The sequence below is a fragment of the Dysidea avara genome, chromosome 2, assembly GCF_963678975.1.
Source record: "Dysidea avara chromosome 2, odDysAvar1.4, whole genome shotgun sequence".
NCBI lineage: Eukaryota > Metazoa > Porifera > Demospongiae > Dictyoceratida > Dysideidae > Dysidea > Dysidea avara.
The window spans coordinates 41,205,036-41,277,124 of NC_089273.1; the positions used below are offsets into that span (position 1 = coordinate 41,205,036).

The following is a 72,089-nucleotide window of genomic DNA, read 5'->3' on the forward strand; positions in this document are numbered from 1 at the left end:
TGTCTCGCTCTTTACCTGTCAAATCTGGTGTACCCCAGGATAGCATCCTGGGTCCACTACTGCTTATAATCTATGTTAACGACCTATCTAATAGAGTTAAAAATTTAACAATTTTCAAGTTTGCAGATGAAATTCATTCTACCACAGACTCCAACCTACTTCAAAGCGACTTGAATTTACTATATGAATGGAGTCTTGATAACCATCCTTCATTCAGCATTAAGAAATGTGTCATCTTACATTTTAAAGCCACTTCACATGTTACCAATTACTTCATCAATGGCATTGAGTTATCTAATGTCACTGAACATCGTGACCTTGGAATATTTTCTCTGATAATTTGACATGGTCTAGTCATATTGGTTCTACAGTAGCCAAGGCATACAAGACCTTTGGTTTACTTTGCAGGACTTTTAAGAACACCACTTCCATTCCAGCTAAAAAACATTATATCTAACATTTATTTAGTGAGGTCCAAACTTCTATATTGTTCTGCCTTATGGCGACCTTATCTCATGAAGGATATTTTGTTGCTTGAGAGAGTCCAGCATCACGCAACCAAATTCATTTTGAATAATTATACTATGTATTAAGCTACAAGATGTTATTTTTCTAATAAAATCCCTGAATACCCCCACAAACACTTTCAGTATACTGTATCTACCCATGTTAGTTTTAATAATGGCCGTACCAGATCTTCCAGCAGCAAGTTATGCCACAAAAATTCTGACAATGTTACTGTAGCTAATTCGCATTTTTTAGAATACGTTTACCTAGATTGTGGAATGCACTGCCTATCATTGCCTTATCCCTCTCCCTCCCTACCATCAAGCAAAAGCTGATCAATTTTCTATGGAAACACTTTATAAATACTTTTGACACTATATAATAATAATTGTACTTTGCATTTTTTATGTCCTTGTAGAAACTGTAGTAAGCTTCCCCACTCATGTAACTTTATAACACTTTGTAATGTAGTTAATTTTAATTATAGTTGTAAGTAAGTAAGCAATATACTATTAGTAGTTATTACAGCAGCTGGCACTAGTTGCCAGCTGACCCTCAGATCTTGTAATTTTTTTCACCTTTGATTTCTCCAATGCTTCTGTACTTGCGTTAATTTGATCTGTAAAATATTAAAATAAATAAATAAGGTAGCTATTAACTATATAAATGGTGCTAATTGGCCTCCCTTAGCCACCAGCGGTGTAAAAAATCCTCGATGGAGCAAGAAAAACAGTGAGTGAGAAACTAATAATTAAGTTTATGTAGCCTCATAGTTAATATTTAGCACTTGAAGGGAACATACTTCAATGTGCCTGACGCCACCGGCCGCCCCTTTTGTGAAGGGCGGGCGGCGCCAGACTATTAAACTTTAATCTGCACCCCAGACCCCTACACATCTAGAAAACCACCTAGGAAAAAATGAGCTACGACGCTAATTATATTAACACAACGTCATTTCGCCGGGGGCAGTTTCAGGCTGTCACAGAGTCTATTATACTTCTCACACCATGAGCTCATGCAGTCACGTGTTGTCGCAGTGTACATGTTGCTTCGTAGCTACTGAAGGAAATCAGGCTCATACTCATCACACCCCCTTCTTGCTCTACTCACTCATAACAACTGCACAACGTCAAGTAAATTGGATCTGTGAAACGCGTAAGTTTATAAAGCTAGCTAGCTATCTATGTCTCTACTAGCTATCTATGATGTAACAATAAATGCATCCCTAATGGCTACTATGTACGGTACTGAGCTACGTACCAGCGAGGCTGAAATATATATATTTTTTTTTCAAACTTGATGAAAAAATGAATAACAATACGTAACACAGGATTTATAATATTTATTTGATAATGGCAACAATTGATAGAAACAACATGTACTTATCTATAGTGCTGGGCGGTATTGAAAAATAGCAAACTGTATACCTTCCATAAAAAGTATCACGGTATTACTAAATATCACGGTATTAATGGTACAGCCATTGGTATTCAAGTAATTGCCATCTACCGCAACAAAAGCACCAAATATCCATGGTAGCTCAGCAAACCTCAGGTACAAATTACCACAAACAAACTTGTTTACATAGTTTGGTTAGCTGACTACATCAGTACCTGCCTACAAACGGGACTCCAGAAAACACGGAATAACGGAATAAGCGAAAATTACATTCTTAATATTTTACTACTATATATACAGTCTATAGCATTTATACAATACTCACCTCGTAGCAATTCCACAGAGAATCACTAAGGCGATCCTCAGGGCGATCTTTAAATAGAACGAACACAAAACTACCCATTCTAGAATAATCTAACTAAGCTAAAATACTTTATAATACACTTTACTACAAAATCGCTAAAACACTATAAGTTCTTTCTGCTACAGCTACTTATACCAGCCATCACACACGAGTAACTGCCCGAATTTATTAGTGACAACACTCCATCCTAAGGAATCTTCTCTGAAATAATCTGCTTTGGCTAACCTGTTAGTTATCCATCGCCAAACAAGCTTAATGTAAATTCAAAAGGTTAAGTGCTGTATTTAGCTGACATCACTTTGTGCAGCGTGATTCTAATAAATTCGGGCAGTTACTCGTGTGTGACAGTTGGTATAAGCAGCTGTAGCAGAAAGAACTTATAGTGTTGTAGCGATTTTGTAGTAAAGTGTATTAGAAAGTATTTTAGCTTAGTTAGATTATTCTAGAGTGGTTAGTTTTGTGCTCATTCTATTTAAAGATCACCCTAAGGATCGCCTTAGTGGATTCTCTGTGGAATTGCTACGAGGTGAGTATTGTATAAATGCTATAGATTGTATAAAATGTAAGAATGTAATTTTCGCCAATTCCGTTATTCCGTATTCCGTGTTTTCTGGAGTCCCCCTACAAACATTGTCACATGTCTGGTTACCTTCTAAATATGGGATGAAACAAGCCTACAGGGAGGCCATAGTGCACAGACGGTATGGCGGTACAAAAAAATAGGCGGTATCAAAACCGGTCTGACTTAAATATCACAGATTACTAACAATACCGGTATATCGCCCAGTTCTACTTATCTAATCCGTCTATAACCCAGAACAGTTTCATGTCCAGTTTGTTCATTTAAGTGCCTCTAAAAGTAATTACCCTTATTTCAGCTTTGGCTCATATTATCTATGTTTGGCTTTGTAGCTACTTTAGAAACATTCTTTGCAAAAAAAATTTATGAACTCAAATGGTAAGATTTAAGAGTCAGGGGCGTAGCCAGGATTTTTTGAAGGGGGTTCAGATTTAAAGTGGAACGTCTTAAGGGGAAGGCCTGGGTGCTTCCCCTAGACCATGTTTGAACGATAATGATGCATACACAAAACGTTCCCTTAGGCAGTAACATTAAAAGGTGCTGTTTGTGCATCTAACTAGCTAAAACCTACACATTGCTGTTTATGCAGCTTATAGCTAGAAAACTAAACCTATTGTAAAACTCAACTAACTAATCTTCACTTCCAGACAGCATACTGACAACCATCTTAAATTTCTAGCACACAGAAACCCTCCACACTCAAGTCCCTTAGTTGGCAATACTTCTTTCCAGCTATACATTATTTGTCCTCCTGTTGACGGTCAACAACTTCAGACTTGGCTTGTACTCCAATTGTTCGAGACATCACGTGCCCACAACATGTAACAAATGAACAAACCATTCATCAGGTATTATACATCAACAATTAACAGTTTGTGCTAATCTGACACATGTATAACACAACCACTCAAGTTTAGCAGCTGCTGCCTTGTAATATTTCTCAACCAACTATTGAACAGTCCTTCGCCATTTCACTTGTGCCATTTCAATCATGCTTCACGTGCGCAATTGATCACATGATGTAATACATATGGTTTAGCAAGATAACCTTCTAATTACATTAAAATCATCAAATTTTTAGCATATTTTATCACACTTCTATCACCCTTTCCAAAAGAAAGTTCATTTGATATTCATCAAAGTTCTAAAAATACAATCCATGCTGTGGTATGTATTTGTACTGTGATTTTTCTATAATACTGTACCGGCTTTGACAAATCTCATAGCTTGAGTTTACTGCATAACTCAAGCTCTAGTTTGAGTTATGCAGTAAACATTACAATGTCACACTGACTCACATATGTGCAAAGTAAACGCACATAACTACCATCACAGCAATTTTCTTGGCTACCACCTTGATTTCACATTTTTGCCACGATAATTTTAAGTTATTTTGGAACTAGTCCTACGCACTTTTGAGTTTTGGCAAACGATATTATTGATGAATACTCTCATTGAGCCCTAACCACAATTTGTGGATGATACATTTTGAAAATTTGGTTGTAAAGTGAAATTATTATCTACTTTCCCTATTTTCACAATAATTTGTAAAAATGTAACTTGTTTTAAATATTCAACAATTTTATATATTATTTCCTAGAAGAAGAACAAGAACGGTTAGACTAAAACTTGTGTTGACAGTGTTTTAATATTCAATGTAGTTTTGTTTTATGATGCATATGGCTTTGGCAATGAAACTATCAAATGTCATTGTTACTAACCATGTATTTTGCAACACTATACACAGTACTAATTAGTACATATATGCAATATTATTATTTATAAACATATTATCATTGTTAATAAACATGCATTTTGCAACACCGTACACAGGACACATAGTACTAAGTAGTACCAAGTAAATAATAATTATTTACTCTTAGTAGTACATTATGTTATAGTTAAACCCCACCATGAGTAGGAAGGTCTTGATAACAAATATTTTACAAATGTAAGTGTGGTTTAACCGATATCCCACACTTTGAATGACTTGACTTACAATAAACAGTGTGATAGTAGGTGAAATTTAGGGATTGATACCAATGTGTTACGACATATCTTCTATCCCACACTGTGAAGCATTTCACTTCATCAACAACATGACAATGAGGATGTGAAGTTTGTATGGTTTCAATTTTTGTTGTGCTTATTATAATCTTAAAATAATAATGATATGGCTTTGTACTTTAAATTCAATAGATGTGTGTAAAATCATGTTGTCTTTCATATTTAAGGATTCTCACCTACTGGGTTTAACCTCCATTCCCAGGGTTAAGCTACCATGTACTACTGTTTTACTTAGATGTAGGGTTTCAGTGGGATAGAGGGTATATGTGACCAGTCTGCAAAAAGGGGTCTTATAGCCTTTCCAAATTGTCAAGTTCAACTAATCATGACTCCTCATGTTTTCAACCTATCACCTTCATATTACATCAAGCTATAGTGCTATGTTAGGGGTATAAGGGGACTAAATTTCAGCACATTCACAAGTCAAGTTACAGGTTGCCAAGTGCATGCAATTGAAAAAGCTAGAAGACTCCTTTTTGCAGACCGGGTCACATATGCTAATTATCATGATATAATATAAAAGCTTGTAGAATAAGCTAGTTGTATTTAGAAAATATGTGTGGACAGGTGAGTTGACTTTTTTTGGAAGTTTATGCCTTGGAGCACTATAGCTGAACTTCCTACAGAAAGACTGTAATGTAGCTGGACTCTCTATAAGATGACTTGTGACTTAGTTGAACTCTCTGCAAGGTGAGTGGTTTAAGAGCTGAACTCTATATGACTTGTAACTTAGGTATTTGAACTCTCTACTCAATGACATTGGAAGGCTCTAATAGAGTATGTAACTGACTGCTCTAATAGGATGAGTGCACTATTAGAGTATCTCAATAGCACACTTGCTACACGTAGTTGAATAGATCTATAACTTGGTAGTTTTAAATTCTTCTAAGCAAAATAAATCAAAATTCAAATCACTAAAAAGTATTTCTATGATGATTAAACTACTTATATACCAAGTTTTGGCTAAATAATATGCCTGGTAGGAGTGGCAAGTAGCAAACCTTGACTTGCAATTGTTACACACAGTAGATTTTTGCACTGTATCTTCATAGTCATTATCTAGATTTCTTTCAAACCACAATTAGTTTCAGGTTTGATAGTTAACCTATAGAATCTAATCAAGTAGAATCTGATCCAAACAGCCAAGCTGTAAAAAAAAAGAGTACGGCCCTCAAAATGGCTGTGGTGAAAAAAGATGTGAAATCCAAGGTGGCAGCCAAGAAATGGCTGTTAATGGTGAAAATTTTAATTCAGGTGAATTTGGTGCCGAGACCAAGCAGCACCAAATTCACCTGAATTGTCGTTATTAAAATTTTTACTGTTAACCTACCATTACAGCCATTTCTTGGCCGCCATCTTGGATTTCACATTTTTTTCACCATAGCCATTTTGAGGACCGCACTCTTTTTTTTACAGCTTGGCTGTTGTGGATTAGATTTCACTTCTTTTTGCATTAGTATACCCCAAAGCCGGCCATAGGCCAGCTTTGGGGCTTTTTTAACCTGTCTATTTTTCTTTACCACAGGAAGAAGAAAAAGATGAAGCAGATTTAAATACTTTAACTATTTCTGATTTTATCAGTAAATGTACAAATATATATATAATACATATATTTATTACATGTCAATTATTCCCTACAGATAACTTCTTTGCAGCTGATCTCTCACTTGAAATGTAACTGAAGTCTCTACAGGGTGATTTGTTTGCAGCTGAACTCTCTACATGGTGGTTTCTTTGTAGCTGAACTCTCTACAGAGCGATCTTTTTGTAGCTGAACTCTCTACAAGGTAACTTCTTCTAGCTGATGTCTCTACAGGGTGACTTGTTTCTAGCTGATCTCTCTTCAGGGTGAGTGCTCTATTAAGATGACCGCTCTATTAGAGTATCTCGATCTCGCACTTGCTCCACCAAGTTGGATTTCGTGTTATAACTCTGTGGCTTTAGATCTGATTCTTCTACACCATTGAAGAGCCTTTCTAAGATGATTACTCCATCTGTACAGTGATTTTAAAAGCATTACTCCAAGTGGTTTCTCTGGCAAGTAGTCGTTTGTTGTTAGCTAATCTCGATTGCATAATTGTTACACACAGTTGGTTTTGTCGTTGTATCTTCGTGGTTTTTATCTCGATGTCTTTAAATCCACAAAAGGTTTGAGGTTCAATAGTTAACCTATTCACCCACCAATTTACAGCTTCTTCCCATAAGCGGTTTACCCTGTAGGCGTGACAACATATTGGTGTTATTTTTCGTGAATAATCGCTAATAACTCTTTGCCTGTTTAAATAATCGCTAATAACTCTTTGCCTATTTAAAGAATCGCTAATAACTCTTTGCCTGTTTAAATAATCGCTAATAACTCTTTGCCTGTTTGCTTTGCCATATCTCGGGAACGCTTGAAACGATTTCGCTCAACTTTGGTACCGTATGTGGAGTAAGGTAAATGCGGGTATTTCCGGACACTCTTTGATAAAATCACTCTAACATTGCACTGACAACGAGTTAAGACAAACTCTAGGAATCATTGTAAAGCCTATCTTATGGTGCATCTGCAGTACAAAGTTCGTTTCGATACAATCAACTGCTGAGGAGTTATAAACCAAAACTTAACAGTGTGTAAAAATGCAACATGCGGCTAATTCCGGACACTTCGAATAACAAGCAAGTAGAGCTTTCCACAGGTTACCAATCCTCTTTCACAAGTATGGAGACTAAAATATCACTCATCTGCAGCTTATAAATCAAGTAGAAAGTTCATACCATATGGGAGAAAGCAGCAGTGTGTATGTTTAAAAGTATATGTAATTCGCAAATATTTTCTTTGTATTTCAACCGATCAGCTGCTGAAAAATCAACTGCCACTCCGCCTGTGCTGCATGGATTCTTATGATTTTTGGTATGCAATTAGCCAAGGGTATGATCTTTCTATAACTCTTTGAAACTCGAAAATATGAACTAGTGCTGACCGGTTAGATTAACATTTTCAAGTTTTTGAACAAAATTACCCGTGATTGCGCTGCAAATTCGGATCAAACTTCGCGGTGCAATAACGGATTCGCTTCAATTTTGGTTTGTAGATAGGCCATAGGACACTGCATTATAATTAGCATACCAAATTATAGGCCCAGGGATTATACCATTGTTGAGAACGAGCTAAGTGTCCGGAATTAGCAACTGTCCGGAATTACAGTGGCGGATCTAGGATTTTTAAAAGGGGTTTCTGAAAGTTGGTGTAGCTGAATAAGGCATTTCTCTGGAAAATTTTGAGACTTTAGAAGTTCTGAGATTGGATTTTAGGCTATTTTTAGTTACCAATTGCAATAAATCCAATGCTTTAAATAAATGCTATATAGCTACCTGTAACTATAGGGAAAAGATGGTGACTATACAGGCTGTAGCTTTGATTGCTCTATTAGTTACATGACTGCTCTATTAGAGTATCTTGATCGTTTTTAATGCATTGAGAGATGAAAAGTGAAGTGTTGCTGAGGGTTTAATAGCTATAAATGGTGTCAGTTAAGCGCAACAGCATGCATGCTACTGAAATACAGTGGTATATAGTTGTTTGCTATGACAAATTGTCAGTGCAACAATGTTTATATATTTAGACTGCCACTGAGCTAAATTTAAAAGGGGGTTTCTGTCGAAACCACAGAAACCCCTCTAGATCCGCCACTGTAATAATTACCCTCACTTACCTTACTGAAGTTGGCGGGCGTGTCAACAGCAAAATTCGTCTTGTTTCGTAAAGGCAGCACAGAGCTACGGAGGTGCGAAAATTGCGATTTCTTTCTTCCTGTTAATATTATAATACCGTAGTCATGGGTGTTGCATGCTGGCTTCTTGGCCTCACGATACACTACGTAGTGTGTCTTGATTCTAAGAAAAAGGGAATGGAACAGAAACGGAAAGCGGGAAGGACCAACGGAAAATGGATGATGGAGGTTATCATGTAAATATACAGGTTAGATTTTACAGCATGATGCTTTGTAACATTGTTGGAACCTTCCGCACTGTTCCACTAAAGCAATCGAAACTCTTTAATAGAGCAGTCACCGTGCATTAAATAGAGCAGTCAAGAATGTTTTGTAAACTATGCGAACCGTTAAACCTGTGAATGATGGAGCAACTATAGCTGGCAAAGATTAGGTATGCAGACTAGCTAAGTCATCAACACTGACTGTATAACTGTTCCTTTAAAACTATAAATATTTTAAAAGATTCAACACTGAAACATGCATGAAGAAGTTTGTGAAGTATTCTAATTATATAGGCAGTGTCTATATAGGCTATGCACTTACATGTAGCTTCCAGATAAAGAGTTATGTATGATAAGGTATGTTGTTAGCTTGCTTGTCAGGTTGAAGCTGCTCCAAGACGAGTCTTCGTGCATGGCTGGTCTCATATGGCACACACTAGCTATATCATCAACACTATTTTTAAAAAAGCAACTAAAATAACTATACTCCTTGAAACCATATAAAAGATTCAACAATTAAGAATGAAGAAATTTACAAAGTATTCTAATTCATTGACATGCAGTATTTACATAAAAATGTGAGAAGGTGTCATGACTGCAACCTTGTCAAGATAAAAGTTAGGCATGTGGTAGCTACAGTACTTATCATGGCTCCAATGAAGAGGCTGAGGGTTGCCAGCTGTAGTACAGTGATTCACAAGCTTTCAATACTAAAAGGCCCCTGGTGATGCACATAGTTTGCAAAACGTTCTGTGACTGCTCTATTAGAGTATTTTAATGGACGGTGACTGCCCTATTAGGGAGTTTCGTTCATTTTAGCGGAACAGTATGAAGGGTCTAACAATGTTACAAGCATCATGCTTTAAAATCTAATCTATATATATTGACATGATAACCTTCATCCGGCATTTTCCATTGGTCGTTCCCGTTCCCGCTTTCCGTTTCTGTCCCATTCCTGTTTCCTAGAATTCTACTTACCCCTGATTTTCTGCTTTTGCCCATGAATGGTTTACCTTGTAAGTGTGACAACACATTGGCATTATTTTATGTGAATAATCATGAATAATACTCTGTGACTGTTTATTGTATTCAAGGCAAACTTGGTACTGAGTCTACCTTTAACCCCGCTGTCCCAACATTCAAGACAATCAAAAATGCACTTGCATTGTTTGGCAGCTTTTGTATGTGTGTATACAAAAAAAAAGAAATTTAATTTTAAAATTTTAGGCTTGTATTATGGAAATTCCTGGAGTTATAATGCTCAAATTTGGTATATGCACTATTGAAGGTGTAGGGTATTTCTATAGCAAAAAATCTTCATCTTTGTTTTGTCTGGGCAGCACAGAGTTATGATGTAGCTATGCATGACAATTATTGTTCTTTGTATTAATGACAAACTGTACATGTTGTGGTACATTAGCTCCTTGGGAAGCATAAATATATCAATTCCTAACATAAGATTAATGTCAGCTTTAAAGATTTTTGGTGAATATTGTTACCAAATTCAATAACTACATAATTTTCCCTAGGGAGCATGCCCCCAGACCCCCTAGGTTTAAGTGCGCACATGACAGAATATTTGGAAACTTATTGTGCACATGACAGAATATTTGGAAACCTGTCACCAAATTCCTAGAGCTGCTGTTGTGAGATGTACTGTATGTCCAGTAGATACTATCAAATTAGTATTACAGAATTTTGTCTAGAGACTATGACAAAAAGCGGGATTCTGTTGACTGACGCATTTCAAGTAATATGTCAAGGTGCTTTTGAGGGTATTACAGTAAAACCTCACTAAGCGGCCACCTCTGTAATAAGACTACCCCATTATAGTTAGGCTTGCGCCAATTATGCCAGCATAATTTCGAGCATAATAGGCTAGCAAAAGCACTATGCCAGCATAATAGGATGATTTTTCAAGAATTTTAACTAAAACGCACAATGCGCACATCAAAAATACTGCACAACATGAGCACAACATTATCACTGCATTTTATATCAAAAGCCTTGCTGGCTATTCACACTTTATGGAAATAAGATCGAGATACTCTAATAGAGCAGTCACTTACTCCAATACAGCAGTCAGAAAATGCAGATATACTCTAATAAAACAGTCAGCTCTGGAGCGTAATCTTGATTTTGAAAGCATAATTTTGAGCATAATAGGCTGGATTTTGAGCACTGCTCAAAAGCATAATAGGCAATTTTCAAAGCGTAATTGGCTCAAGCCTAACTATAGTGGCCAGCCCCAAACACAGCAACATAATGACCTTGCTAATTAATATGGCCACCTGAGTATTGAGTGAGGCCAAATTTTGTGGTCTCATTGGTGGCGTGGCCTTATTAAGGTTACACTGTATAATTGTAACACATATCATATTGGTTAAATCATCTTTTGTCTGAGGTGCTGTCTACCACAAATTCAATAAACACTTACCACTGTAGATCAAGTATCATGACCATTACACTGATATATCTGATCATCCTCACCAGTCAACAAGTCCACAGTAAAGTGATCACCATCAACACTACTGGTGGTAGTGATAGTAATAAATGTTGTGTGATGGGAGAATGTCCATGTTCTTCACTGTCCATTGCTTTACACAATATGACCAGTAACACTGTGATCAACATCGCATCAGAATCAGTTACACTACATGACAATGCTATGATGGGATCAGGTCATCTTATAAATATCTTGTTAACTGGATATGGTGCCACTCTCATGTGTAACAATAGTGGCAGTGTGCAGTGTGAGCAATGCGATAATGTGATTATTGAGGGGATCACATTTGACAGGTGTGGTCATGGCAATATGTTTCAAGGAGTGAAATTTAATAATGGTGCCAATATCTCATTCATAAATTGTACTTTTCAACATTCTGAAGTAGTAGTTCTTTGGTTGGCAAATGTCCATGAAAATGTCATTATTGATCATTGTAACTTCTTATCAGATGATGGTGGACTATATGTTGACTGTCAACCTAGACATCACATAAATCTTACAATACATGGAAGCAATTTCTACCAAAATGGCTTTTTACAGCATGAACTAAGTGAATTTGATGGATATGGTCTCAAAATAGGTGACCAATATCTTCAAAGCACAGAATCATGGAGCATTATTATTTCACAGACAAACTTTTCATGCAATAAAATTGCTGCAAGTCTGTTTCTTAATGCAAATCGAAATATCTCATTCCTATTAAATGAAGTGTTTGTGTCCAATAACACATATAGCCGTAAACCATTTTCTCTTTACTTCAGTTCAGGCATTGGTGATCTTTTCTTATTGATTCTAAATTCTGCTTTTACCAACAATGCAGGGATTGTACTAACTATGTCACTATTCAGTCACAAAAATGTGACAGTTCTAATAGCTAATTCAAGTATTGGTGAAAACTTTGTCAGTGACGATGTATTTCCTTCAATTGTCAACATAAAATCATCTAAGGCTTCTAACACTATTATTACTTTACAGAATGTACGTATTGCCAACAATAATGTCTATAGAATTGATAATAATCCTCCAATACTTTCTGGAGTTTTGTCAATTAATTTAACATCTATAACTCATATCAACATAACTATGAGCAACTTGAATGTGACATCAAATGCATTTTTCTATGAAAGAGGAGGTGCAATCCAGATAACAACTGATTCTCCAAGTAGCATAACATTCAGTGAAAGTATGTTCTTCAACAACACATCTGTTTATGGTGCTGCCTTTTACATCAAAGAACTGAATGTTGATTGTCCTTATACAGTAACAATCACGCATTGTGAATTCAATCACAATATTGCTGATGAAAGTGTTGGTCATATTTCTGTCCCTTCAGATTACAAAGACTTACCAAGTAGCATAGTACATCTAGTACACTCACGATTCATGAACAATATTGGTCATTGCATGTCCTTGTGACAATCATTTCTTAAAATCAAAGGAGACGTGTTATTTGAAAATAACAATGCTAACAAAGGAGCAGCTCTGTACTTTAGTACAGGAAGTAGTGTGGAATTTGAAGATGAAGCAGATGTACGTTTCATAGACAACTTTGCTGTCACACGTGGTGGTGCAATATTTGTGGATTTAAGATATGGTTGTGATGAGAATCAGACAATATTTAAACCTTTTCCTGATACCGTGAAAGTGTCATTCATAGTCACCGTTAGTGATTATAGTAGTAATTCACTTTATGTAAGTGTTTCCAAGTACTGCAATATAAATGTAAATTATAAGGAAAACAACTCAATAATGCATGTACCATACAAATTTAACTACTCTAAAGTCATCAATGGTACAGTTATTCCCATACCAAGTAACTACAATTATTCTCAATTTAGTATTTCTCATTTTCCAGTAGTTACATCACCACGACAATTGGTGCTATATGATTGTTGCATTGGACTAACTCGTGACATCTATTTTATTGGTAGCAAAGCTATTGGTAAAGAAGTGAAATTCTATGGTATTGTTCTGGATTATTTTGATAAACCTGCAGAAACAGCTGAATTTCATTTATTGTGCATTGAATGTAACAATGATTTCATGTTAATAAACAGTTATGTGGTAGTCGACAATGCATCACCACTTAATGTGATTTTAGTTGGAAAAGAGGTGACTAGCAGTATCAACGTTACATTACGTTTACTATCAAACATATACTACTATTACCATCAAATGGAGGTGGCACTTGTAATAGAGTTTGTCCCTTGTCCTGATAATCCTGGATATGTTTACAATACAACATCTAAAGGTTGTGTTTGTTACCATCATGATGTGGTAGAGTGTTATGATGACTATAATGAGATCAAAAGAGGTTACTGGTTTGGTAGTGTCAATGGAAAAGCAACTACATCATTGTGCCCTAGTGAGTATTGTAGGTCTGTTAATCGTAAGAAGACCAGAGAAGGTTACTTTGAACTACCTGAAAGGATAAATTATCAGTGTGAACATCACAGGTCTGGTCTTGCTTGTGGAGAATGCAGTCCAGGTTACACTCTAGCTTATGATTCTCCTGACTGTATTAGTGTAGGCCATTGTAGTGCAGGAATGACAGTGTTAGTGGTAGTGTTAACCTTTTTATACTGGATTGTAGTAGTGTGTGGAGTGTTCAGCTTGATGTACTTCAACTTTCTACTTTCTTCTGGGTACTTATTTGGGATAATCTACTACTACAGTATGGTGAATATCTTATTGAGTAACAACCCTTACGTTTCCAGTGGTATGTTTCAGTTTATAAGCATTTTATCAGGTTTTGCTCAACTTACTCCTAAATTTCTTGGGAAACTTTGTTTAGTACAAGGATTAAGTGGAATTGATCAACTCTTTATTCATTATTCTCATGCTACTGCTGTTTCAGTCGTCCTCGTAGCATTTGTAGTAGCAGCACGAAAGTCAAGGAGAGTATCTGAATTTATTAGTTGCTGTATAATTCGTGTTTTTTGCCTTCTTCTTTTGTTAGCATACACATCATTGGTTTCCACATCACTTCTGTTACTGAGGCCGCTAACATTTACAGACATTGATGAATTTTATACGTACTCCTCGCCTAGCATCAAGTATTTCCATGGCAAACATGTAGTGTATGGTAGTGTAGCACTTATTTGTGAACTAGTGATAGGAATTGTTCTACCAGTGTTTCTAATGGCATCACCATTTCTGATCCGTCAATGTCCAGTTAAGTTCATTGCAGTTAAACCATTATTAGATCAGTTTCAAGGATGCTACAAGGACAAGTATCGCTGGTTTGCTGGTTATTATCTGATGTGTCGTCAAGTATTAATGCTAATTGTGTTTGTTGGGAATGCTAACTACTACCACATGGTGTTTTATTTAGAGATCACTTGTGTTGTAATTGCTGCGATCCACATGTGCCTCCAACCTTACAACAATAACTTCTTAAATGTATTTGATGGATTTATATTGCTATTATTGGTTTTTATAGTTATGTTAAGTAGTTATGATTTCTTCCAATTTTCCACTACTGAAATTGCACTAGTATTAGTAAACATTCCAGTACCTGTCTTATGCATTGCTGGTGCTATCAAAAGAGCACTTAACTGGAGAAGGTACCATTATGTAGCCATTAATGATGAGTATGATGATGATTTTGATGCTAATGATCGTGATGATCTCATAAGGTAAAAACAATGTTCTTGTTATTAAGCGAGTAATTATTATGAATCTATTGCTACAGAAGCAACCAATGCCACACTGATCACAGTTCGGAGCATTTAGAAAGGTCTCTTCCTGGAATTACAGCTAAAAGCAACAACTGATAATTGTGTTTATGCAACTTCACATTTCATTGTACCATTGTATGTTTAGCTTCGTATAGGTGATAGCCTTTCACAATATCATTGTTTCTTATGCATTTAATTTATTACATAATGCAAAATATTTTTTTTTACATGTAAATTGTTTCACCACATTGATTATCAAAGCATTGTACACATATTTTAATAGTATGATAGTATGTGAACTGTGCAGAGAATATTGTATCAATCATGCAGAGAGTATGATAATATTTGCATCATACACGGCATAATTCATTTACAAATGTGACCGCATTTGCAAAAAGGGGTCTCCAATTTGCCAACTCAACTTCAGATTGGAAATGGCTATTGATTTGAAGTTTGGTCAGTACTGAGAACCAACAAGTGGATGGAGAAAGTTTCAGGATAATGTGTTTCTTGAATACTGAGTTATGGTCTTCTGAGTTCATAGAATTGGATGTGTGTGGAAGACCCCTTTTTACAAATCTGGTCACAAATACTGCTTGCATTTATTCCATATATGTTTTGGTGTTGTTTTACTTATGCTCAGACAAAATCAGTCCACAGGCCCCAGTACTGGATAGTATTGGAGTCATTTTATAGATTTGTACTTCATTTTTGCTCGTTGTAGAGACTCTTTTAATTAGTTGTTTCTTAATACGGAGTTTGCATAGGTAGCATTGGAACACTATTTTTGCTGTGATTATTAGCTAATATTCCTTTTTAAAATGGAAACCTGGGAATTCAATCTTCCAATACCATCAATTATACAATGGTAATTAGTATGCAAAGTAGTTACATAATTTCAAATCACTCTGACACTCTGAATGCTTCTGTGCACATATACATCTGCACGAGTTTTGAAAGCAGGGCTGTGCAACTCTCCAGATCTGGCATGGATTTACTTAGTCCCTGACATATATACTGTAGTTTCCCAGCCATAATTTCCACTGAAAGTATTGTTTCCTCTTGTGACATCTATTAAAGGAGTAACACAAAAGAAACCTCGCTGTCACACAGTGTGTAACATTTTGCCCGTTGTCCATGTAGTTGGCACAGACCTTTTTGATGCAGTACCAGGGGCGGATCTAGGATTTATAAAAGGGGGGCTAACTCAAGGTACTAATCTCTTGGGCAGAGGTGTGCAAAGCATGCTGGAACTAGGGGGTCTGGGGGCATGCCCCCCAGGAAAATTTTGAAAAATAGATACTAAAATACCGCAATTTGGAGACATTTCCACATAAAATTCCTGCCTGTCGATATTTTATATACTGCCTTTAGATTATAGGTATGGCTCTCTGAAGCATTTTGCTAATGGAAAAGTTTGGGTAGGTACAGACAACCAAGTATATGATGCACCCCTCTCACAATTGCACAATACTGAATAGGTGCATGTTAGAATAAGAATGTTGAAAGTGGAAAATTTTGAAATTTGAACAATACAAGATTGAATCTGAGAGCATTTTCAGTGGAAATTGTGCACCTGAATTAAGTATTTCCATACATATTAATTATACAAGTAGATGAATGAAGCCCTTTAAACAGACCAATACACTTCATTGTATGTATAGGTGCAGGCAGATTTGGAAAAATTCCATATAACAGAACCAACTACATGTTTCCAGTGAATGTTCTATTAGAGTAGTTAGCTGACTGCTCTGTTAGAGTATCTCGATCTTGTACACCTCCAATGCTGATCCGGGGCCTTGTTGCGTAAACTTTAGCATAAATCCACTGATAATACCTTGGAAAGATGTTTATAAGGTGGTTTTATGAGTATTTGTATTATTAGTGATCATATAATTATGCTAAGACAAAATTTCATTATAATACTCAGCATATTGATCAAGTAAAGCCTAAATATGAAGGGGGAGGCTTCAGCCCCCAAAGCCCCCCCCCCTTGATCCGCCCCTGAGTACTTCATCTTAGTTGACTACTATTCAGGATTTGTTGAATTCTATGTTCTTAATAGTACAACTAGAACAAATTTCACATGTCTATATCCTTGTTGAGTGATGCATTTTATTCAAATGGCAACTTTTAGTATGGCTTGTCCTTTGATTGTGCAGCTCTTTAACAAGTGCTTCTAATAAGGTTTCTTGTAACCTTTTGCAGTTTAGTTCCTTTGATATTTGTCCTATTGCTATAAGAATACCAATTATTATTGCCACTACCACATCACTAGTAGCTGGAAGTTTATAAAGTTAAGATAGATGTACTGTATGTGTAACACGTAATCTGTAGCCATATCATCATGTCACACGCACTCTAATAAAATATAAAAACATTTACATACTTACATCAGCAAGTGCTCATGGAGCCTCCTTCTGGCTATAGCCTTACCAGTTTCTTTTGAACATGTTGATAGGCTTGAGTACATTATGCTTTTTAAATTACCTATTATTCTTTCTGGCAATTCTTTTTTATTCACCTATTATTCCCAAAATTATTCCCAAATATTCCAGGAGGATAAGGGGATCTTTCCATCATCCAATTATTACTACATAAAAAACATTAACTTTAGCGCTTTGCTCACACAGCGCGCAACGAGCTAAAGTTTTATTCTTTTTAGTTTCGAAAATTGGATTTCGCCAAATCCAATTTCCAAAGTTGAGCTTTTAAGCTTAACCATGTCTAGTTTGCTTGGATTTTGTGGCCACCCAGCGTTAATTGCTCCATTAATTGAAGCCATTATACGCATACACCATTACACTGCTCTAAGTGGCTATAAGGTTTCTATACAGCATTGCGATACTACTCGCTTTAACTAATCCCAAGGAACACATCATGAATGCCTCTCCCCCTCTACTCACTTTCATACATGGGGCTGGACAGCCTTTGAATAGGTTTAGGTTATGTTATGTCAGTGCACGAGGCTTCCCTTGTAGCCATGCATGTCTCCGGCAGCTGCCTCATAAAATTTTAGTAAACTGATAAGACATTCAAAGCTTGCAATAAATTTTAATGAACTGTATGTTATCTAGTTTACTTGATACAATGCTGAATGAAGACTTTAATGGTAATTCTAGGTAGGTTTCAGAAATTTGACATGCAAGATCGATATACCCTAATAGAGCAGTCAGCGTATTAAAAAATCCTGGCAAAGCCCTTGATATCACTGACTTGGCAGAGCAAGTGCCATGCATGTGGGAAGGGGTTGCCCCACGATCTGAAAAGATGCATGGAAGATGATCTTGAAAGATGTTAAAGTTTCATATACCCTTAAGCTTACTAAATTTCACTGGCTCCCATCCGAGCTACCAACAATGTTATCTTAACAAAATCTTAGCTATTTTTTCTAGTACATAATATTGATCATAGGCACAATCAAAGTATTTGTATAATAATTTACAGCAAAATTTATTCTGTACACTTAAAATAGGCGCTTGTCGAATTCCGTCCAATCCATGATGAAACCTTCAACTAAGCCACACTTTGAGCACATCCACCACCATAGGGTTCTGAGGACGTTGAGCCAATACCACCAGTGGTAGAAGCTTCGGCTGTACAGTAGCTTCCACTTCAAGGCAACCATGTAGCTCCAAGTGCCCCAACTGCTAGACACATCAATATGGAAAAGAAATTTGCAATAGCTAGCACTTTGTATAAAACTTCATACACTTACTGGAGCTGCTTCTCCACTCTGGGAAATTGGCGTAAATTATCACACAAGTATTACTGCACAACTACAGTTATCCTTTGCTTCACTAGCTTCAGCAGAACTGACTCCACTGTAACCGCTCTGTACCATCTCATCTGAAGGCATCAGGCAGACAAGTAGGCAGGTTTCTAAAATATGTGGGGTACTTGCAATAATAACAAGGATTATCAAAATAATATTCAACAAAAAAGTTTCCACCAACAGGTTGCAACCACAACTATTTCACAGGATACACACTTCATGGAGTTATTCTATGCACAGCTCATACGAAACACAATCAGTGTACATCATAGCAACAAGTGGACAGTGCAATCTGATAGTCGAGTCTTTAGTAGAGTGAATCCATAACTACTGTATTTTACTGGTCGAAACCTGCCCCTCCTACTGCATAACCTTGAAGTATTGTCACAAGTGCTGCCTAACAATGTGTTGCATCTGAATATGCTGATGCAATATGTTTGAGAACAAAAAGCCGTTAAAAGCCAAGATATAGTATTTTTGAGAGGAGCTGAGTAGATAGGATGGTTATACAAGGTCAGTTGTTTGAAAATCTCATGAGCTGCTGCCATAAAAGCTCATATTGTAGCCACTTTTGCATAGTAACCACATGATATAATAGTGGCTGCTGTTAACCAGTAAAATGCAGTACTCCAACATTATGTAAAAAACAATGATTGTTCAATTAGAATGTTTTGATTACTTTAGGGAAGTGTATCTACTATTAGAGCAAGTTAACAAATTCCCGAAGAGCATGCAAGGTGTAGTAATCTATCGAGGGAGAAATGACATCGTCTGCAATACACAGAAGGAGTTTTGCATGCCAGTGTACTAAAACAATGACACAAATTGCAGTATGTCACATTGTTGCCATGCTGTATACCAGAACTTTTGATCAGGTTGTAATTGAAGAAGAATTATTTCACTAACGCCTTTGAGAAGTGGGATTTTTGCTATATTATAGTACATTACTAAAGTAATTGAGAATAGTATCGCCACAGTAACTGCTGTGATGAACTTTGCAAGCGGAAAACTAGTTTTCTCTCTAACAGTGGTTAGTAAAATATCATCATATTTATAAAGAGGCTCTGTGTACTGTGTATAGACAACTGAACAACATTTGTACCTGTAATGTTTTTTTTATCCTGGATCAGTTAGATGATAAAATGATCCTTCTTTTCAAATTTATTCTTTAAAAATTCTCTTTGGGTTTGATACAGTAGTATATACTCTCCTAAAACATGCACACCATTAAAACATGACTGCTACAAATTACTTACCTATTGTCTCTGTCTCATTGGCCAGTTGGACATTAACGTGTTCGTACTGTTGTAACTGATCTAACAGATCAGCTTTCTCTGTCATGAGCTGACTGAAACGTTCCTGTGTGAATTATAGTACAACATATACTTCAAATTTACATATGTAACACTGTACTAGGGATTACAAATCGATAGTACCAGAAATGGCTGAAAGAGAAACAACCTTTGTAAAGGTAGCTAGGGTTATTTTTCAAGGGAGAGAGTTACAATTTTAACAAACGTGTGTTTGTGTTCCAGAATTTCCTAGCAGATATTTAGGTCACATTATTTAGTTAAGAGCTACTACTACCCTTGAGTGTCATCATGCTCAAAAAGTTCAGTTCTATCTTCTTGTTGAGATATAACCTACTGTGTCCTACTGGTAGTACATCAAGCCTGGCTGCTAACCCATCTCTCTCTGCTTGTACCTACCTCAGTAGCTCCTCCTGAGAAAGAAAGCAAATGTGCTTACATATAAAATGGAATCTTCTACAAAGGCTAAATACAGTAGAACCTGTCTAAGCTGGTCACCCTCGGGCTAACATTTCTATGCTTTAGATGGGTGAATTAGTTTATACCTTCTTCGGTACGTAAATCTAAAGTTGACCTTTTTAGAGAGGTGGTCTTAGAGGTGGTTGTTAAGACAGGTTCCACTGTAGTCCAAAACACTCCAACATAAAAGTTAAGTATCTCAGCATCTAAGTATCTTTATAAGTATATGGGACCAAATTTTACAAAAACGTCAATCTACGCACACAACCTTGAAGTTGACTTTCCACCATAAATGGATAGCCACATCAATACACTACACTTTTGCACCACAGCCAAGCCAATACTTTGCCACGGCTGCTTTTCACGAGTGGATTTGTACGGACGTGTGTGAGCTACTGGGAGCACACCGGCACTTTGGAATGGCACTGGGCAGCTGGAGCACGAAGCTACAGACGTGGACTGTCTTGAGAAGTTGTCCAGACATTTTCTAAGTGTTTATCCTTAACTTTGAGCGGTGCTGGTGGCAATGAGCGGTGCTGGTGGCAATGGTGGCCCTATAATAAGGCTGGACACTCCATATAAGCCGCTCGGCCATTTTCTCTTCATATATCAATTGCCCTCCCACCGCCATCACCACCACCCTAGGTAACGTACGTATGATATAGATACCGTGGTGAAAAAGTTGCTCAAAATCATGGTTATGTCAATAACTAGCCTACTACTGACTAAAGTGTGTTAAATAGCATACACTACTGGACAATAAATCCATGCTGTTACCATGGAAATCTCATGATCCTCATGAAATACCCATGGAAGTTGTACTTGGTAGTAATGAAGTACCTATGAAATGCACAGAGCAAAATAATGTACCCACGAACAACCCATGAACAAGTGAGTTTTCATGGGTTTGTATGTATGCACAACCCATGAAAAGCCTGTGAAATCTCACCTATGAAAAACCTGTGGAAAGCCAATGAATATTATTCATAGGTTTTCAACAGGTTTTTCATGGCTGTGATTCACAGATTTTCATGGTATACAAACCCATGAAAACTCACTCGTTCATGGGTTGTTCGTGGGTACATTATTTTACTCCAGCATTTCATGGGTATTTCATTACCCATGAAAAAAACCAGCTGCAGCTTTCATGCGTAGTTCATAGGATCATGGGAATTTCATGGTAATAGCATGGATCATTGTCCAGTAGTGATAGGTGGCTGCATTCACGGTGAAAATTTCAAACTTGTAGCTTTTGGCCATCCCAAGCTATACTTAATTAAAATCTTTAAAACCGTGTATCTCACAATCTATTCTTGTGCGTAGATCGACGGTTTTCTCAAATTCAGTCACATATAAGTATCTAACTATCTTTGAAAGTTTCACCACGATACCTATTATGAACCCACTATCGTGGTTCATGATATTCAGTTAAAGGCTAGTGTATATGATTTATGTAAGAAAGTGTTTCCATTGCATAGTTAATATGTGCACGGCTGAACATTACTTACTTTCAAGGACACATGTTTGCATGTATGTGTAATGGTCGTGTGCATAAGCATGCATAGGATATTGTAGCACAAACGTGTTCCCTAAAGTGTCTTCAAAAGACTTACAATTTCTCTTAATCCCTTAGTTGATGGCAATGTATTCTCAACAAGTCAAGGACAATCCTTCCTGAAGATGAACAAACGATGCTGCTAGCTGTAACACTTTGTGTTGGGTGTATACAGTGTGTGTGTGTGTAGAAGCTGTATGCATGAGTATTTGTGTGTGCTTGTGCGTGTACAAAGAGGAAGTTGACATACACATTATATTAGATAAATTTAAAAATGGTATTTTAAAAAGGTAAATAGGCAGTGGCGTAGCTACCATTGAGGCAACCGAAGCAGCTGAAGCCAGTAGGTATAACCCTGAACTGTGAGTAATAGTGTGGTGCGATTTTAATAATTCTGCCACAAAAAAGGAGATTGGTCCAAACCGTAAGAACCCCCCTGGCCATGCCCTTGATCATGTGATCATTTTTTAAAGCAGGTCTTATTTATATTTGTTACTTTGTTGAAAACTTTAACCTTGTTGCTTATACCAGGAACAGGGCATGATGCTAGTAGTTCTTAAACACTTTTAACTTCTAAACCCTGATAGGGAAGTCACTCTATATTCACTACTGCTCAGTGGTTTGTTGAATCATAATGATGCTGGTTTTTAGAGGAAGCCACAATGAGTTAAACACCTTAATGCACCTATCAATATTAAGCCCCACTACCCCCTTCCCAGGTGTACACGGGGGATTAGTGGGGGATTTGATCCAATTTCAACTTAAAATTTGCCCCACTAGTGGGATATTTAACTGTTCAAAAATGTCAGGTTGTTGCTTCCTGCAAGAATAGCTGGTTTTAAAAATACTTACGTGGGGATTTGACCACCTGTCGTGTCCCCATGGGAGGGGGATTTGATATTCGGGAAAGTCAAATCCTCACCCCCCCCCCCCACTATTTCCCGGGAGGGGGGAGGTGGAGGATAATATTGAAAAGTGCATAAACATTACCTGCTATGTTAATTATGAACACCTTATAATATTGTGTGTTCAAAATCACAATTTTATACATTTGAACTATGCATGAAATTCAAAACTTGCATGTGTGTGAGATTGCACCTCAAACCATGTTGTTCATGCCAGAGGTATGACAGTTGAGTCTAACTAAAACTACATACGAATTTTTTTAAAAATGGATTTTAAAAAAGTAAACAAAATAGATAAATTAAAAGATGGAATTTTAATAAGGTAAATTGGGATCGCTTAAAAAAGCGACAAAAACAAGAAGGGATTGCTGAAAAAAGTAACAAAGCATGAAGGGATCGCTGGGGTTGCAAAGTAAGCCACAAATCCATAGTTTGACTTGGCAGAACAGAAAAATATTAAACAAAATGTTTTACTTATTGTGTTATGAGTTAATAGCCATATAGCTACCAAGGTAGAAGAGGATTTTCAGCGATCCCTTCTTGTTTTGTTGCTGTTTCAAGCAATCCCTATTAGTGGCATAGCCAGGAAAAATTTTTACCGAGGCAAAGTTTATACGTTGACCAAATTGAGGGTCTGCTTCTGACTCAACTGATTCACAAATACTTTTCAAGTATGGGTGGTACAGCATTTGCAGGTTGACTATCTGGTTGGATGGAGGAAACTGTTTCAGAAGACTCTGAACGTTTTTCTACATGTCATAAGTAATACACCAGCATAGTTAATGCTACAGTATACCATGCTTCAATCATAAGAGTAGTTTAATTACATGCAACACAACTTACTCCAGAGATATTTTGAGCAGTCAGGCCATCCATGGATTGCAATGGAGGTCATAGTCATGCACACTACTTTTTATTGATCTGATGTGATGTTTAAGTCAGAGATAATTCATGTGATGTTCAACTGCATGTGTTAAGCATGTCAAGCTAGGGAGTCTGGGGGAATGCTCCCCCTCAAGGAAAATTTTACTTTGAAATGGAATGTGGAGAGAGCTATTTTTTTTTTATTGTGACAGCTAATGCATGAGCAATTAGCTCAATGTAATGCCATGCAGTTGACTCATTGGAACTTTTGAAAAGTAATGTGAAGACAATTGACATAAATGTAAATGATCAAGCAGTGTAATGGGAATAGTGGCTATAATCTGTATTGAATGCTCTATTAGAGTATATTACGATGACTGCTCTATTAGAGTATCTCGATCTTTTACAAATTCAAGCCGCACAAAATAGAATCTATGGCTGTAGCACTAAGCAGGGCTGGAGCCTATGGTACCTTGATGGTGCTGGACCACTTTTCAACTACTGGGGTACAGCAATGCTGTCTAGTAACGTTTGAGTAGAAAATCCGGAGTGCCAAAACTTAGGCCTGCTCAGCCTGCTGTTAAGCATTTTATCAAGGGGCCTTACACTATTGAGAGTCCCACTTCTAGCAACTTCTTTTCTCTGCACTATTATATATCACATCGTGCCCAAGCTGATCTTTTGAGTCACAAGGACCTTGACATGGCACTTACTGGAGCTATGATGGCATTGACCAACAACGGAGAGCACATCATGATCACAGATGGTGGACACACAGTTGAAGAAAGACAAAGGGCACACACAACATACATGCATAATGGCCGTAAAGTGTGCCAGCAAACCTTTAGATTTCTTCACGGGATCAGCAAGGAGAGACTGCTGGCATTAAAAATCACTACATCACCGATATTCGATGGCTTGAGCATTCATGTACTGGGAAGTTACCACCCAATGTCACTCCATATGAGGTCTTCCAGCATATAGTCCGTTTTATCAGCGATTACCCTGAAGAAAATGGCATCCTTCTTCCTGCACGGATTCCTGGATACAAGCGGGATGATATTAAGATATTGCCATCAAGCATAAGCAAAAAAGTAACACTGTAGAGTTGATGACTTACTTTATTTTAAATTTTCTAACTCCAGAACACCCTTTATGATGAATCGTGTATAGTCAGTGGCATGCTATCAGTCGGTCTATCAACATTTTGCAGATACTGGAAGACACGTCTGCCTCATATCATCATAGGGAAGCCAATGTCTTACCTGTGCTGGACCTGTCACCAAAATAGTGCAATGATTACAAGATCAATGAATCGATGTGAAGGTGAAAAATCACAGGTAGTCTGTTAGTATACACTTGCTATGGGGGCAGAAAGTGACATCGATCAGAGCATTGCAATGCATGCTGGCCTTCATGTAACTCAATTCCAAAGATTAATGTACCTAGTTTGTTCATCACTGTAGATTAGCATAAGTATGATATGCCTTCTTAAATGGCAACTAACCACAAACATGTATAGGTCAGTCCCTTGCACATGATTGAAGGATATTGTTTGCATTCCTAATATGGTTTGTGGCAGTCCTAGCTTGAGAACAAAATTGTTTGTACAGTTTAAGAAGCCATACGACACTTTTACTAACTTTGTTGTTTATTAAAATTAGAGATGTACCAATACCACCTTTACCGATACTTCCGATACCAATATTTTTAGCAAATAATTTGCCAACACTGATACTAATATTAAGCACTGAAGCCTAGACAGTGTTTAATCTAGGGTTGTTAGGCAGGATAACCCCCTAACAGTTTCAGAAGCAATCAGTACTTAATTAGAAGATACAATGACATGATTGCCAGCAAGTTGCTCAACTTGATCTCAAAAAATTATACTGGCTGTGAACTTAACTTTGTGATCACTTGAATTAAGGTCTCATCTTTACACAGAAAGGGATGATAACTCCAGATTGAGTCAACCCCAAAACAAACTAATCCTCGAATAAACACTGAGCCTAGACAAGCTTTATCACCATTTAAAAGTCAGACTCCTACAAATTAACATCTGTGCTTTGCTTTTACACATTGTATATTACTGCAAACTCCATAAAACTTGCTTCTTTCTGAGGAATAGCTGCACTGGCATTTTTTACAAAGAATTCATGAGTTCTAATTTATTACAATACACACGAAGCCAATGTAGCAGGTTAAACACATAATTATTTGCTACTTTGTTAGCCCAGCCAACTCATTCCCTACTGGAAACGTAGTCAGGGATGGTTGAAGATACAGTACATGAGATGAGTGTCCTCTGGTGGTATTGACAGCTTTGTATTGCCGATACCAATCTGTTCCAATACATTGGTATTGACTAGGGCTCTTAGTTTCAATTAATTTATACATCAATTAGCCATCAATTATCAAAACAACTATTGGCAGGAATTTTTCTAGAAAATAATTTCAAGGGAGGCAAAACAGGTCTTTCAAATGGGCAGGAGGAAGGGGTGGGGGGGGGGGGGGCAGAACTTAAATGATGTTGGGGCACTTTTTCAACTGACATGTAGATCATAGCCTACGAGTACAATACAAGTATAAATACACTCTAATTGCTTGTAAAATTGCATGGCCATTAGACATAGAGATGTACTGTCATAGTGTGTGAAGCAAGCATGCATGGTGGGATGTGGGACTGAGGTATTGACTGGAAAAGTGCAGAAGAATGAAAATTGATCAAAAATTTTACCACCTTATCAACACCTCATATTCCTACAGGGTGATATCACAACTTGTCTATTGGAAGTGTATCATACCTCTTGCAGCACGGGAAAAGAGTGGGTGTGCTAGAATATTATGTGTGGCTATTGTGTATATCAGCAGAAAATCTGGTAGTGCTTATGCCTAGAGTTTCTATACAATTTTATTGTAGTAGGTACAATGGCTACTCTTTTACTATTGGTTTCTAAAGGTAGGTCCCCATGCTCCAAATAATGTACTATTATGTTTCATAATGCATGACCTAAGCATGGAAGTGCAATATTTTTATTTGAGAATGATAACTACTGTATTTATAACAGGTCAAGTTAAATTTTTTATGTGTAGGCCATCAAAACTGCTGAAAGACATCTCAGGATGAGTGTGACTATTACAAGAAACAATGCAAGGACAGCAGAACCAAAATAAAGGCATTATTCATGGATGGAGAAGAATACAGACCAACACCTGTCATCATGCAATCTCTTCCTATGTCAAGAAGCCTAACAGCTCACTACAACTTTGACATAGCTCAGCAAGTAAGGAAAACTTAATGCCGTCATATCTATGCTGAATTCGGAAGACAAATTTGGACAGGCATGTTTCATTACAATGTTATTCATTTTTAAGGTTTGTCTTATGCATGTAAATGGTGACATCACTTAGTCTCACATGGCCAGACCACCTTTCACCTTCACAGTGCATATCGATTGAGTTCCTACTCTGAAAAAAGGTCTGGGGAAACTCAATACAAAAAAAACAACGTGGCATCACTCGAATTTGAGTGCCACCGATCAAATTGCTTCATGCCAAATAGATGATAATATTGATGCCAATCAATATGAATAATTCTATGTGTTTGTCACTTGTTTACAATGAAATACATTGTTCCAGAGTTCTTAAATTGATTGTCCGAGAACTAGAATATAGCCAGTGACTTCCATATGCCAACAAACCGCTGTGGTCCAGCGGCTGTACCAGAGTAGAATTTGCTTTCTGGCACAAGAAAAGTGTTCAGTTGAAGAACAAGATGATAATAGGCATTAAGTTGAAGAACAAGATGCTTTACAGGCTTTTAAGTCTTTCACAGGCTTTTCACCTTCTTAGTATTCTTCACATATTTACAATCGATAATAAGTATATGTTGGTGTGAGGTCACTGATTACATTCCAGTGTGCATCTTATTGCATTGAGTTTTCCCACACCTTTAAAGTTGGGCACTAAGAGACTAGGTCTGCAAATACAGTGTACTGCAAGGCACACTGAATACACTTACGAAGATAATGGCATGTGTGGAAATCTATACCACTGTTTGTATTGCGCCTTGCAGTACATGGTAGTGAAGCAACCCCAACCTGCATGGAACTGCACCCTAAACATTAAGCTACAAGATCTAGCTTTGAAAACACTCAGAAGATGACTATTGAATGTTTGTGGGCTCAGTTGTGGGTGTTTGTGGGTTCAGCTATCATCTCCTAAATTAAGTGGCCTTTGTAGGGTCGGGATCGGGATCGACACGCTTGAGTATGTGTGTGTGTGTATGTGTGTGTGTGTATGTGAGTGTGTGTGCACACTATAATCACTACTAGAGACATGGCCATGCATGCATGGTTATTCCATGAATTTCTAAATGATCAGTGTAAATTATCACCAATACCATGGAAATTTCATGGGTCTTATTTAACCATCTCTTTCATGTGTATTTCATAGTAATTTTCATGGGCTGTGCCATGAAAATTATCAAGAAAATAACCGTGCATATTTCATGGCCAAGTTCTCTGGTAAGCAGAGAATTGAGTAATAGCTACTGGAAGTTGAATGTAGATAGTCTAACAGCGTGTGTGTGTGTGTGTGTGTGTGTGTGTGTGTGTGTGTGTGTGTGTGTGTGTGTGTGTGTGTGTGTGTGTGTGTGTGTGTGTGTGTGCAGGTGACAAGCTATTTGCTGTTGTTGGGGTATTATGAGTTGTCTAACAAAAAAATACATCCCTTTACAATTCTGGGCTGGAGATGATAGCTAGGCAAGTCAGCATTTAATTAAAGAAAATAAAGCACTCTGTTATTATCTTTCATTCCATTGTTTAGGTTAACTGACAGTTACAAGGGCTCTATAATTTGGGATTTCCTATAGGGCTGCAGTACAGTTGTTAATGAATCTGTTAACACTGGTGCAGTCAAAGGTTAGCTTTGACTTTATGGGCTTTACCATGTGGGTTTTTCTTTTGTCATCTTTCTGGTCAGCAAATGTATAATTATACCAACATCAAATGGCTTAGATCAGCTTGCACTAACACACTCAGAAGTACACTATATGTAAACATCAGGGGAATTGTGCCTTAATTTCGTAATGACACTTCAGGCTGCTCTTATCAATGTCACTGGGCTAACTGAGGTCGCCTACTGGCTACCTGAAAATGGACAGCTACCACCTAAAAGATAATACGCCCATGTCCAGCAGTGTGCATTTCAAGCTGCATCATAAAATTATGAACAGACCTGTTAAGTAGCTATAGCTTAATTGTTTGCTGTCAAACCATTTTCACTACCAGAAAAACTGGCCATGGAATAAGCATGGTTATTCCATGAATTTCTAAATGACCCACGGAAATGTGCAATGGAAATCATGATAGTTTCTTGGCATGGCCCATGGCAATTGCTATGAAATGCCCATGAAAAAAATGTTTATATAAAACCCATGAAAGTTCCATTCTACGGGATAAGTAAAATTTTCATGGCCCATTTACACTGTTGGTTTAGAAATTCATGAAATACCCATGCATATCCATGTCTTTGGTAGCTTTGATATTGTATAAAACACACACACACAAATCAAAAAAAAATAGCAAAGCCTTTGGCTGCCATGTTGCCACAATCATGCCTACCCAGTGACTAGCAATGGGACACCTGTGCGCTACTCAGGCACTAGAGACGGCGCTAGAAAATCTTCCTGGGGTATGACTAGTAACCCGCAGAAAGCTGTACTATGCCTCACAGGTGAGGGTGTGAGCACACAAAGTCCCACCTGAGCCTTCACCTGTTATGTGAGACATGGACAGTTGGCATTTGCTTCCCCAGTAAACACCAGGTACCCATTCATGTTACAGCTGCTGCTTGCCCAGTTCACACCAGGTCACAAGTCTCCTATTTAACAGCTGGGTATACTGGAGCAATGTGAGTAAAGCTTCTTGCTAAAGGAAGCAACAACATCACCAAAATAATTGGGCCTTACCCGACATTGAAACTGAAACCTTTTGATTACTAGGCCAATGCTCTAGTCCATTTTCGGGTAGTCAGTCGGCAACCTAAGACAACATTGATAACAGCAGCCTGAAGTGTCATTCCCCTGGTTCTTACATATAGTGTACTTGTGAGTGTGTTAGTGCAGGCTGATCTAAGCCATTTGATGTTGGTATAATTATATATTTGCTGACCAGAAAGATGACAAAAGAAAAAACGCACATGGTAAAGCCCATAATATCAAAGCTAACCTTTGACTGCACCATTGTTAACAGATTCATTACCAACTGTACTGCAGCCCTATAGGAAATCCCAAATTATAGAGCCCTTGTAACTGTCAGTTAACCTAAACAATGGAATGAAAGTAAACAATGCAATGGTCAGATCTTTACTAAACACTAACCTAGTTATAATCTCCAATCCTGAATTGTGCAATTAAGAATTCTATAATTTGGGATTTCCTATGGGGCTGCAGTACAGTTGCTAATGAACCTGTTAAGACTAGTACAGTCAAAGGTTATAGCTTTCACATTACAGACTTTACATGTGGTTAAGTTTTTTTTCAATAGACATAAGATTGGCTTATTCTGCATGCACACACACACAAGAGGTAAACAGCACCAGGGAATCATTTCATACAAGTAGTGATGATGATTTTGTGTGTTTATATATGTAACTGCATATTTGAGGTCAGTCAGATTTTGCGGTGGCTAACTGAAAGACAGATGAAAGTTTTAAGTGTTGTCTATCTTTCGCTGTAGATATACAACCATTTCATAATGATGTTAACATAGATCATCACTGATGGACAATGTGTTAAAAAAATTTACACAAAGAGAAAAAGAGAAGGTGAATGATGATGACTAATTAAGAAAAATAATGTTTAATTTATTTTCTTTTTTGTTTGCAATCTGTAGACCCATGTTGGATTCAAGGTTTATCACCAATAATGAGAGTATATCATCACTTGATGAGTCTAATAATATGGGTGGAGTTATGGCTTTGAATTTATAGCATAATGCCAGGCAAACTTGTTTAATTGTTTTCTCATCCTGACCCATGCACATCACTTTTACCTAGCCGCCTCAAATGCTGATATTAGTCTTGTGCCCATGTATTGTGCTCAGATGCTGGCTTCTCTTTACAGCACAAGAAATGTCCCTAGCAGCTCAGTAAAAGAGTATAGTGTGAATATCACTTTTAAGAAGGCATTAGTTAACCTTTAATTTACAGTTACAGATAGATTGTTATTGCTGTGGTTTGGAGCATTTTCTTTCAAAATGAATAACAAAAATTGACCTCCCGCCAGCATCCAAATTCCATACTTTTTGGATGAAAAAAAAATCAAGTTTGCCTAGCTTAAGCACTAAGCAGATTCAGGGACAACCCCAGACACTTATAACTCTAAATTCTTATGTTCAGTAATTCTTATGCATAACTATAGCATCTTGTTGCATTTGGTTGGTGATGTATTCTGAACAGTTTTGACATAATATTATGCTTATGCTTATATATCTTTTGGATAAGAAATACTCACAACTTTGTTTACCATGCATGTAATGGGAACATTTAGGGTGATAAAGGGGATATAAGCTAATTGCATGATGGTAAGAGATGACTGTTTTATTACAGTTTAGATTGTTCTAATACAGTATCTTGATATTGTTAATATCACTTTAAGGACATGGCTGAAGAAGTGGGCACTCCTTGTACCCTCTTCGATTATTAAGCCCACTACCAAGTTGCTTTTGTTAACTAGCTAATGTTTGCCGACTACTAAGTTGCTTTTGTTAACTAGTTAGCTAATTTTTTTAACATTTATGAATAGCACTGAAGGGAAGGTCGCATTTATTTATATTTCATTGATTTCATATCAAAAACTTTGATGCATTTTCTGTACATTTAATTTTTACGAATTAAAATTACGTAAAATAACACCGTCTTTTAAACAACGCATCATAACTTCTGCATACTTCAGTTGACGGAGATGGGGTTGCATTTATCAGAATCATTGATAAATTGTGCATCGGGTGATATGTAAGATTTTGTATAGCGACCAATGGAAAAGAGAGGAGAGAGCCTTGTATGGCAAATTTATGCATCCAGGTACAAAATTGTACTGTGAAAAAACCTTGTTTTTCGTGTGTTTCGTGATGTATCTTTGTAGAATGGCCAGTTAAGCCATTTGTTCGGGTGGATTCTTAATCTGTACGATTCAACTCATTGAATGAGACCAAGTTTAGCGAATCTGGTAAGGGAAACCCACCGTACTTTTTAAGGTTTGCGTACTGAAGTAACGAATTTCTCCCATAGAAAATTGTATGGAGCGCGCATTATGGTGGAGTCAACTGTTAACAACTGCCACTATGAAAGTGTTACAACAATTGTTTGGATGCCATTGTATAGAGAAATTCAAGGGCTTTGTTTTTATGTATGGTTTGTCGGGCAAATTATGGATTCTCACGGACGTACTTTTGCCTTTTTTGTATATAACGCAAATACATGTATTTTCTATTGGGCAAAAAACAATGGCTGTTCAAAACAATTTAATTGATCAGTGAGACCAAGCTAAAGATACAAAAAGGACAAGAAGTACTTTTAAGGCTGTTTTAATTCATATTTCATGAGTAAAATTTAGTGGCTTGTAAAATTTTCCAAATGTTACAATTTCCATTAGCCTTTTTTGATATGTATTAAGGCTGTACAGCACTATGTGCTATCTTCTATTGCTATCAATAACGTTTAGTTAGCACATATAAAGGTAGGCAAGAAATTGACACATTAGTTACTTGTATGAATTCAGTTGTTACCACAATTAAAACCCTTAAACCCGCAGAAAACTTTTAGGAAATGCGTGTTTACACAATATGGGCATACATGGCGACACTAGGCCGGGGTAACTTAATTCTTACAGCCTACAAATACGCATAGATTAAGTGTGTTTACTGGGCTACTTGGAGAAGGTTAAATGAACACTGTAACTACAGTGGCTTACTTGATATGAAGCGGTGAACGACGAGCCACATCCGAGGCCACATCTCCGTGTTTCTAAATTCTTGCCACGTGTTTTAATTTCGATTGTGGGTTTACTCACGTGAGTCATATATGGCCTGATGCAGAATTTCACGAAGAGTTGAAGGAAAGCTGTTGCAAAGCGATAGGATCAGAGTTATCGACCATTTTATAAAGGTATGTAAAGGTTTTGCGTGTTTCCTTACCGAAAAGTTATTTTCACGGCTGGTTTTGACTTCACCATTTAGCGTTAGGGTAAAACTCTAGGTATCATTTTGATCCTTGCTACTTCACGAGTAGAATGACATAAATTGCATAACCATAGAATGGACGCTTCGAACGCTACAGTGCTTTGTGCAAAGCATGCGTATTTATTAAGTGTAAATCCAGTTTTCTGGATTATGCGGTATCTACAGTAACCACTTATCTAGTATATATAAGTTATCTACACCATGCAAGATCTACAGTTCATAATAGTAATAAGCTTGCAATAATGTCTGGGAAATGCTTGCTAGATGAAATGGAAGCATTTATAACGGAGAAAATAGAAAAGGAGAGATGGACCCACAAAAGACTTAGTCCGGCTTCACTTACAGCACAGGTTTCCTGGCAAGAGAGAACTGAACGTTTCCTCTTTGGATCGGTTTGCAGCAGTGTTCTTTTTCATTTATTACTGCATTAGCTAGTCAATATACGGTATGGCATGACTAAATCAGTAGCTAGCTAAGCATGCTAGCTATATGGCGCCACTGCCCGCTATATGGCATGCCAGCAACTAGTGCTGGTGTTCTGATCGGCTAATAAAGCTTATAGTTATATACAATCACAGTCGATTTGAGAGAAAACCATCATTACATGAGAAAAATAAAAAGTATGTGTGACCTCAGACTGCATGCGACCACAAAGTAGGCTGCTTTAGCTGAAGTCAGTATTCGAGCCGGGAAGCTTGCAGCAGCTTGCAGCAGTGCAAAGTTATAATGTAACACCATAAAACCATGCATTGTTTATCTCTAAGAGAGGGATCTACAGAGTGAAAACGAGCCCCCTTCACTCCATTTTCTTTGAAGATCGAGATACTCTAATTGAGCAGTCAGTTATACTCTATTCAGGGGCGGCAGATCCAAGGGGAGGGGGAGGCTAAGGGGCTATGCCCCCACCTTTGCTTTATCAACTTGTAGTTGCCCTTATAGCACAGTTTTTGACACAAAGCATGTGATGCTTTTAATATTAGAGGTCATAAGTTATAGCACATTTAGTTATGATATTGCTCTATTTTAAAAAATCATGCTGAAATCACTCATATTTACTTTAGAGAGCCTAATTTCCAAAATTGTCATGAGCATATGACTATGCATTGATGAGCATGATCTCTTAATATCTGCATAATAACCATTCAGCATCACAAAAATCATTTCTCAGTCACCTGTACATGTGTTGTTATGTCTGTAACCAGTTCTGCCCCCCGTTTGGAAAAATCCTATATCCACTCCTGATATTTATTTATTATTACTGTACATGGAAGCACCCAGTGCTGGTTAGCTACAAACATTTACATAGTTACAAAGATTATACATGTAACAAAACAGACATGCACATCACATTATCATTATCAACACACATGGAATGGATATTAGCTATTGAAATAATTAATACAGAATATGTAACTCAGGATGAATTTCTAGACCAGATACTGTAGGTGGTACAAAACTAGCTAAGTGTGAACTTATGCATGCTAGTCTGCAGTACATTGAGCATGGAATATAAATAAACTTATAGCTACCATGATCATGCAAATATTTGGCTGCATACATCTGGCACATACTCGATCAATTGAAGTAAGAACTCAAACTAAGTTGAGTTTTGTACAACAAGGTTTATCAGCAGCCAGCTTGTTTTGTTGTTGCAGACCCTTCCTTCCCATGTGACAAAAATCCTGGAGTTACAAAGCCTTCAGATGAAATAATATATTATTAACAATGAGTCAGTCAGGCATTATTTTTACATAGTTTGAATTAAATCAAGCGGTCAAAGTGAAATTACACACTCAAACTTGTTGATCCTGGTGGCGAGTGCTGTTCAATAGTGACTAGACAGGTATGATTTTTGCTGGTCACACGGAATGATCACATTTCTATTTCTGTTAGCTAAGGCTCACCGAACATTATGACCATGAAGAACATCTAGCTATGTATACAAATATACTTGTTAAATGTGGTTGCACGTATAGCTATCATTGATATGTGTGCCACATGCCTTTTAAACCAAAGTAGGATGCATATGGCAAGGTTTGCAAGTGAGTACATGATGGCGAGAGTAATGTAGACTCTATAAAGACGATCTATTATAAGACTAAAAAAGTCAGATTGAAAAATGTAGGTAGCCATATTGGGACCGACAAACAGCTTTAAATTCTTCCGACCATGAATCTCATTGCCACTTCACTTAATGATTGGATTAATGTATAGATCATAAGATGACATAATGCATTAGTTTATATATACGTATACAGTCAGCTAGTTATTTCATTCTGTAGATTTTGTCTTGAAAGAGACATACACAAGACAAGCAGGCTCACAAAAGCTGAATTAGATAGGATTGTAACCACTGCTGTCAGTGAGGTGAGTTAGCTCTTTCCATTGTGTCAATTTATTTTTTGACATTCATTGACATTAATACATATAAATGTGTTATACATTTAAATATATCATAGTGTGCAAACCCGCAATATGTAGTACTGGAATTAGTTGAATTTAATTTTTAAAATATCATGAGCCTTTACACATGGCAAGGTTGCTCAACAGGTAGTTAGCTAGTACGTACAGTAATATGCAATTGGATAAGTGATAAAGTGATATTATTAATCTTAACATGAAAAAAATACAACAAACAATATTACATTGTTTAGTTTATTTCATTGTTAGCTTATAATTTATTATTATCAGATTTGTCTAACATTTGAAAACCAGGTGGGTCCAGTGCATGGACGTCGAACATTGACTGGGGTATTGGCATCCAAAGGACTCAAAGCTGGAGAGGAGAGAGTAGGGGAGTCTCTGAGGCTTGTTTCGTCTCTGTACTCTCAAGCCCGCAGACACCCTGTTGCTCGAATGACAAACCCTGGAACCTACCAGGCAGATTATTCTGGTCAGAAACTGCACATCGACCAAAACGAGAAGAATGTGGTGTTCGGAGTAATGCACATATGTGCAGTTGATGGATTTAGCCGTAAAATTGTGGCGTTTACTACTATGCCAATCAAAACAACTATACTGTTTACGAGACAGTGTACAGGTATTACATTACGCACTACAAGTATAATATGTGCTATATGTACTGTACATACTACCATCTCATGTATATGTACAAGTGTCTGTTTATTATTGTTTAGACAGTGGATACACATACAGGATAAATAACTTTGATACATTTTAAAGATCGGATAAAATATTAGCATTGATGCAAAATTAAATTTTAATTAACAAGCAGTACATACACACTGTTATGCTATACAGTGTACTTGTTAGCATTGGATAACGTGTTGACTTTTGTATAATAGAATCATGTAGTTGAAAGGATCCGGGTTGAAGTCAATGGAAGGGTAACCTATCCAATTAAGGCCATCCTAATTGAATGCAAGAAAACCACGATTTTAACTTGGAACATGACGATGTCAAATTTTGTGTCTCCTGGTATAGCATCCAAGTTAACCAAGTAGGGATGAAAAAGTTTGTGGCTGCCTGGAATAAGCATCGGATCTGAGGTATATCAACAAAAATTAATGCACAGTGTTTATGCATAACTGTCACTAAATCTTGTAAGTTATATCATCATTTCTTTTTGTACAGGCAGGGGTATTCCAAACGTGCTGATGGCTCAAAACAATCAGACAAAACCTATTGACAACTCCGTGGTCCCAGCAGCCAACAAAGCTGGCAGACAATATGAAGAGAATGGAGGTACTGTTCAGTGAGTTTGGACAAGATCCATTAGCAGAATGGGAGGATTTGGTGACTATTAGGATGGAGACATTTACTGAACAATCGCCAAGCTTTGAAAATATTTTTCACAGCTTAGTGAACAATAACAAAACAATGTTTCGTGATGGACTTTTATGTTTTATTGCTATAACCATGCAGCTTAAAGCACAACTGTAAGAATCTTGTACATGTATGTAACTTTTTTCACTGAATCTAGTTTATCTGCAGTATTATACATGCGTAATTGGTGTAATCTTGTATATCTTTAAAAAATTCCAATAATAGTGGAGTCATCCAGCAGTGGTATTGTGACCAATGTTTGAACAAAGTTGATTGAACATAAAATTTCTACATTTTGGTTTTAAATATTGTGATTCTCAAATGTGACATCATGATACTTTGTTAAATAAGTGATGTAATATGATACATAATATAATAGTCTAATTCAATGTCGGTCCATCAATCTGACTCATTTGATGATCCAGATTCAATGTCAACATCAAAACTGATTCAGATACAGCTTCAGATTTTTAGGCTCGAACTCTGTACTGGTCTAATAGTCATAGTGACAGTAACCCTGTTGGATTGGTGGGACTGGAAGCAAATTTGAGAGGGCACATTTTGTGTGGCTCACTGGTGTCTGACCTGTATGAGATGGCATCTCCTTAAATCAGAATGACACTGCATGTAGACCATAAAGATGGCACGTAAGATATTATGCTTGATAATGATATGATAGCATCAAAAGCAAAAAGGCTAATGGGTCAAAGTTTTATTCTTTTGTCTTTTACACCTGGTAGCACGAGCTAGAATAAGAGAGGATTTTTTTGTGCCAACATAAATGCAGAGGATGATAGTGTACTTAAAGTCATATAAATGATAAGCATGATACATCTATCAAACTATTAAAGGATAGCACTGCCACCTTTACTGTAATCAGGGGGACCTTTAGTTTTTATATACTCTAATCAGGGGTCGAGATATCCATTTTGATGTTATTTTTATATGGATATATGTATATATACTAAAGATGTGTCAACCATCAAGTAGCTAGAATGGTCAATGGTTGTCTGTGTAGACCACCTCACATGCAATGATCGATGGTGATGTGTCAACCATCAAGTAGCTAGAATAGTCAATGGTTGTGTGTGTAGACTGTCTCACATGCAATGATCGACAGTGATGTGTCAACCATCAAGTAGCTAGAATAGTCAGTGGTTGTGTGTGTAGACCACCTCACAGGCAATGATCGATGGTGATGTGTCAACCATCAAGTAGCTAGAATAGTCGGTGGTTGTGTGTGTAGACCACCTCACATGCAATGATCGATGGTGATGTGTCAACCATCAAGTAGCTAGAATAGTCGGTGGTTGTGTGTGTAGACCACCTCACATGCAATGATCGATGGTGATGTGTCAACCATCAAGTAGCTAGAATAGTCAGTGGTTGTGTGTGTAGACCACCTCACATGCAATGATCAATGGTGATGTGTCAACCATCAAGTAGCTAGAATAGTCAGTGGTTGTGTGTGTAGACCACCTCACATGCAATGATCAATGGTGATGTGTCAACCATCAAGTAGCTAGAATAGTCAGTGGTTGTGAGTGTAGACCACCTCACATGCAATGATCGATGGTGATGTGTCAACCATCAAGTGGCTAAAATGGTCAATTGTTGTCTATGTAAAAATCATCTCACAATGCAATGGTTGATTATGAAAAGTCAACCATCAAGTAGCTAGAATAGTCAGTGTTTGTGTGTGTAGACCACCTCACATGCAATGATCGATGGTGATGTGTCAACCACCAAGTAGGTAGAATATACAGTGGCTGCGTGTGTAGACCACCACACAGGCAATGATCGATGGTGATGTGTCAACCATCAAGTAGCTAGAATAGTCAGTGCATGGTTGTGTGTGTAGACCACCTCACATGCAATGATCGATGGTGATGTGTCAACCATCAAGTAGCTAGAATAGTCAATGGTTGTATGTCTAAAAATCATCTCACAATGCAATGGTTGATGATTAAGAGTCAACCATCAAGTAGCTAGAATAGTCAATGGTTGTGTGTGTAGACTACCTCAAATTCAATGATCGATGATGGCGCAACAAAAATTATGATATGGTGATCTATTATAAATGTACAACTACAGTAATCTTGTGTGTCTTAAAAGAATTCTGATAATAGCAGGGTAACAAAACTGCAGTGCAATGTCTAGCTAATGACTTTTGACAGTTTTAAACTGTTTTTGTTTAGTGGCCAAGTCAAGTAGGTCTGGAACACAGCTAAGTTACATTTAATAATAATATCACCTCATTATACTGACCATTTCATGTATATTATCATACATTACTCCTGTATATATATACCATCCCAGCAGGATATTATTGACTTGAGAAGTTGTGGTTGACTATTGTTGTGGTGTAGTGTAGCTACACCGTACACCATGCATATTTATGAGCTATACTGAGCTTTTGGTAAACCACTGAACTGACTTTAGTAGCGTGCATTTTAGTATTATATCAATACAACACTTACAGTGGGGAATAACTACTTTTCCTATATAGAGACATGCACTTCATTTTCGAAAGTGGAAGACAGAGTTACACGTATATATCATAGTAATTCTATGCTGGAAGGTGTCCATCATCATCATCTCAATGTAACAGTCAGTGATAAGCTAGAATGTTTATAATATCAGAGTCACTCTGTTTGTCTAAAACAGTTTTCGGGCCGAAACTTTTTGGCCTTCATAGGCCAAAGGTTGTGGTGGATTAACATAAAAATGTCCAACTAGAGAAACTTTTTGAGAGGTGGTCTTTTTAGCAGGTGGCCACTAAGATAGGTGTCACTTTAGATTCAATCCATGTCATGTATCAGACTTCAAGTAGCTAGAGTAGTAAATGGTGGTGTGTAAACCATCTCACAACAGTCCGTGGTAATGTATCAAACATCAAGTAACCAGGTGGCATGTAAACCTTTGCTATTCCAACTACTTGATGCTTGATGGATCACCATAGACCGTTGTGAGATGGTTTAACACCACTGGACAATTGACCATTCTAGCTACTTGATCTCTGACACTTCACTGACTATTATGAGGTGGTTTACACAACACTATTGACTATTCTAGCTGCTTGATCCTTGAAAGATAACCATGGACTGATGTAAGTGAGATGGTTTACACCCTGTGTGTAAACCATCTCACAACAGTCAATGTGATGTGTCAAACATCAAGTAGCTAGAATTGTAAATGGTGGTATGTAAACCATCTCACAACAGTCAATGAAACTTCTAGTAACTCAAGTAGTATTAATAGCCAATGGTGGTGTGTAACATCCCACCGTTGACCATTCTAGATACTTGATGTATGACGCGTCACATAGCGATCAACTGTTGTGAGATGGTTTACACACCACCGGACCATTGACTATTCTAGTATAGCGGCACAACCAAAAAATTGTGCACTTTTTCATAAAGCCATGAAACTTTCCACATAAATACTACTCCTCAATACATGTATTTTTAGATATAGTGCCATCACTGATTTGACCTTCGGTGACCTTTACTGCCATATTTGTACAGAAAATTGATAATTTTTGTCTTTAACTCCCTGAGGCAGTAATTAACTTGTTAAAACATGGTACCAAACAAAAGATTTTGTTGATAGAAACAACTTGGTTTGATTTGAAGTCAATAGGTGATTTCATTACAAAGTTATAATAATTTTGACTAGTAGCAAAATTAAGTAAATTTACCTGCCGTTGAGGTGTGAATTACCTGTGGGCAGATAATTATGCTTAAATTATAAAATTTTGCAGCTAATAAAAATACTCATAACTTTGTAATGAAATCACCTAGTGACTTCAAATAAAAACCACGTTGTTTCTATCAACAAGATCTTTTGTTTGGTACCATGTTTTAACAAGTTAATTACTGCCTCAGGGAGTTAAAGACAAAAATTATCAATTTTTTGTACAAAGATGGCCGTAAAAGTCACCAAGGGTCAACTCAACGATGGCACTATATCTAAAATTACATGTCATGAGGAGTACTATTTACGTGGAAAGTTTCATGGTTTTATGAAAAAGTGCACAATATTGCCAATTTCGGGGGCTACGCCGCTATACTATTCTAGTTACTTGATGTTTGACACATCATTGACTATTGTGAAATAGTTAACACACCTACATTGACTATTCTAGCTATTCAAGCATCAATATAGACTGTTCTGAGAAGGGTTACACACCACCATTGATTATTAATTACATTTACTTGATATTTGACACATCATTGACTATTGTGAGATGGTTTACACATCACCATTGACTAGTAAAGCTTCTTGATGTTTGATACACCACCTTTGTCTGTTGTAGCTACTGATGTTTGATGGATCACCATTGACTATTATGAGATGGTTTACATGACACTATTGACTAGTATAGCTACTTGATGCTTGATACATCATTGACTATAGCGAGATACCACTTCAAGTGATTGAAGCACCAACACTGAATACTCTATCTATTGTATATGCAGAATATACAGTAATCATGCAGACATCAAGCCAGTAGTCCGATGATTGTTTTCTGCTGCAAATTTTGAATGTACTATGATTGAGAAGTAAGGAAATTAAGAGGCTAATGCAGTGGAAACTATATATAGTCCGTTCTTCGGTGTCAACATATTATACGGTAAGTTTTCATATTATACGGTAAGTTTTCTGCAATGATGTTTTGTCCTAAATAGTACTTCTGCATTGGATTCCTCATGCAGGTTTTTTGGGCAGAACAGTTTAAAATTTAAGTTTAAATTTTACCTATCTGAAAGAAATAAAGTAACTGAGCAATTATTGGTAGTTTCAGTTTTACTGGTGGTGCACACTGTGATGAGCTGCATACTATGTGTTTACTTTCTACTCTTGCTTCTCCAAACCAAGTACAAGTTTGTATACTGGAGTATTAACTAGGTCCCTGAATCACTCTGTGTTAAAATAGTATGATGTGACTTTGTATTTTTTTTGCACTTTTGATCACTGTAGCTTGCATGGAGTCTGTCAACAAGATCAGTGCCTCACCCATGCTTGTGTAGTTTGATTTTACCTGCCTTGTTGCTGTAATGTACACGTATATCTGCATCCAGGCCCGATAGTGTCTTGTGCTTCAGGTAAGTCAGCAGCAGCAGTTAAGATGGAGTGGTATGTCATAAAGATGTGTTTGGTGAGTAGTGGTATGTGTCAGGTGTAGTAAATATAGTAACTGTTCTATCAGGTTTATTTTACTTTATTAAATGAATTATGTAAGGAAAGAGTTTGTGTGTTGAAACTCTAGTCCATTCTTTGGTATGGTATCTATTATTTGATTGTTTTATCCTCAATATGATTTCTTGCATTGGGTCCTTCATACAGGTATATATTTTTGTTGGGAAGTGTTAACAAAATTAATTTAAGTTAAATTGAGCAGTATGAAAATATAACTGACATATTGTGGGTAGTATTAGTTCCAAGGTTAAACCACTGGTGGTGCACACATACCACATGCTTTAAAATTATAATATTATGCGTAATTTCTATATTTGTTTACTTTATCCTCTTGCTTCTCCAGTACAAGTTTGTACACTGGAGTTATCAACAATGCCAGTGAATCACCTTATGTTACAACCTGTTTTTATCACCCTAACAAGATAACTGCTTCACCCATTCTAGTGTAATATTTTTAAATTTAATACATTTCCTTGTTGTAGCAGCATACATTTAGATCGGCATCCAAGGTTGTTAGTGCCTTTTGCTTCAAATAAGCCAAGGAAAAGGGCCATGATGGAGTGGTGTGTCATACAAAAGTAGTTGATGTGTAGTGGCATGTGTCAGTGTGACAGGAAATGTAGTGAACATGTCGATCTAATGGTGACTGTTCTATTAGGTATATTTGAATTTTGTTGCTTTGGTAGGTAGTTGAATTGCTAGGTATAAAAATGTCTTCTTTCAGTTCACAGGACTTCACAGGTGTGCACAACTACTCAATCAAACCAGAGTAGAATACTGCTGCCATCCGTACTAGATTTTAAATAAGGGCAGAGTGGCTTGATTTTGAAAATATGGACAGGGTGTATTTATGATACATAATGTCCTGTAATCATATTTTACACAAAATAAGAATCCTCAATCACTTTCCATACTGATGCCTATAAAATTTATAAGCATCACTGGGTCATATTCCCTCAACTGCACAACATATATATCTATCTACATCAGTGAATAAATTTAGAAATACAAATTATGTTTGTATGCAGTGAGATACAGTGTACATGGTAATCTTACCATAATAATAACACATCTAGTAAACTCTACCAAGCAGATGCCACCTTGACATTAAAGTGACTGGTGCATGAACTTTACCCTGGTGCACCCTACCACCTTAAGTGGTGATTCTAGACCTGGGGGAGATGTGACCGGATTTGTGAAAAGGGGTCTTCCACACACATCTAATTTACCATCTTTGACGATCCATAAAATTGAAATACAACAAGTTATTGACCTGAAATTTGGTCAGTGGTTAGTGCCAACATTACGTAATGGCTAGGGAAAATTTCAGATTTGTGCATCTCTTAAACACAAAGTTATGGCCTTCCAAGTTCATGGAATTGGATGTGTGTGGAAGACCCTTTTTTGTAAATCCGGTCACAATACTGTTGCATATAGATTTAGTATAAATTGGAATTTTGAGGGAGTGGGGGAATGTAAATTAACACTTAGGTTGTTTGACTTTTGCAATTTAAAGGCTTAAAATGGTTTAATTGATAATTGTTAAGAATGCTAAGAACAATGCCTATCTATAGCTAGCTGTACTATAACTTACCCCAATAATTTAAGTAATTCATTGTTCAGCAAGGGAAGGAGGCACATGTCTCTCCAGGCCCACTTCCTTAGAATAGCCTATGCTATATACCAACTCTCAGATTACGGATCAGATCCCAGGGTAGCTCACCCCCTTCCCTCGGTGGGGACTATTCTACGGAACGGAACGGAACGGAACGGAACGGAATGATGGACTAAACCACGGAACGGAACGCTTTCTCAAACTGAAGCTTGCAACTTACCATTGCTGAAACTTCCCTTATAAGTTAGCAGTGGCATCTCCAGTGGGTGGTTAAACATAAGATAAAAAGAATTAACGGATCGATTGTGGGTTTTTGTTGGTTGTCATTAGTAACGAAGTATTATTGTGGGATGAGCTGTATCAGTGATGTTCATCCATACGGAAGGGAACTTTATGTGAGCTGTTTTTCTTATTTAGACTTTACAAAACAGTCTGGGCCGGTCTTTCAAGTCATAAGTCAGTGTATAAATAAAGCAAGCAGGAAGATACTGGTAACAGGAAAGAGCCAGCTGAATTAAAACTTGAAGAATTTTGTGCAGTGTGTGAGGAACAAATATTTTGGCAGACCGCAAGGAGGGTATATTCTGCAAACATCACTGAAGTGTATGCATGGAGTTATTTATATATTAACAGCTGGTGCAGTGGACTAATGCCGCATTCAATAGTGAGCTGATTTTATCTGTTGCACAATTCAAGGATGTGTCTGACTGCTAGCCTTGAATCAGGCTAAATGTCAAAACTCCAAGATTAGCCAAATCTCTATTATAAGCCGCATGTGAAACCATGCCCGTAGCTACCAGGCAAACGTGATTTGGACCAGGATGTGTGTGTAATTTCAATGTATCTAGTCAGACCTGAAATGGAACACTTACATTAATTACATACCACCTAAGAATCCTAGGATTTCTTAAGTGTAACATTTCACATGCTTCGCTTCAAACAAAACAGGTTAAATTTGTTTGTCTATTTTCAAGTGATTCCCAGTCCAGCTGGTCCATGAAATTACAATGGGATCACATGTATTTGTTACAGTGCGGGCTGTCCTGTGTTGGATCTACTCTAGAGTTGAGATTTCAAGGTAGACTCACTGCCAATTTGCTGACACTAGTACTGTTGTAGCATGTTTAAGTGGAGGACAAATGAAATAGTAATGCTAGATTATTTATGTATACAAATTTTTCATAATGAAATTGATATCCCATTTTGATTTGTACTTCCACTTTGCAACATATTCAAGAGCAAGAAGCTACCACACTTAATCTCCAACCACTGTCATTAATTAACCAAGATCTCACTAGTCTGTAATTCACCTTACTGTAGTGATTTTATTGATTCATCTGTATGCTATCTTCATTTCCTTTGAAGTTGTACCAAGAGTTCATAATAAGGTGGGGAGTGTCTAACTTGAATGCATTCACCAAACACCCTGCTTAAAGTAACACCTCGGCCTTATTTCAGAACAAAGGCTTTACCTTCTTCAGCAACTCTAATCAACAGTTTTCTATCCCCCAGTAAAAGTGTTGATTTGATGAAAGGTGAACTTTAAGCAGGGTGTTTGTACAGGCCATACTGAGAGTTAGACACTCTCCCCCATACAAATCAGTATTACGAACTCTTGGTTGTACAGTATAGGTAAACAAAGATAAGTTTCTCTCCCATCTTATTCTAGGATTTCTATTGACAAGGAAAATTCAATTATTTGTATACAGGCTCAAAATTGAGAAAATATAAAGAAAGTGAATTAATATTATACAGTCAGTTTGCTTTTGGATATTTAATGTCTCCAACCACAACAAAAATTCGATGAATCCATGCATCTCATCACTGGTCGTCTGAACATTCTGAAAGTGATACCTCACTCAATCAACCATATATTCTGTTTATTAGACTGAATAAAGTCATGATTACCTAAACAATCACTTAATTAATGTATTATAATTATCCTATTCCATTTTCCTGGAGGTTCCACTGATAAAATGCAATTTCAGCAATGATAGCAGCTAGCCAAGCTGCAAGTTGATTCAGAAAGCACTCCATTCTGTAAAATAGACCCCATCCAGAATTCAACTCAGTACTCAGGCTGAGATATCTGACAATAGTCCACTACTCTGTTAATGAATCATTGATGTTCACACAATATAGCCTCCTTGAGGTATCTGAATGTTTGCTCCTCACACACTGCACAAAATTCCTTTAGATTCTACTTAGACTGAGTTGATTCAGCTTGTCACCATACTTGTTTCCTTTGTAGTGTAGCTATACACATACTGATTTATGCCGATTAGAAAGGCTGGGCCTCAGACTGTACATTCTAAAGTCAAGTAAGTAAAATAACTCACATACTAGTAAAAAAAAGTCATGCATTAAGTTCCCTACTTGATATATCCGAAGATGAAATCACTGAGTCAGCTATTCCCACAATTAGTACTTCGTTACTAATGACAACCAACAAGAACCCACAATCGATCCTTAAATTCGTTTTATCTTTCTTGGGGTACGTTTGATTACCTGCTGGAAGTGCCACTGATAACTTGTACAGCAATGGTAAGCTGCAAGCTTCAATCTGAGAAAGCATTCCGTTCCGCAGTTTAGTCCATCATTCCGTTCCGTTCCGTTCCGTTCCGTTCCGTAGAATAGTCCCCACCCCTTCCCTCTACCTAGTGCATACACTTATTCTACTCGTGGCATACACTTATTCTACTGAGTCTGTCAGTGAAGCATATAGCTGTAAGGGAAGCCTCAGCCTAGACGGAAGGAAGGGGAGATGCATTCAGTGTGCTTCTTTTAAAGGAGGATAAGCTAATATCGCGACAGTGTGTAGAAACCTTATTGTAACTAAGAGCAGTATAATAACGTTCATGCATAATGGCTTCAATTAATTGGCCAATTAACGCTAGGTGGACACAAAAGCCAGCCAACCAGATATGGTAAAGCTCAACAGTTTCAACTTTGGAAATTGGATTTGGTGAAATCGAATTTCCAAAACTACAAAGCAAAAAACTTTAGCGCTTGGCGCGCGCAGCGCGCCAAGCGCTAAAGTTTTTTGCTTTGTAGGTATAATAATAGGATGATGGAAAGATACCTCTATCTAGCTGCATGTACTCCACCACAATATTATGAAGTGTGGTAGAATAGTATTGTATTAACAACTGTTGTGATGGTTTGCTGTTAATCAAGTTAATCTTCACTTTTGGCAGTTACAACAGATTAGCAAAACATTTCCTTTATTGGCAAGAGAAGTGTTAATTTGATCTTTACTGAATGTATGTGATCAAATGCTTTTACAGCATTTAAACTTTATCCCTAGTTTCAGTGGTAATTTGTATGTACGTAGCTAAGTAGCAAATGTCAATACGTATTTCACCTTCTTATTTTGCCAGTGCGTTACAAAACTACTGACAACTGTCAGGATGACGATGATAACACGATAGGGGGATCTTTCCATCATCCAATTATTACTACATAAAAAGCATTAAACTTTAGCGCTTTGCTCACACAGCGCGCAACGAGCTAAAGTCTTATTGTTTATAGTTTAGGAAGTTGGATTTCGCCAAATCCAATTTCCAAATTTGAGCTTTTAAGCTTAACCATGTCTGGTTTGCTTGACTTTTGTGGCCACCCAGCGTTAATTGCTCCATTAATTGAAGCCATTATACGCATACACCATTACACTGCTCTGAGTGGCTATAAGGTTTCTATACAGCATTGCGATACTACCTTTAGCTAATCCTAAGGGACACATCGTGAATGCCTCTCCCCCTCTACTCACTTTCATACATGGGGCTGGACAGCCTTTGACTAGGTCTAGGTTATGTCAGTGCACGAGGCTTCCCTTCTAGCCCGGGACGACTTGTGAGGCAGCTGCCTCATAAACTTTTGGTTGATTTAGTAAACTGATAAGGCATTCAAAGCTTGCAATAAATTTTAATGAACTGTATGTTATCTAGTTTACTTGATAGAATGCTGAGTATAGACTTTAATGGTAATTCTAGGTAGGTTTCAGAAATTTGACATGCAAGATCGATATACCCTAATAGAGCAGTCAGCGTATTAAAAAATCCTGGCAAAGCCCTTGATATCACTGACTTGGCAGAGCAAGTTCCATGCATGTGGGAAGGGGTTGCCCCCGCGTGATTCACGATCTGAAAAGATGATCTGGAAAGATGTTAAAGTTTCATATACCTTTAAGCTTACTAAATTTCACTGGCTCCCATCCGAGCTACCAACAATGTTACCTTAACAAAATCTTAGCTATTTTTTCTAGTACATAATATTGATCATAGGCACAATCAAAGTATTTTTATGATAATTTACAGCAAAATTTATTCTGTACACTTAAAAATAGGCGTTTGTTCAATCCATGATAAAGCCTTCTACTAAGCTGCACATCCACCACCATAGATTCTGAGGACTTTAAGCCAATACCACCAGTGGTAGAAGGCCGCCACAAACCTGCAAAAAGACAGAAAACATGTTTTACCTACATGCACAGTGGACAACAGTTGTGCAGAAAAACATACAACTTTCTGCATAGTGTGGGGAAACACAGGATTCCAGCCATTAAGAACAGTTACCTCAATAATCTTCTATGTCCCCGGACTCATGGAAAAAGCAAAGTTACCCCACACAATGCACTTTCTTTTAAGCACATCACCAACCTGGTAAAGTTCATACAGAACTATTCAGAACAGAATGCCATTCTGTTGCGTGCCGAATTCCCGGGTACAAGAGGGATGACATAAAGCTGCTACCATCATCTAAAAGCAATAAGGTAAGCAAAACATACTCATATAAGTGGTCACCTTCAGACCAATATTTTAAACAGGCAGTTTATGTACAAATTCCCCATTAGAGAATTTTATTTAGCTGTAATGGTCTTTATAAACAGGTAGACGCTATGACAAATTTCACTGTATAGTGCGTCAGAGAATGCTACTAGTGATGCTAGCCATAAGTTAAGTTTGTCTCCTTCCTCATGAACCTAATTAACCCACACCAAGCAGCTGCTAATACATAAAGTTAGCCACAGCATTCTAACATAGATATAGTATGGGCAGGATTCACAACAGTGATGTCATTCCATAGGAACTAATAGTTTTATGTACGAACAATACTCATTACAGGTTCAGACTTTGAGTGGTCATATCTTACTAACTTGACTTGATTTCTCTGTGAATTTACTTTTTTTCAATGTTTCATTGGGAGAGTGCAATCAAATCACAGCAGTGCACTACCAGTTTGTCTCTGAACTTCATCGCCTTGGTTGCCCAGGCATGGCACCAATAATTGTGTGGTGCTATTACTCAGGACAAAGACAAGGTACAATTTTTTTTTGGTATTAACTAACTCCACAATGGTTGAAGATTTGTATGAAGGTCATATTTTGTAAACTGGTCAACCCTTAACGACAAGTCTAACCCGTGACAAGGATTATTCATAGTGACGTCACTGTTGTCAATCCCTATTTTATACTATATTATTTATGACATGGGAGGTGCTGTCATTCCAGTGACAGCATTTGCCCAAGTTTACAGTATATAGCTACATTGTACTGCATGGAAAAGACAATATGTGGTAGTGCTTTTGTTCTCCCACAAAAAAAAATGCAATAATGTAGCTGCTTATGTACTTATATACAACTTAGCTTATTTCTTAGCAACTTCTCTAAAGCCAATGGACTATGTATGAAAACACTTTTATCAAGAATTCATTATAAGTATTATGAATTAAGTATTATTACTTGTGAAACATCGCAGAAGTTAAAACATTCTTTGTATTATTGTATAGAAAATATGGAGGAATGCTGTTTAACTGAAAGTGCTGCTGCCTTGAGTTTAGGTCCTGTGGCCTACAGGACATTTTGCAAATATTGGCAGGACTTGCTCCCGCACGTTATCATCAGCAAGCCACGCTGTGACTTATGCTGGACATGCCAGCAAAATAGTACTGCTATTATGAAGGTCACCAACCGATCAGACCACGAAAAAGAAAGGGTATTTTCATATTCTGGCAATCTACAATCTGACACTTAACTATAAAGGATGTAAAATCCTACAGGTCTAGCTAGCTATCAGAAATATCTTGGGTTAGAATTGTCAGATTAGAGAGATTTACCCTGCATAAATTTACTGGTTATATAACACACTGTACAATGGATTGTGTGTATGGTACAAAGTCTATAGACAATGAAAATAACATATTTTGTTCCATTCTGAAGACCAGAATTAAAAAACAAAAACAAAAAAACAAAACAAGAGATGACATTGAACCACATGCATCGTACAGTATGTTATACACTGCATTTAGATATCACTGTATTTTTGTACCTTCTTCAAGTGATACGCTTGGCTAGGGACCATCTTAAAATCATCAGTGAGGGGAGGACTGCATATCGGACCATATGCAAGACAACTCGACAAAACTTGAAAGACCAGTTTGAAGTAGACGGAACCCTCCAACTGAGTACAGAAGTGAAAAGGCACTACAGCTTTGATATGGCGCAGCAGGTAAAAATGTTCACTGTAACTTACATACACATGTTCGTTTCAAATAGGTGCATTATTCAAGCGACCCTTTCCAGCCAGGACCTGTGTACTCCCTTACGCCACGCAAATGTGCCATCTTCGGTGTATGCTGCGAGGTTATACCACGGCAAGTAAGCACTGTAGCTGTTTTCAAAAGCAAACCAATACCTCCCATACTGTGCTGGTGACATATTTGATAGATGAATCCTTAAACGTTGGAAAAGGTGCTAATTCAATCATCACTGTTTTTGCCAACCATGGATTAGGGGAGACATCGGTCCACTTGCACGCAGATAATTGCTGTGGACAAAATAAAAACAGATACTTGATGGGATACCTAATGTGGCGTGTACTCACTGGCTTACATCGGGAGATAAAAATATCATTCCTACCAGTGGGTCATACAAAGTTCGCATCTGATTGGTGCTTTGGACTTGACTTGCAAAGCAGACCTTTCGCCGCACAAAGGTTGGCAGTCTGGATGACATTGCCAATGTGATCAGCACCTCTTCATTTGTCAATGTTCCACAACTAGTAGGCACTCTTGAAGGGGATTACTTTGTTCCAACTTACAAATGGAGTGAGTTCTTTGAGGAGCACACAAAGAAAACTGCTTAAAAGGGATTACCCAAATGCAGCATTTTCATATTAAAGCTACCTCACCTGGCACAGTATTTGTGAAGAGCTCCAACTCTGGCAATGAGTGCCAAATTGTGTTGGTGAAGGATTCGTTGTGGCATCCCTCACCCCATTGTCTGCCATCTCAGGTTGTACCAGATGGATTAAGTACAGATCATCAATACTACCTATTTCAGAAGATCCGCAAAATTTGTCCAGATTATGCCAAAGATCTTGTTTGCCCTCAACCAACAATGGCACGTGATAGTTGATCATCTACCCTGTGTATAAACCATCAAGTAACAACTACAAATATAAATAAGACCTGCTTTAAAAATGATCACATGATCAAGGGCATAGCATCAAGTAATAACTACAAATATAAATAAGACCTGCTTTAAAAATGATCACATGATCAATGGCATGACCAGGGGGGATTCTTACGGTTTGGACCAATCTGCCTTTTTGTGCCAGAATTTTTAAAATCTTGTCTAAACATGATTGAATGAATGATTGTTCAATTTTCAATCAATTATCAAAACAACTATTGGCAGGAATGTTTCTAGAAAATAATTTCAGGTGAGGCAAAACAGGTCTTTCAAGGCAGGAGGAGGGGCAGAACTTAAAAGACGTTGGGGCACTTTTTCAATTGACATGTAGATCACAGCCTATGAATACTAATTGCTTGTAAAATTGCATGGCCATTAGACATAGAGATGTATCGTCATAGTGTGTGAAGCAAGCATGGTGGGACGTATAACACAATGGGACTGAGGTATTGACTGGAAAAGTGCAGAAGAATGAAAACTGATCAAACTTTTTACCACCTTATCAACACCTCAAATTCCTACAGGGTGATATCACAACTTGGCTATTGGAACTGTATCATACCTCTTGCAGCACTGGGAAAAGAGTGCAGATTTAATTCTATTGTATGCTACCAAAACCCAGACTAGGGTCTGGTTACACAGAAATAACTAAATTTTGTAAAACCACTATATACATGTACAGCACATTCAAAATTCACAACTGTAACTGGCGTGTTAACCACCACAGAGGGGTTTATTAAGAGTGGGGTTTATTTATTTATTATTAAGTGTGTATTTTACATATGTAGGTGTGCATATACACAGGTACGAATGGTACACACAAATGACTGAGTGAACACTTCAAAACACACACACACACAAACATACAAACACACACACACACACACAAACACACACATACACAACACATGCACAATAATAAAGCAATGAATGTAAGCTAAGTCTCCACGATGTAACATACACCAATAAAAAACTGGACACTCACAAGTTCTCCTTGGTCTCCATCTTCAACGTCATCTCTATCATCACCATGTTCCAGAGGGGTAGCTGGCAGTTCCAGTGAGTCCTGATGCTCCCTTCCCTCCAGGCAAGCCAGCTGGGCCTAAGAGCCCTCAGTTCCCTGCTGTGATTTGTTTCATAAACAATTCTTATAGCATTTCCGACCAAATGATCATGGGCTTCCCTAATGGTGTGAAATTACAAATAATTTTGCTTTTAATGAAGAATCAGGGACAAAGGCAACATGACACACACACTATACAAACAATAAAAGATGACTTACTTGTGCTCCAGTAGCACCAGTTGGTCCAAGGTTGCCATCCTTACCCTGAGTATGACTAAAACAGGATTAATGACATAGTGAAATTACTGGAGACATACATTAGGGCCAGGGTCTATGCCACTCTCTCCAACTTCACCAAGTAATCCCTATAAAATTTAAAAAAACTAACAAACATACATACAAGTACACACATACATACAAACAAGAAATTTTAAAGCTAAAGCTTCATGGGAACTATTAAAAAATATTGAGTTGTAAATTCACTAGAAATCAAAGCGAAACAAAGTCAAACTATCTATGACATTGTCACCCAACCAACTCCTTCATCATTGTCCTGGTCGCTTAGGCTATTATCATGCTTTAGATGGGTGAATTAGTTTATACCTTCTTCAGTAGATAAATCTAAAGTTGACCATTTTAGAGAGGTGGTCTTACCATAGAGGTGGTAGTTAAGACAGGTTCTACTGTAGTCCAAAACACTCCAATATAAAAGTTAAGTATCTCAGCATTTAAGTATCTTTATAAGTATATGTGACCAAATTTTACAAAAACGTCGATCTACGCACACAACCTTGAAGTTGACTTTTCACCATAAATGGATAGTCACATCAATACACTACACTTTTGCACCATAGCCAAGCCAATACTTTGCCAAGGCTGCTTTCTCGAGTGGATTTGTAAGGGCGTATGTGAGCTACTGGGAGCACACTGGCACCTTGGAATGGCACTGGGCAGCTGGAGCACGAAGCTACAGATGTGGACTGACTTGAGAAGCTGTCCAGACATTTTCTAAGTGTATTTCCTTCACTTTGAACGGTGCTGGTGGAAATGGTGGCCCTATAATAAGGCTGGACACTCCATATAACCCGCTCGGCCATTTTCTCTTCATATATCAATTGCCCTCCCACCGCTGCCACCACCACCCTAGGTAATGTACGTGTGATATAGATACCGTGGTGAAAAAGTTGCCCAAAATCATGGTTATGTCAATAACTAGCCTGCTGCTGACTAAAGTGTGTTAAATAGCATACACTACTGGACAATAAATCCATGCTGTTACCATGGAATTCCCATGATCCTCATGAAATACCCATGGAAGTTGTACTTGGTATTTTTCACAGGTAATGAAATACCTATGAAATGCATGGAGCAAAATAATGTACCCACGAACAACCCATGAACAAGTGAATTTTCATGGGTTTGTATGTATGCACAACCCATGAAAAGCCTGTGAAATCTCACCTATTAAAAACCTGTGGAAAGCCAATGAATATTATTCATAGGTTTTCAACAGGTTGTTCATGGCTGTGATTCACAGATTTTCATGGTATACAAACCCATGAAAACTCACTCGTTCATGGGTTGTTCGTGGGTACATTATTTTACTCCAGCATTTCATGGGTATTTCATTACCCATGAAAAAACCAGCTGCAGCTTTCATGCGTAGTTCATAGGATCATGGGAATTTCATGGTAATAGCATGGATCATTGTCCAGCAGTGATAGGCGGCTGCATTCACAGTGAAAATTTCAAACTCGTAACTTTTGGCCTTCCCGAGCTATACTCGATTAAAATCTTTAAAACCGTGTATCTCACAATCTATTCTTGTGCGTAGATCGACGGTTTTCTCAAATTCAGTCACATATAAGTATCTAAGTATCTTTGAAAATTTCCACGATACCTATTATGAACCCACTATAGTGGTTCATGACATTCAGCTAAAGGCTAGTGTATATGATTTATGTAAGAAAGTGTTTCCATTGCATAGTTAATATGTGCACGGCTGAACATTACTTACTTTCAAGGACACATGTTTGCATGCATGTGTAATGGTCGTGTGCATAAGCATGCATAGGATATTGTAGCACGAACGTGTTCCTTAAAGTGTCTTCAAAAAACTTACAATTTCTCTTAATCCCTTAGTTGATGGCAATGTATTCTCAACAGGTCAAGGACAATCCTTCCTGAAGATGAACAAACGATGCTGCCAGCTGTAACACTTTGTGTTGGGTGTATACAGTGTGCGTGTGTGTAGAAGCTGTATGCGTGAGTATTTGTGTGTGCTTGTGCATGTACAAAGAGGGAGTTGACATACACATTATACTAGATAAATTTTAAAAATGGTGTTTTAAAAAGGTAAATAGGCAGTGGCGTAGCTACCATTGAGGCAACCAAAGTAGCTGCCTTGGTAAAAATGTTTAACAGCAGGCTGAGCAGGCCTGAGTTTTGGCACCCCAGATTTTCTACTCAAACGTTACTAGACAGCATTGCTGTACCCTAGTAGCTGAAAAGTGGTCCAGCACCATCAAAGTACCATAGGCTCCAGCCCTGATAAGTACTACAGCCATAGATTCTATTTTGTGTGGTTTGAATTTGTAGAAGATCGAGATACTCTAATAGAGCAGTCATCGTAATATACTCTAATAGAGCATTCAATACAGATTATAGCCACCATTCCCATTACACTGCTTGATCATTTACATTTATGTCAATTGTCTTTACATTACTTTTTAACTGCATGGCATTACATTGAGCTAATTGATTATGCATTAGCTGTCACAATAAAAAAAAGCTTGCTCCACATTCCATTTCAAAGTAAAATTTCCTTGTGGGGGAGCTTTCCCCCAGACTCCCTAGCTTGACATGCTTAACACATGCAGTTGAACATCACATGAATTATCTCTGACTTAAACATCACATCAGATCAATAAAAAGTAGTGTGCATGACTATGACCTCCATTACAGTTCATGGATGGCCTGACTGTTCAAAATATCTCCGGAGTAAGTTGTGTTGTATGCAATTAAACTACTCTTATGATTGAAGCATGGTATACTATAGCATTAACTATGCTGGAGCATTACTTATGACATGTAGAAAAACGTTCAGAGTCTTCTGAAACAGTTTCCTCCATCCAACCAGATAGTCAACCTGCAAATGCTGTACCACCCATACTTGAAAAGTATTTGTGAATCAGTTGAGTCAGAAGCAGACCCTCAATTTGGTCAACGTATAAAGTTTGCATCGGTAAAAAATTTTCCTGGCTACGCCACTGATAGGGATTGCTTGAAAAGGCAACAAAAACAAGAAGGGATCACTGAAAAAGTGATCCTCTTTTGACTTTACGCTACCTTGGTAGCTATATGGCTATTAACTCATAACACAATAAGTAAAACATTTTGTTTAATATTTTTCTGTTCTGCCAAGTCAAACTATGGATTTGTGGCTTACTTTGCAACCCCAGCGATCCCTTCATGTTTTGTTACTTTTTTCAGCGATCCCTTCTTGTTTTGTTACTTTTTTCAGCGATCCCAATTTACCTTATTAAAATGCCATCTTTTAATTTATCTATTTTGTTTACTTTTTTAAAATCTATTTAAAAAAAATTCGTATGTAGTTTTAGTTAGACTCAACTGTCATACCTCTGGCATTAACAACATGGTTTGAGGTGCAATCTCACACATATGCAAGTTTTGCATTTCATGCATAGTTCAAATGTATAAAATTGTGATTTTGAACACACAATATTATAAGGTGTTCATAATTAACATAGCAGTTAATGTTTATGTACTTTTCAATATTATCCTCCACCTCCTCCTTCCCCGGGAAATAGTGGGGGAGGGGTGGGGATTTGACTTTTCCGAATATCAAATCCCCGGACACAACAGGTGGTCAAATCCCCACATAAGTATTTTTAAAACCGGTTATTCTTGCAGGAAGCAACAACCTGACATTTTTGAACAGTTAATTATCCCACTAGTGGGGCAAATTTTATGTTCAAATTCGATCAAATCCCCCACTAATTTTAAGTTCAAATTGGATCAAATCCCCATTAATCCTCCGTGTACACCCGGGAAGGGGGTAGTGGGGTGTAATATTGATAGGTGCAATAAGGTCTTTAACTCATTGTGGCTTCCTCTAAAAACCAGCATCATTATGATTCAACAAACCACCGAGCAGTAGTGAATATAGAGTGACTTCCCTATCGGGGTTTAGAAGTTAAAAGTGTTTAAGAACTACTAGCGTCACGCCCTGTTCCTGGTATAAGCAACAAGGTTAAAGTTTTCAACAAAGTAACAACTACAAATATAAATAAGACCTGCTTTAAAAAATGATCACATGATCAAGGGCATGGCCAGGGGGGTTCTTATGGTTTGGACCAATCTCCCTTTTTGTGGCAGAATTTTTAAAATCGCACCACACTATTACTCACAGTTCTGGAGTTCTCCAGGGCTATACCTACTGGCTTGGCCTTACACTATCGAGAGTCCCACTTCTAGCAACTTCTTTACTCTGCACTATGATATATCACATCGTGCCCAAGCTGATCTTTTGAGTCACAAGGACCTTGACATGGCACTTACTGGAGCTATGATGGCATTGATCAACAACAGAGAGCACATCACAGATGGTGGACACACAGTTGAAGAAAGACAAAGGGCACACACAACATACTTGCATAATGGCCGTAAAGTGTGCCAGCAAACCTTAGATTCCTTCACGGGATCAGCAAGGAGAGACTGCTGGCATTAAAAATCACTACATCACCGATATTCGATGGCTTGAGCATTCAAGTATTTGGAAGTTACCACCCAATGTCACTCCATATGAGGTCTTCCAGCATATAGTCCGTTTTATCAGCGATTACCCTGAAGAAAATGGCATCCTTCTTCCTGCACGGATTCCTGGATACAAGCGGGATGATATTAAGATATTGCCATCAAGCATAAGCAAAAAGGTAACACTGTAGAGTTGATGACTTACTTTATTTTTAATTTTCTAACTCCAGAACACCCTTTATGATGAATCGTGTATAGTCAGTGGCATGCTATCAGTCGGTAGGGCTGGGCGGTATTGGAGTTTCGCTTCACGATATATCGTGCAGAAATATATCACGATATTACTATTTATCGCGGTTATTAAAGATGACTGCTATATTAGAGTAGCTGACTGCTTTATTAGGGTATCTCGATCCTAGCTGACTGTTCTATTAGAGTATCTCGATCTTTGTGAAAAAATTGACTAGCTAGTACTAGGTCCTTGTTTGCAGTAGTATCACGTGATTATTTGAGGTGCATTATAACAACCTTAAGGTTACGGGATAGTGAGCGACTGTCAAACAAAAATTTTATTACGTAATTAAGGCGGGCTTGGTGTTGTTGTGTTTTGTATCAGCTGGTAACAGGCTTAAATTGTTGGGAGAACAATAGCGTGCTGACTGGACAGTTACAAGGTACAAGAAAACACACGTAACAGTACAAGATAACATAGATACAACACACTTAGCAACTGGCGCACCTGTAAGCGCATGCGTAGTTTTGCTGACTAATGGCGATATTTTCCTGAACCAAAAAATCAGGACTGTCAAACTAGTTGTTAACATTTTGTATAAACAGACTACTAGTCTGGCTTCTTGTCTAGCTCCTGACGGAGCCATTTGTTAGAAATAATGTTTCTAGTGCTTGTGATATAAATTTAAAAATTAATTTCGTGACCACAGTGTCTTGCTTTAGGCCATATTGTAGTCATATTTCAGCAACTATACACATTATTCACAAATCCTCTTGTCAGTCCCTCACAAGTGATGTTCTTCAAACCTTAGAATTGTTAGTAAGTTCTCATGGTTCTTCATTGGTCTGATTTTTGGTTCACAGTTTTCACTGTTTGGCATGGGGACAACTCATGTTTCCATAACAACATTTGAATTCCATGTCGATTTATGAGAAGTTAAGAATGCATAAATATTTGATAACAATGCATTAAGAAAAATCAAACCCCTAATCATGATAAATGATCGATAGTGTACATGTGGGGTTTACAGTATCCCGTAACCTTAAGGGCTTAATAAGCTGTCACAAACACTAAAAATCATAATAATATCGATATCGTGATATTATCGTTTCACCGAAATCTACGCGATACAGATATCGTTTCATTGCAATACCGCGGTATTACTATAATACCGAGAAACCACTCAGCCCTATCAGTCGGTCTATCAACATTTTGCAGATACTGGAAGACACGTCTGCCTCATATCATCATAGGGAAGCCAATGTCTGACCTGTGCTGGACCTGTCACCAAAATAGTGCAATGATTACAAGATCAATGAGTCGATGTTAAGGTGAAAAATCACAAGTAGTCTGTTAGCATACACTTGCTATGGGGGCAGAAAGTGATATCGATCAGAGCACTGCAATGCATGCTGGCCTTCATGTAACTCAATTCCAAAGATTAATGTACCTAGTTTGTTCGTCACTGTAGATTAGTATAAGTATGATATGCCTTCTTAAATGGCAACTAACCACAAACATGTATAGGTCAGTCCCTTGCACATGATTGAAGGACATTGTTTGCATTCCTAATATGGTTTGTGGCAGTCCTAGTTTGAGAACAAAATTGTTTGTTCAGTTTAAGAAGCCATACGACACTTTTACTAACTTTCTTGTTTATTAAAATTAGAGATGTACCAATACCACATTTACCGATACTTCTAATATCAATATTTTTTAGCAGATAATTTACCAACATCGACACTAATATTAAGCACTGAAGCCTAGACAGCATTTAATCTAGGGTTGTTAGGCAGGATAACCCCCTAACAGTTTCAGAAGCAATCAGTACTTAATACAATGACATGATTGCCAGCAAGTTGCTCAACTTGATCTCAAAAAATTATACTGGCTGTGAACTTAACTTTGTGATCACTTGAATTAAGATCTCATCTTTACACAGAAAGGGAGGATAACTCCAGATTGAGTCAACCCCAAAACAAACTAATCCTCGAATAAACACTGAGCCTAGACAAGCTTTATCACCATTTAAAAGTCAGACTCCTACAAATTAACATCTGTGCTTTGCCTTTACACATTGTATATTCCTGCAAACTCCATAAAACTTGCTTCTTTCTGAGGAATAGCTGCACTGGCATATTTACAAAGAATCCATGAGTTCTAATTTATTAGAATACACACGAAGCCAATGTAGCAGGTTTGACAGAGTGAACAGGTCATAAGAGTTATCCAGTGGTGTGGTTTGCCCAGTGATCTCCTGCACGTCATCAACATAATTTGTGGCCTTTGGCTGTTTGGGTAATTTCTCTTGTTGTGCTTTTGTTTTACATGCTTTTGCAATGTGTCCTACTTTCTTGCATTTGTGGCATTTTGCTTGCTTAAATGGGCAAGTTTGAGGAGCATGTTCCCCTAGGCATCTGTGGCAAGTAGTAGGTTGATGTGAGTTGCGAGGCTGTACATCCTTCTAGGGGGCTTGGGACCCTTTCCATGGGATTGATAGTGGACTACTGGAGGCTTCTGTATTTGTTTCATGTCCTTGTCAGCTGCTTCAACTACTAGGGATATCTCGAGAGCTTTGTCAAAAGTCAAATTCTATTCAGCAAGAAGTCTTCTTTGTACAACTTGGTGGTTTATTCCACATACCAACCAGTCTCTGAGCATCATGTTGAGGGTGTCTCCATAATCGCAATACTTTGCAATGGCCCATAGAGAAGCTACATAGTTAGCCACGGTTTCTCCCTCTGCTCTCACATGATTGTAAAACTTGTACCTTTGTACAATTGAAGAAGGTGTGGGGTCATAATGCTCTGATAACAACTTGATCAGGTCAGCATACTTGATGCCTTTCAATGTGTCCTCACCTACCAAACTGCAAATTGTAGCAAATGTAGACTGTCCACAAACTGATAACAGTATAGCACACTGTTTAGCATCACTTTCTATCTCATTAGCCACAAAGTAATAGTTCAACTGGTCAACATAAGATCTCCAGTTTGTAGTGGAAGAGTCAAAAGCTGTCAGAGTCCCATGAGTTGCCATCTTATTGACTTCAGTGTGTTGAGAATCTTCAGTATTGTTCATAAAGTTTAATCCTCGTCGCCAATTATTGTATCTTCTAGCCGGAGCCTAAAGCTAGTTCTAGACACGCATGCTTAATAGCTATATACTTTTAATAACTCAACTCAACACATATAGCAACTGACTTACAACACAATCTTACAAGTATAAATAGTGTAGCTACTTAATGTCATACAACCATACAATTACATCAACACTCATTAAGTAATAAAGTCTGTTCATTGTCACGTTACTACACAAAGCTTACCTCAAATCGTCACCTCTTGTGTAGTTATTAAACACCAATTATCACTCGCCAGAGTTGGCGATTTCTCGGACAAAAATGGTATGGGTATTCCACCACACCCTTTTGGAGGGGGCGCTTATAATCTTTAATCGATAAGCGCCACCCCAGAGAATGGGTCTGCGAGGACGAGACTAAACTCGAGTATCGAACGCACTAGTTGTATGAACCACTAACGTGACGTTTGCCTGTTAAGCACAATGATGACTTTTACTGTCTGTACGAAGGTAAGTTTTTGGGTGAGTTCGAGGCGAGTTAGCGTTAGGGTTAGGGTCGGGTTCAGCTTTGGTTTCTTCTTCACTGGGTATTCTTCCTATATAGGTTTCTTCTTGAATGACGTATATAAGGTAGAAACTAAGAGAAGTGGGTAGCTAGGAGCCACGTAGCACAGTGGTTACGATCCTTGATTCACGCACTGGCGGTCTCGGGTTCGATTCCCGGACAGGTCATAACTTTTTTTCGCTTGAGGACTCTTTTTTGTCTAAGTTTTTATTCACGTGAACCGAGCCGGACGAATAGCTTGGTAAAATCGGCGTCCGGAAACGGACGAATAGCCTCCACCACAATTATAGAATGGTTGATACTCGCTTAACCTTCCAAACTCGTGTAACTTCAACTTTCAAGTCAATATATTTAGAATGTTTTTCAGCAAACTTGTGTGATAGACGTGAGTCACCAGGGATAGCGATGTCGATTAAAAATACTTCATTATTGTTTTTAAGGATATAAGTGATATCCGGACGGTTATGCTGGAGTGGAACATCAGAAACAATTGAGAAGTACCAAAGTAGCTTGCAAACACTATTTTCACAAACCCTAGGAAGTGAATACCTCCACCAAAGATCTGGCACTGTAAAGCCTGCCTGCTTAGCAAGTGTATAATGGACCAATGAAGCAATACGATCAAGTCTGCTTTTGTATTCTCTCTGAGCCAGCATATCAAACAATTAAGCGACTTAAAAAAATTTTTTTTCGTTTACAAGATACACGCGTCTACACTGGAAGCAGGTTTTCAAGGCTCTGCCATGGAGCGTCAGATAACTTTTAAACCTTTCCCCGGTTCTAGCAGGAATGGCCAGGATGACATCTACTTTCACGTAAAACGCAACAGCTTAATACGGCCTTTTTCATGGTACAAAGTAGGGGTTTAACATTACACATAAAACCATTGGGAATGAAAATATTGGCTCACCCCAACAATCCAGGCGCGAAATTTTTAACGAATCCCGGTGATACAAGGCTAGATCGCTCCTTGCTTGAATACTTCAGCTAGTTATACCGTTCGTGACGAACGTTATACATGATAGAAATAATTTTATAAAAATCACCATCTCAATCCAATAGTCGCATACCCCGGCTGAGCACTAATCATTAGTGACGCGCGCGCTATATTGCGTGGGCGAGTTGCAATGGAGAAGCATTCCTTTCGTGAATATTTAATTCATCACCTTTTCAATGGTCAATAGCCCTTGTACATCATGCTAATAACACGTTAAACTATTTTGATCACATGATCCAACTTTGTAAATGTAATTAAATAAATATTAATTTAAAAAAAATGGTCAATATAAAACTTTCAAGTTAGCTGTTTGCAGATCTCCAGCATGTAAACCTGTGGAAAAAACGATCACATTTTATTTGGTGAATTTAAAAAATCTTTATCACACACACATACACACACACAAACACACACACACACACACTCACACACACACACTCACACACACATGCACACACAAACACACACTCACACACACACACACACACACAAACACACACACAAACACACACACACACACACAAACACACACACGCACACACACAAACACACACACACACAAAAGCACACACACAAACACACACACACACACACAAACACACACACGCACACACACAAACACACACACACACAAAAGCACACACACACACACACACACAAACACACACACACAAACACACACACACATACACACACACACACACACAACACTACATATTCACATAAAAATAAAACACTACAAGGTATGGTAAGGGTTGTTTACATTAGTTAATTTTGTGGTCCACCACATATAGCAACAAGGGAAATGTGTATCTGTGATCAAGAATTTAATTTAGATTCTAATATCATAATTAGATGGTCAGACTACCTTTGTCAACTAGAGATGAACTGACTTTTGGTAAAAAGCGAGGGGTAGCCAATGCCTTGGGACTCTTGTACACTATGTGAGAAATCCAATCAGAAATAAACAAATATTTTAGAAACCAAATCCTAAATCCAAAATCACGTAAAAATAATGGAGAAAGTGAGTTTAACAATGTAGACAATGATCGATCACGAATAGCTAAACAAGATGTAGATCAACAACTGTACAAGTAGTTACTTGTTAGCAATCTCACTAAATGCTTTTAAAATACATAAAGATTGGGACTCTCGTACACACCATTTGAGTGCTTTGTGTGGGCGTTGGCAACCCCTCTGATACACCATCTCGGTGTTTTGCATGGACGTTGGCTACCCCTCAAAAAAACAAAAACAAAAAGACTATACAGAAGATGAGCCTGTACAGAAGATGATCATGAGCCCTGCACAGCTACGTGGGATTCTTTGTACAAAGCATACACTCACCTAATTTGCACACTGTGCCCAATCATCATCATGGACGCTTCCACTTCCCACCGTGCACTAAAGTAATAGAAACATCATTAAAATAACAATATAAGTATTAATATTATTATACCATAACACAGCAGCTCAACATTACAGCATGATAAACAAACCAAAGTATTTATACAGAAAACTACGTCCTAGACATTTAATCGTCTTTGAGCAAGGCCATTTTAACGAAGGCGCAAATTGTGCGTGGGCGGGCAATTCATTACATTCTGTTTGCCGTTTATAACTATCACTGGCAAGCTAATGTATATACAATATCAAAGAACGTATATATTTAAACAGTTGCATGATACTTATAGATTGTTTTTTCACTGTCAACCACTTCTTGTGCGTGGGCGACTCACCACCCCTCCCCTCCGCACCCTCCCATCCACCCACCCCTATATGATATATGTACTATACAGGTGAGCATATAAAAGTTGCTAAAATTAACAGGTTTCTGTAGAATCACTTTTTAAAAAAAAAATTCTAATTGAACAAACAGTACATTTTCATACTATAGCTGAATGACATTAAAATATATTGAATTGTTCTGATATGGGAAGGCGCAACTACTTAACGAATGATCAATGGTCTCATCCGATGTGCCACACAATCGACATCTAGGAGAACAGGGCATCTTATAAATATGAACCTTGATTGCATTTGTAGATAATGCCTGCTCTTGTGCTGCAAATATGATGCCTTCCATCTCTTTAGAAAAGTTACTAAACCGAAGCCAAACCCACTGAGATTTATGGCAAGAAATATCCCTAAAAAATTGCCCATGAAGAGGTTTTCTATTCCAGGATTGTAAATGTTAGCGCACAATAAAGTGCTTATAATCTTTGCGAACTAACCCAAAAAGTTGAGAAGTTTCTGCAGCCAATTTTACGAATGGGTCTTCTTATTATTATTATTATTATTATTATTATTATTATTATTAGAACTTTACAGTGACCAGCACTGAAGGCCTGACAGCAAACATGTGCTGCAGCCTTAGGATTACCTAACCTAATTTCAGGGACTTAGACCTAATGACTTGACCTAGTGACTTCACTTATTGACTGATAAGGTGTAACAGAAAAGGGGGAAAAGTAAGGAAAAAATCCCTCCAACTGCAGGTCACCCAATGTCTACTAAGAATAATACAAAATGTTGCTAAAACTACGTCATAAATAATCATGAATAAATAATAAATAATAATTTATTTATTATTTATTCATTTTTTGTGACCCTATTCTGGAAAACCATACATTTGGGCACATTGACCAATTTTATTTTTTTATAGCTACAATGAAGCACTGAATGGTTATCTACCTTGTGTGAAAATTTTGTGATGATAGAATGAAGCCTTCCAAAGATATGGCTAATTTACTATCTAATACATAACAAACTAACTTTTCAATATCAGTTATAGTATTGCATAGTGATTAGGTGTGACAGATTGATGACAAATCACTTTGTTGACAAAGATCTCCATTCATACAATATAAAATGGATGAAAAGGGATCTTTGAGAGTTTAATCATGTGTTCTTTGTGCTTTTCCTCAATTAAATCGCTTCACTGTTAAAATGAGGTGTTACAGGTGCACCCATCGTAAAGGTGTTCCTTTACACCCATGGTATTTACAACACCCTAAGGGAGTACTGTAGCACTAGGGGTGTTATTGAACACCACAAATGTCACTTTATTCCCCATAATAGCTAAGCCACTGTAAGGGTGTTTGCCTACACCTTGGTATATTGAAACCCACAATCGGATGCTTCTATTAAAAATTAGGTTATAAATACATTTTGTTAACTTCTATAAGAGTGACTTGGAAACAACCATGTGATAAGTATAAAAGTGTTGCAAAAATATAATTGTGTACTGCTAATGTGGTTTGTTGTTGTTAATCATTGCATATAAATTGAAATCAACATGAAGGTTACCGGAATGTTATAGCAAGCCTACATTTCTTTTCAACAAAATGCCACCATGGAGAGCACTAGAACACCTTTAAAGTGTACTGTGACGCCTTTATAGCTATTCCTAGAACACCCTTAGGGAGTATTGTAATGCCTTTGTAACACCTTTTAGTTGCTCCTAGAGCACCCCTGGGGAGTACTACAACTCCCTTCAAAGGAGTTTAATTTACACAGCAGTTAGAACTTCTCTAAAGGTGATTGGATTACACCCTATTTTTAACAGTGTTGTATTATTTCCTAAAGACAAGAAAATGTTTGGTTTTGGGAACAGTGGCGTAACTAGACTTGCACCGACACCAGGGCCCAGTGCAATAAGTTGAAGTTGCATTCACAAGAAACGCTATTAAAGTAGTAGCATTATCGAATCGATAATTATTTCTAGACGCGCTTATGCCACTAACCTGTCAGTTTGAAGCAATTTCACCATAAAAAAAGGTAATATAGCTGTTTAGCTGCCAAAATGTGTGCTGTTGTCAAGGTCTCGATCAATTATTTGGTGAAGTTGTCCTTTTCTACTACTCTATTGCTAATTCCGTGGGCGTGACTTGATTGCTGACACCCGGGCCTGGAGGCCCGGGTTTGGTTGGTTATGCCACTGTTTGGGAATGAACAAATCACCCAATTTGTAATTTAATTGCTGTCCCATGTATTGTGAACTACTACATGGTCTGATATAATTGAGTATATCTCCTAGAATAAAGAAGCTATGGGTGTGAAATTTCACAGCAAGAAGGCTTAATAGTTTCTTTATCAGAATGTGCAAAAAAGTTAATTAAAAATACACCGAATTTTCAATTGAGTTTTCCCACAAATTTTGTTTGTGCCCAAACTATGGTTTTCCAAAATATGGTCACATTTATTATTTGTTCATTATTATGTATTATTTATGACGTAATTTTAGCCACATTTTGTACTTTTATTTACATTTTCCAAAAATGTGCAGCCTCAGTTTGAGGAGTAACGCACATATGAAACATGCATACAAAATGTTTTACAATATGATTGATTATGGGATTACTGATTGGTAGGGGAAAGTAATAATAATTTCCACAGATAAAAAAGTGGCATTTCCTGTAGCAGGATATGTGCAGGAAATCTACAGGACAGGTGACATTTCCAGCACATATCCGGGAGTTGGAAATGTACAGGAAATTTGCAAATTTCCTGTACATTTCCTATTACATGATAGGGCACAATTTCCTGCAGATTTCCTGCACTGGACACATGAAATTTCCTACAGATTTCTTCTATAAGGTATTTATGAAATTTCCAATACATTTCCTCTATACAATATCTATGGAATTTCCTATAGATTTCCCCTATACAATATTTATGAAATTTTCTGTAGATTTCCTCTATACAATATCTATGAAATTTCCTATAGATTTCCCATATACAATATCTATGAAATTTCCTATAGATTTCCCGTATACAATATCTATGAAATTTCCTATAGATTTCCCCTATCAATATCTATGAAATTTCCTATAGATTTCCCTTATACAATATCTATGACATTTCCAACAGATTTCTCCTATAAAGTATTAATGAAATTTCAAATACATTTCTTGTACAGTATCAATGAAACTTTTACATGTGGTAAAAACTGTAAACAATAATATCTACATGGTACTACATTATATACAAGTACACAGTTACAAGGGTATAGTATAGCTACAAGTTAGTCACGTAGTACAGTACCATATATCAGATTTTGTGACCCATCACGAAAATTTCTTTTGCTTGGGACAAAGTGTGATCACCTGGGCTGAACCTGTTTAATTGACTACCATCTTTATCATCATATCAGCATGTTTACTCCTTAAGCTTGAGTTTTAACTTTCATTAGCTCATCGTGTCACTCCTTGCTAGATGTCTCTCTGCTCTCTTGGTGTATCGATGTCACTTAATATCTTCTTGATTGATAGCTATTTCCACCTAGCCATTAAGTTCGGCATATTACAGCTGCTCCACTTTATTGAAGTTTCTGTAATTGTATAATGTAACTGAATGCACGGTATAATACACATTAACAAAAAAATGTAACTTACACTACAATATAACTATTTTGTTTTGTTTTTCTTGGACATTTAAGAAAGTTAAATGATGCAAGATTACTGAAAACAGATCCAGTGTAACCATACGAAAAATGTTTGTGATCAGGGCCAACAAATATGAAAAACTGAATACATTAATACTATGCATAGAAAACACATTAATAGTAGGACCTAATGTATTTCGCAGACTGGACTCGCAGACTGGACTCATGCACTGAACTAAACAGCTTCTTAACAGTTATCCAGGCATTATCTAGCTCCTGTACCACTGGAAACACCATTATCAAGCTAAAACTGCTGAAGCTGCTCTTCCTACAAAGTCACAGAGTTCGCGAATGCACTAATTTAATAGAATGCTTACAAAACATGTGTACTTGTGTGAACTAGCAGTGGTGGAGGCTATTGTAGTTGCGTAGGATTAATTCCTTTGCTGCTTTACTGCTTAGTACTAGCGGATAGGCTACTGTGAATGGCCAGAAGTAAATACTTAGCGATGTAGTTAGTATTACGCTATCCGCTTAATGCTGACCGATAAGCTAGTTTATACTGATCTACAAATATGTTGTCACTATATAGACTGTGTAGAAAAGGCTATGTGTAGCCTATATCTAACCTATTTACACAGCAAAAAATACCACATTTCCGGCAGTTATATCGGTACAGGAAATGTCAAGGAAATTTTCTGTTTGAATTTCTGACACATTTCCTGTACTTGTACATATCACCTTTCCAAGTGATTTCCAGTTTTGCAGGAAATGCCACTAACAAAAATGTCAAGGAATATTTTGTTCATATTTCTGGCACATTTCCTGCACTAATACATGCCACCTTTCCAGGCAATTTCCACTCATGCAGGAAATGTCACATTTCCTGGAACTGGAAATGTCAAGGAAATTTTTGGTTTACATTTCTGACACATTTCCTGTACTTGTACATATCACTCTTCCATCTAATTTCCAGTTGTGCAGGAAATTCCACAACCAAATTTTGTTAAGGAGTTCTTTGTTCACATTTCTGGAACATTTCCTGTACTAGTACATACCACCTGTCCAGGTGATTTCCAGTTATGCGGAAATTTCAAGGTAATTTGTTTACATTTCTGGTGCATTTTCTGTATTAGTACATATCACCTGTTACGGTAGTTTTTGCAGTTAGGCATGTAATATAAGTTTGACACGTGCCACTTTTACTGTCATTGATTTGAAGTTACTATGGAATTTTAAATTAATATGGTTACACTTCAGCTCAAATTACTGTAGAATTTTGCAATAATTTTATTTTCAGTTTGTACTATGCAGTTTAACTGGTATAGCTAAAGGTAGAATTATTACATGAATATTATCTGCATCCACTGAAAATTCTATCACACACTTCACAGTTTTTGTTGTCTTGCAGAATATAGAAATTAACCCATGCACCAAACTTTAATCCCATGATCAATATACCTATATGTGTAATAACAAATTATTACAGCTTGAAAAATGCTACATGCTGTTTTGATATAATAGGTTTACCACAATTTGTAATTGCTAGTAATAGTTAAACAAACAAATGGGTGGCTTTCCAGACACTCTCATTGGTAACCATGGCACAAAACAAAAAACAAGCAACCTTTGCATAATTACGTCACTTTGTATTATGAATTACACAGGATCACCATAAAACTAAATAATATTATAGGCTGTTATGTGTCATCTCACAATAAGCAAAAAATCATTCTATCGATGAGCTGGAACAATTTTCTATACACAGCGAACTGGGAAACTCAGTCATCTCCCATACATTTTCTACAGTATCTGTTGGAGCTTCAGCACACACATTTCTACTCTTACCAGAGGAGTACCACTATAACCAGGTCAACACATAATTATGTATACAAAACCAATGAAGCTACCATCCAGTATAGCCAGTACTGCTACTGGATCATAGCAGTAGTGGCTAGGATCCATTGTGCCACTACAACTGCAATAAAATTTCTGGAATAAATGTATAAAATTCTCACCAGCATACGTATATGTAGCTAACTCAACTCAGATATTTTACTATCAGCAGCCACAAACTATAGGGTGGTCCGTTGAGAGATTATTGACAACGAGTCAATGAAGGGGACTGAATGCCATTAGGAGCTATATTGGCTACAAGAAGTACATGTCTATTTAAGGTAGTATTCCCACACAATTTATCATAGAAAAACGACTCTACATAATGTATGAGTATGACACTACAGCAAATGGGATCGACATTGTGATGTGTGCTTTGCTTTACATCTGATGCATAATTACTTACATAGAATGCACTTAAAAGATTTTGGTGTAGCTATTTGTCAATTTCCAGTTTGGCTCAGTGGGAATTGCACATGATGTGTAGCCAAAGCTGATCATACATGCAAAATTCTGTATCTAATTATATAATCAACTCCTTCATTTATTACAGCAGCTACTACGTGTATACATGTTTCAGCATGTCTCGGGCACTGAGCCAGATTGCCAGTTGCTCACAGTACTAATCACCCGTGGGTACTGAAACCATCTCTGCCTCTGTATCCAGATTGCACTACTTGTCCTGAACAATTAAATTGATCAAATCTGATAAGTGTGAACCAAAGTGTAAGCGAACAAGACTACCAAGCAGGGCCAGCTCTGGCAAAATAGAGTTGGGTGGGCCACCACAGTTGAGGGTATAGCAATTGTAGCGTATTTTCAAGGGGGTCTGGGGACAGGCCCCCCCTCCACCAGGAAAATTTTTAAAATCATCACTCAAGAGATGCGGCAATCTGAAACGTAATTTAGTTGGGTGCTGACAGTTGCAGGCTGCTCAACAGAATCTTTGAAGTAAGTCTGAGTGTACTGAAGGGCTGAAATGATATTAAGTAGAGTGGCGGATCTAGGATTTTTGAAAGGTGGTTTCCATCGGTAGTAGATCCCAGACGATACCTGTAAACCATTATCAATTATGAGCTAGCAAACTTAGTAGTTAGCTAGTTATTAGTGAGCTTTTCAAAGTTATAGCTATATAATATACTAGAATACTTTACATGTGTTGATAAATCATTAATTATTGGGTAGCTATGTAGTTAACTACGTATGTGCATTTATAATTACAGTTAGTTAGTTACATGTCTAGGAATTAGCTAGTCAGAAAGAATGAATGGCAGTTTGATTCTACGAGGATGCCTTTCCATAAATGATTTTACAAGTTCTGCCATGCACAGTTTATCACAGTAGTTTCTGTTGACTTTCATGATAGCAAGACCACTCAGTCTATCAGCAATCATAGTGGAACGTCGTGATGTTTTTATTAGTTTTAGCTGGCTAAAACTTCTCTCACTTTCACATGATGTTATAGGAAGCGTCAGTGCAAGTTGAAGTAGGATATGTATGTTGGGAAAATTTAAATAATCACAAGCCTTATAGACATCAATAAGCTTTCTAGGTAATTCATCTCCAGATTGCTTTTGCTTCCACATTCTGACCCACATGCGATATTCTGTAGGAAACATTAGAGCATGTGGTATATCATTTTGATAGAAATCCACAGCCTGTAAAAGAACTCCAGGGACATCATCTTCACTATCTTCTGCATTGTCACTACAACACTCAGTAGGCAGAAGATATAGCAGTCCAAAACCATGAAGAGGGTTTTCAATAAACCTGTCTTGTAGATCAGAAATGATGTGGGAAATGAATTCATTATAATAAGAAATTCTGTAGTACTCCTCAGTGCTGGATGCTTGAGCATTATCTCTATGGACTTGTCTTCTATTAATTCGAGGCTGGGTTAATCTGAAGCTACTACCATGCACATCTTGACCTAACTTGTTAGCGCTTGTGAAAATCTTATTAAATTCTCTCTGTGAATTTTCTCTCATTTCTTTGAGAGACTTGATGGTATTTTTAACTTCTTTATAAGCATATAGCACATCAATAGCCTGCATCTGCAACTTCAAAGTTAATGCTCTGAGTGATGACAGAACTTCAAGTAGTATCTTGAAACTAATCAAGAAAGGGGAAGATTCAAGTTGATACAAGAATCCATTGGCTTTGGAAATGGTTTCCCCATCCCAGTTCCAATTTGTCCCTAGGTCTTCAAACTGACCTGGACTACTGATGGCTTGTAGAGTCATATGCACTGATGGAAAAAGCTCTAAGAAAACAATGTATGAATCTATGCGTTCAACCCATCTTGTTCTACATGCATCTTTGAGCTTTTTTGCCTTTGGCAATGGATTAATGGACTCCACAACTTTGTCAAATAGTTGTTGCCTTTTTGGTGAAAATTTAAAAAACCTAGATATTTCACCAATGCACGATTCAGCATTTCTAAATGCTTGAACCTTACATGCAGCAACAATTGACAAATTCAACTGGTGGGCCGCACAATGTGTATACAGTGCCATAGGAGCTTGTTCCTGAACAAGAGCTTTACAACCTGACTTAGCTCCTGCCATATTTGAGCTTCCATCATAGCACTGGCCACGTAAATCAGAAAGGCAAAGCTCCCAGGAGGAAAACTTTTGCAATATTGCATCTGCAATACTCTTTCCAGTAATCCTTTCTACTTGGACAAAATCTAAAAACACTTCCTTTACAGAGAAATCTAAGCAGTAGCGCACTGAAATAGACAACTGCTCCCTATTGGCTACATCTGTTACTTCATCTGCAATAACTGAGAAATACTTTGCCTTTCTAACTTCAGTTAAAATGCTATTGCGAAT

The 72,089-nt window shown here is 37.4% G+C and overlaps 2 protein-coding genes and 3 long non-coding RNA genes across 12 annotated transcripts in view; 3 read left to right on the plus strand and 2 right to left on the minus strand.

Moving 5' to 3' along the window:
• The first annotated feature begins 13,365 nt into the window (after positions 1–13,365).
• LOC136245355 (uncharacterized) lies at positions 13,366–15,331 on the plus strand. The gene is made up of 2 exons (XM_066036838.1): positions 13,366–15,036; positions 15,093–15,331. The coding sequence occupies exons 1-2, from the start codon at positions 13,442–13,444 to the stop codon at positions 15,172–15,174; spliced, it is 1,677 nt and encodes a 558-aa protein (XP_065892910.1). The 5' UTR covers positions 13,366–13,441; the 3' UTR covers positions 15,175–15,331.
• Positions 15,332–18,477: 3,146 nt separating this feature from the next.
• Positions 18,478–32,999, minus strand: LOC136247345 (uncharacterized). 7 transcript variants are annotated; one of them, XR_010697412.1, is made up of 8 exons: positions 32,921–32,999; positions 25,067–25,222; positions 24,789–24,987; positions 22,236–22,296; positions 20,497–20,576; positions 20,110–20,212; positions 18,797–18,960; positions 18,478–18,728 (listed from the first exon to the last, which is right to left on the minus strand). It is a non-coding gene; the product is annotated as an uncharacterized lncRNA (long non-coding RNA). The 7 variants fall into 7 exon arrangements; XR_010697410.1 differs by lacking the exon at positions 22,236–22,296 and adding an exon at positions 29,918–29,990 and having other exon boundaries at positions 32,921–32,984; XR_010697414.1 differs by lacking the exon at positions 22,236–22,296 and having other exon boundaries at positions 18,478–18,725.
• Positions 27,056–31,014, plus strand: LOC136247346 (uncharacterized). Its single transcript, XR_010697416.1, has 3 exons — positions 27,056–27,230; positions 30,687–30,774; positions 30,843–31,014. It is a non-coding gene; the product is annotated as an uncharacterized lncRNA (long non-coding RNA).
• Positions 33,000–33,008: 9 nt separating the features above from the next.
• On the plus strand, positions 33,009–36,835 carry LOC136247347 (uncharacterized). Of its 2 annotated transcripts, none has more exons than XR_010697417.1 (5): positions 33,009–33,114; positions 35,471–35,555; positions 35,880–36,228; positions 36,494–36,697; positions 36,783–36,835. It is a non-coding gene; the product is annotated as an uncharacterized lncRNA (long non-coding RNA). The 2 variants fall into 2 exon arrangements; XR_010697418.1 differs by having other exon boundaries at positions 35,904–36,228.
• A 33,670-nt stretch (positions 36,836–70,505) lies between these two features.
• Positions 70,506–72,089, minus strand: part of LOC136246324 (52 kDa repressor of the inhibitor of the protein kinase-like) — a 1,674-nt gene continuing 90 nt past the window's right edge. Inside the window, exon 1 of the mRNA XM_066037719.1 lies at positions 70,506–72,089. This exon is cut by the window's right edge and continues 90 nt beyond it. Coding sequence (XP_065893791.1) covers positions 70,506–72,089 — 1,584 coding nt within the window.

Excerpts from the sequence above, each read along its gene's own strand:
- LOC136245355 (XM_066036838.1), top strand. The coding sequence starts at position 13,442 with ATGTTAATAAACAGTTATGTGGTAGTCGACAATGCATCACCACTTAAT. Across the intron at positions 15,037-15,092 it reads GATCGTGATGATCTCATAAG|AAGCAACCAATGCCACACTG; the intron begins GTAAAAACAATG and ends CTATTGCTACAG.